General features: G+C 45.5%; 2 protein-coding genes across 4 annotated transcripts; both read left to right on the top strand.

The window, feature by feature from the left end:
* The first annotated feature begins 14,148 nt into the window (after positions 1-14,148).
* LOC139020110 (inositol 1,4,5-trisphosphate receptor-interacting protein-like 1) lies at positions 14,149-18,430 on the top strand. Its single transcript, XM_070429731.1, has 2 exons — positions 14,149-14,354; positions 15,399-18,430. The coding sequence occupies exon 2, from the start codon at positions 15,413-15,415 to the stop codon at positions 17,069-17,071; it is 1,659 nt and encodes a 552-aa protein (XP_070285832.1). The 5' UTR covers positions 14,149-14,354; positions 15,399-15,412; the 3' UTR covers positions 17,072-18,430.
* A 5,127-nt stretch (positions 18,431-23,557) lies between these two features.
* Positions 23,558-68,601, top strand: LOC139019518 (condensin complex subunit 2-like). 3 transcript variants are annotated; one of them, XM_070428526.1, is made up of 18 exons: positions 23,558-23,640; positions 30,826-31,042; positions 31,203-31,293; positions 31,956-32,048; positions 32,377-32,515; positions 34,685-34,809; positions 38,159-38,348; positions 39,319-39,410; positions 40,141-40,346; positions 44,473-44,621; positions 45,218-45,324; positions 45,655-45,777; positions 57,137-57,247; positions 60,912-61,094; positions 62,116-62,226; positions 64,557-64,648; positions 65,027-65,102; positions 68,086-68,601. In XM_070428526.1, the coding sequence occupies exons 1-18, from the start codon at positions 23,622-23,624 to the stop codon at positions 68,143-68,145; spliced, it is 2,184 nt and encodes a 727-aa protein (XP_070284627.1). In that variant the 5' UTR covers positions 23,558-23,621; the 3' UTR covers positions 68,146-68,601. The 3 variants fall into 3 exon arrangements, with proteins under 3 accessions (XP_070284627.1, XP_070284628.1, XP_070284629.1); XM_070428527.1 differs by lacking the exon at positions 23,558-23,640 and adding an exon at positions 23,999-24,124; XM_070428528.1 differs by lacking the exon at positions 23,558-23,640 and adding an exon at positions 24,107-24,330.
* Positions 68,602-71,236: the final 2,635 nt, after the last annotated feature.

The raw sequence follows: 71,236 nt of genomic DNA, 5'->3' as shown, positions 1-71,236 counted from the left end.
GAATCTTGGTGAAGGCAAGTCAGGGAAAGAACTCAATAAGAAAAGGAAGACGAGTGGTGGTTGGAGGTTGGCATGTAAAGAAGAGAGAAAAAAGGTATCCAGGAGGCAAGAGTGCCCAGAAGATGACCATCAGCCAGGACCTAAAGAAGACACAAACAAAAAGTTCCCATCATAGAGACTGGCTGATACACTTTTAGGCAATGATCAAATTGTTTTTTAGTTGCTATCCATATGAACTTTGCAGTATTCTCCATTCATTTACTCGAATCCTGAGTGAGAGTTTGCCACACGTTGTGTTCCTGGTACTCTAGGGAATGAAGGAATGAAGGTGGTGTTTAGGGAAAGTTAAAATGAAGAGAGAAAGTCTAGGTTATAGACGACAAGACCCAGAGCTGAGAATCAATTCAGTGAAAACAAGAATTTGGTACAAGAGGTAATGGAGGGAAAACACAGGGGTGGGCAAAAGTAGGTTAAATTATCAGTCATCATTACCTAAAAGATAAATCACAAGTAAGGACACAAAACAATAACAACAATAAAAAGACAAATAATATAATAATTAATAAATACATAATAATGCAAGAATAAGCTCGGTGTTTCACATACCCACCCCTGTATGTCCCAGAGAATTCCCAGACTTCTGACAGTGGAGAGATGTTGTTGTCCTCATAACATGGAGAATGAAGCTTGAGCCAATTTATTATAAGAGTGAAAGAGATAAACAGGCCTCACCAGTGTGGCTCAGTGGATAGAGAGTTGGCCTGTGAGCAGAAGGGTCCCAGGTTCAATTCTGGTCAAGGGCACATACCTCGGTTGCAGGCTCGATCCCTGGCACGTGCAGGAGGTAACCAAATGATGTGTCTCTCTCACATTGATGTTTCTCTCTCTGTCCCTCTCCCTTCCACTCTCTCTGAAAATCAATGGAAAAATATACTAGGTGAGGATTAACAACAACAAAAGAGATAAGTCAATGGAATAGAATTGAGAGTCCAGAAATAAACCCATACATTTATGAGGAAATGATTTTTAAAATTGACTTTTAGAGAGAAAGTAAGGGAGAGAGAGAAACATCAATGTGAGAGGGAAACATCACTGGTTACCAGGGACTCGAACCCACAACCTACATATGTACCCTGACTGGGAATTGAACCCAAAACCTTTTGGTGTACTGGACAATGCTCCAACCAACTGAACCACCCAGCCAGGGGTGGGCAAATGATTTTTGACAAGGATACCAAGACAATGCAATGGGTAAAGAAGAGGGTTTTGTTTTGTTTTTGTCTTTTTGTTAATTCTTACCTGAGGATATTTTTTCCATTGCTTTTCAGAGAGAGTGCAAAAGAGGGAGAGAGAGAGAAACATTGTTGTGAGAGAGACACATCGATTGGTTGCCTCCCTCATCCATCTTTCAGGGTGGGGAATGAACCCGAAACTCAGGTACATGCCCCGACTGAGAACAGAACCCTCAACCCTTTGGTGCAAGGGCCAGTGCTCTAACCACTGAGAAACACTGGCCAGGGCAAGAAGAGGTTTTTGTTTTGTATTTACCAAAAGGTTTTGGGACAACTGGATATTCACATGCAAAAGGATAAATCTACACCCCTACCACATGCCATTCACAAAAATTAACTCAAAATGGATAATAAGCTTAATGTAAGAGCTAAAATTATAGAATTCTTATGAGAAGATGTAGGGGTTTAATCTTCACGACCTTGGGTTAGGCAATGGTTCCTTAGATATGAAACCAAAAGCACAAATAAAAGAACAAATAGATAAATTAGGCTTCATCAAAATTTAAAATAGTTGTGTTTTAAAAAGCACCATCAGGGAAGTGAAAAGATTGATAAGAGACTAGTACCCAGAATATATAAAGAACTCTTACAGCTTAATAGTAAGACATATAGCCGAAACCGGTTTGGCTCAGTGGATAGAGCGTCGGCCTGCGGACTGAAGGGTCCCAGGTTTGATTCCGGTCAAGGGCATGTGCCTGGGTTGCGGGCACATCTCCAGTGGGAGATGTGCAGGAGGCAGCTGGTCGATGTTTCTCTCTCATCGATATTTCTAACTCTCTATCTCTCTCCCTTCCTCTCTGTAAAAAATCAATAAAATATATTTTTAAAAAAATAGTAAGACATATAACCCAATTCTAAAATGGGCAAAGGATTTTAATAGTCCTCCAAAGAAAATATACAAATGGTCAATAAGCACATGAAAAGATGCTCAACATCATTAGTCATTGGGGAAATGCAAATCAAAACCACAATGGAACTCTACTTAACACCCACTAAGATTGCTACAATAAATGTGGACAATAACAGTGTTGGCAGGGATATGGAAAAACTGGAACTCTTATACATTGCTCATGGGAATATAAATGGTACAGCCACCTTGGAAAATAATTTGGTAGCTCCTTCAAAAAGTTAAATATAGAGTTATTTGACCCAACAATTCCGCTCCTAAGTGTTAGGTCTGATCCAATAATTGAATCAATGCCCCCTCCCCTGGGAATGGACCTTTAGGCCACTTCACACTGGACATTCCACTTGCTAATACCATTATCTCTTCCCTCCAGAGTTTCCCAGAATCCCGACCCGCCCAGAGAATTCTCCGTCCAGAAAAAGCCTGCTTAGAGTCCTTTAAAAACCTCTGACTTCCCGTCTTTGGGGGCTGGTGCCATTTTGAGGCTTAGCCCATCCAGGTTTCCAGATGACCTAGTAAATTCATAATTCTATACCCCCTTTGGCCTCGTGCATTCCTCCTTCGGCAACCCTAACACGAAGTATCTACCCATAGAATTGAATATATGTGTAGCCATAAACTTGCACACTAATGTCCATTGAAGCACTATTCATTTTTTTATTGATTTCAGAGAGGAAGGGAGGGAAAGATAGAAATATCAATAATGAGAGAATCATTGATCGGCTGCCTCCTGCACCCAGCCTACTGGAGATTGAGCCCACAACCCAGGCATGTGCCCTTGACCAGAATCAAACCCAGGACCTTTGAGTCCCCAGTCCTCTAGCCACTGAGCCAAACTGGCTAGGGCACTATTCATTTTTAAAAATATATATGTTTATTAATTTCAGAAAGAAAGGGAGAGGGAGAGAGAGAGAGATAGAAACATCAATGATGACAGAGAATAATAGATCGACTGCCTCCTGCACCCCCCACACTGGGGATCAAGCCCTCAACCCAGGCATATACCCTGACTGGGAATCGAAACATGACCTCCTGATACATAGGTTGATGCTTTATCACTGAGCCACACCTGCCGGACTGAAGCACTATTCATAATAGCCAAAAAGTGGAAACTACCCAAATTTCCACGAACTGATGAATGGATCACAAATTGTGGCACTTTAGATTTATATAATGAAACCAGGGGTCCCAGTGCACAAATTCGTGCACCTTGAAAGGAACTGTGGGCCATGAGGCTGCAGTGGGCATAGGGGTAGGTCTCGGCCCATCCTCCACGCCCCTGCCTGGCCCCTCCTGCTATGGCCCCTGATCCCCTGTCTACCGGGAGCCCTGCTCCCACCGCCACCACTGCTCCCACGTGCTGACGTCTCGGCCCTGCTTGCACCTGCTGACGGCGTAGAGCGATTGGCAGAACAACCCGCCATTCAGTTGTGCCCTGGTCACCCCTCAGGAGCAGGGGGTGGTGGAGAAGCCCTCAGGGGCAATCGGGGCCAGCACCTTCGCAGGCAGTGGTGTGGGTGCAAGTGGCGGCTCCATCGCTAGCAGCAAGTGGGAGAAGGGCCATCACCAGCAGTGGATGGGTGAGGCAGCTGCCGGCCCCGATCGCTCCTCAGGAGCAGGGGGAGGTGAAGAAGCCCTGGGGGGCAATTGGGGCCACTTGCACCGCTGGCAGCGCTGAGCGATCGGAACCAGCGCCAGGCGCTGGCAGTGGGTGCAAGTAGGGCCAGCGCCAGCTGAAGGTGTGAGCACCTGGCGGGGCCGTGGTGCGCAGGAAGAAAGAATTTTCAGTAACCACCAGAGGCTCGCCCCGATGACAGTGACCAGTGCCCCACCTTGGTTGGGCATCCCCACTCACCTGCTCCACCATCCTGCCACAGCTGATGCCCGCCATGTTCCTCGCTCTGCTGCCTGCTGCCGACGCCCGCCATGTTCCCCACACACCCCCTGGTGGTCAGCACATGTCATAGTGACCAGTTGTTCGTTGTTCAGCCGTTCAGTCTATTTGCATATTAGGGTTTTATATACATAGATATTCAGCCTCTAAAACCAGTGAAGTACTGATACATGCTACAACATAGATAAATCTCAAAAATACATTGTGTTAAAAGATAAAATGAGGCATATTGCATTTTTATATAAGTTTATTTGAGTAAAAGCAGATTCAAATTGGGCAGAACCAAACCATAAGTGGTTAGGAGTGCTCCACCTACAGGAGCTAGGAGAAAGACTTTTGTGGAGAAGATGAGGAAGCAAAGCAAGGAAATTATCTGTAACTTACACTTTTATCTTACTTGGAAAAGCTGTTTGATTGGCTCTTTAATTGGTTGTTGTTAGGTTTCGATTTTTTAATGTGCTTGAGGCATTTCAGGATTAGGTTTGGTTTGCTTACATCGGCTGCTGAACCATTAGAACCACCTCAGTTTAGGCCTCCTTGATTGATTAATTTAACAAGTGAAAGAAGGCAGTCACAAAAGACCATATGTTTCATTATTTCATTTATATGAAATGTCAAAAATAGGCAAATCTATAGAGACAGAAAGTAGATTAGCAGTTAAAGGGGTGGTGTGTGGAGAGGAGAGATGGGGAGTGACTACAAATGGGAACAAGCTTTCTTGTTGGGGTGATGAAAATGTTCTAAAATTAGACTCCGGCGATTGGTGCACAATTATGAATGCAGATTAAAAATAATTGAACTGTAGATTTTAAATGGAAGAATCATGATAGCCGAGGCTGTGTGGCTCAGTGGTTGAGTGTTGACTTATGAATCAAGAGGTCACGGTTCGATTCCCGGTCAGGCATATGCCTGGGTTGCCGGCTTGGTCCCCAGTTTGGGGTGTGCAGGAGGCAGCCGATCAATGATCTCTCTCATCATTGATGTTTCTCTCTCCCTCTCCCTTCCTCTTTGAAATCATAAAAATAAAAAAATTTTTAAAGAATCAAATGGGGAGAGAGAGACCAAGATGGTGGCATAGGTAAACACTGGAGATTGCTGCCGCAAACAACCACTTCAAAAATACAACTAAAATATGGAACAGACATCACCCAGAACCACAGGAAGGCTGGCTGAGGAGAGACTCTTCAACTAGAAGGAAAGAGAACAGCATACCGAAGCTCAGAGGAGGCGCAGTGTGGAAAATACAAAGGTACCGAGGTGCGCGCGCAAAGCGGGCTGGTGGCTGAGGGCACGGTTGTCGTTTTCAATCAGGAGGGAGTCTCAGACTCTGAGCTCCAGATCCGGGCGAGTCTCTAGGGACTCAGACTCAAACGGGAGAGGTGGGATTGTCTGCCATCAGTTGGAACGTGAGGGCAGCTTTCTCTCCGAGGTTTGCAGTCGTTGCTGGGGTTCTGAGAAGCAGAGCCTCTGGGAACGGGACTGAGAGCAGCCATAACTGCTCCCTCCACCCGCCCTGTTGATCCCCTGCGACCCGCCCCGCCCAAGCCCTGCAGCAGAGCCATTTACCGGATAGCCTCAGGCAAAGGCTAGATTAGCACCTCCCCAGAGGACAGAAGTTTTCCCACAGCTGATTCTCACAGCCAGTCGGCCTGGTGGTCAAATCCCTCTAGTATTAACTACAACAATCAAGGCTTAACTAGAACAAGACCGCACACAAAGACCACAAGGGGGTGCACCAAGAAAGCATAAAAAATGCGGAGACAAAAAAACATGACAGAAATGGAGGATATAGAGCTAAAAAACACAATTTTGAGGGCTTGCAATAATGTGCTAGAAGCTGCCAATAAACTTGATGAGAGCCTCATGAAATCTAATGAGACCCTCGATGCTGTGATAAAGAACCAACTAGAAATTAAGCACACACTGACTGAAATAAAGAATATTATACAGACACCCAATAGCAGACCAGAGGAGCGCAAGAATCAAGAGGAGCGAAGAAGCAAAAAACACCCAACCGGAAAAGCAAAATGAAAAAAGAATCCAAAAATACGAAGATAGTGTAAGGAGCCTCTGGGACAGCTTCAAGCGCACTAATATCAGAATTATAGGGGTGCCAGAAGATGAGAGACAGCAAGATATTGAAAACCTATTTCAAGAAATAATGGCAGAAAACTTCCCCCACCTGGTGAAAGAAATGGTCTTACAGGTCCAGGATGCACAGAGAACCCCAAACAAAAGGAATCCAAAGAGGACCACACCAAGACACATCATCATTAAAATGCCAAGAGCAAAAGACAAAGAGAGAATCTTAAAAGCAGCAAGAGAAAGAGACTCAATTACCTACAAGGGAATACCCATACGACTGTCAGCTGATTTCTCAACAGAAACTTTGCAGGCCAGAAGGGAATGGCAAGTAATATTCAAAGTGCTGAATACCAAGAACCTACAACCAAGATTACTTTATCCAGCAAAGCTATCATTCAGAATTGAAGGTAGCTTCACAGATAAGGAAAAGCTAAAGGAGTTCATCACCACTAAACCAGTATTATACAAAATGCTGAAAGGTATCCTTTAAGAAGAGGAAGAAGAAAAAGGTAAAGATACAAATTATGAACAACAAACATGCATCTATCAACAAGTGAGTCTAAGAATCAAGTGAATAAATAATCTGATGTACAGAATGAACTGGTGATTATAATGAATCAGGGACATAGAAAGGGAATGGACTGACTATTCTTGGGGGGGAAAGGGGAGTGGGAGATGCGGGAAGAGACTGGACAAAAATCATGCACCTATCGATGAGGACAGTGGATGGGGAGTGAGGGCGGAGGGTGGGGCGGGAACTGGGAGGAGGGGAGTTATGGGGGGGAAAAAAGGAGGAACAAATGTAATGTGAACAATAAAGATTTAATTTAAAAAAAGAATCATATGGTATAAAAATTATATATTAAAAAAATAAACCAACAGGATCATTCCCAAGAAGCTGAAGAACCTGGGAGCACCCCAACAGAGGGAATATTAGTTACCGAGTTGGGCTCAGATTTAGCTGTGTTCCAGTGTGCCCCGTTGCGCTGTCTCTCTGCAAAGATGACCTTCAGAATTCACTACTCCCTAGCCCAGTGATGGCGAACCTATGACACGCGTGTCAGAGGTGACACGCGAACTCATTTTTTTGGTTGATTTTTCTTTGTTAAATGGCATTTAAATATCCTATATAATAAACGGCTAATATGCAAATAGACCGAATGGCGGAACAACCAGAACAACCGAACAACTGAACAACTGGACAACCGGTCACTATTACATGTGCTGACCACCAGGGGGGTGTGCGCGGAACATGGTGGGTGTTGGCTGCAGTGGGATGGTGGAGCAGGTGAGTGGAGACGCCAGACCAAGGCAGGGCACCAGTCACTGTCGTCGGGGCAAGCCTCTGGTGGTTATTGAAAATTCTTTGCTCCCACATGCCACAATTCTTCCTGGCACTCACACCTGCTACTGGTGCCGGCCCCTCTCACACCTGCTGCTGGTGCTGGCCCCGCTCACAGCCTCAGCCAGCACTGGGCACCGGTCGGTGGAGAAGCCCTGAGGGGTGATTGGGGCCAGCAGCTGCCACTTGCACCCACTGATGGCACCAAGCGATCGGGACTGGTGCCGGGTGCCAGCAGAGGGTGTGAGTGGGGCTGTCGCAGTCAGCATGTGGAACTGGCAGCAGTGGGAGCAGGGCTGCTGGCAGAGAGGGGACCGAGAGTCATGGTGGGAGGGGCCGGGCGGAGGTCCGAGGATGGGCCGAGACCCACCCCTGTGCCCACTGCAGCTTCACGGCCCATAGTTCCTTTCCAGCTGCACAAATTCGTGCACTGGGCCCCTAGTATAAAATAAATATCAAAAATATAAGTCTTTGTTTTACTATGGTTGCAGATATCAAAAAATTTCTATATGTGACACAGCACCAGAGTTAAGTTAGGGTTTTTCAAAATGCTAACACACCGAGCTCAAATGGTTTGCCATCACTGCCCTAGCCCCAAACTGACACAGGATTGCCCAGAGTCCGGGCCTTGCATTTCTGTACCTGAAGACTTGTCACTTCATTTAGTTACCTCTCAAATATTTATCTGTGCACTAAACTCCATGAGCACTTTTAGGGACTCGGAGAAACAAGGTGCAATTAGAACCCTTGAGAAGTTTCAGTCTTATAGAAGAAATAAAACATACAAATAACTACAGTTAAAAAGCAGGATGCAGCCAGTGCCACAAGGGGGCATTGTGGGAGATCAGAGAAGTCACTTCGGATTTAGGAACCAGAGCGAAGCTTTGCAGATGTGTTATAAAGGCTGGCTAAGGTTTTAGTAGAGGTGAAGATTTCAGGGGGATACAGAAAAACAAAAGCGTGAAGTTGGGAAGACAGACATATCCCAAGAACTGTTAAGAGCTCAATTCAGCTGACTGTGGGGCAATGAGAAGAAAGGAATCATGGGATATAATTTAGAATCTCTCTCTTTTTTGTTTTTTAAATCCTCACCCTCGGATATTTTTAGAGAGAGGGAAAGACAGAGAAAAACATCGATGTGTGAGCCGAAACCGGTTTGGCTCAGTGGATAGAGCATCGGCCTGCGGACTGAAGGGTCCCAGGTTCGATTCCGGTCAAGGGCATGTACCTGGGTTGCGGGCACATCCCCAGTGGGAGATGTGCAGGAGGCAGCTGATCGATGTTTCTCTCTCATCGATGTTTCTAACTCTCTCTCTCCCTTCCTCTCTGTAAAATATCAATAAAATATATTTAAAAAAAAAAACAAAACATCGATGTGTGAGAAACACATCGATTGGTTGCATCCTGTACCCGTCCTGACCAGGGTCCGGGCAGGGAGGAGCCTGCAACCGCAGTATGTGCCCTTGACTAGAATCGAACCCGGGACCCTTTGGCCTACATGACAACACTCTATCCACTGAGCCAAACCAGCTAGGGTAATTTAGAATCTGTTGAAAAAATGGCCCTAACTGGTTTGGCTCGGTGGATAGAGCTTAGCCTGCAGACTGAAGGGTCCCGGGTTCGATTCCAGTCAAGGGCATGTACCTTGGTTGCTGGTGGCACATCCCCAGTAGGGGGTGTGCTGGAGGCAGCTGATTGATGTTTCTCTCTCATCGATGTTTCTAACTCTCTATCCCTCTCCCTTCATCTCTGTAAAAAAATCAATAAAATATATTTAAAAAATTAAATATGGAACTGCCATTTGACCGAGTATTCCCACTTCTAGGAATATAGCCTAAGAAACCCGAAACACCAATCAGAAAGGATATGTGCACCTCTATGTTCATAGCAGCACAATTTCCCTATGTTCATAACAGCACAATTTACAATAGCTAAGATATGGAAACAGCCCAAGTGTCCATCAGTAGAGAAGTGGATAAACAAGCTGTGGTACATTTATACCATGGAATACTATGCAGCCGTACAAAAGAAGAATCTCTTACCCTTTGAAACAGCATGGAGAGACCTGGAGAGTATTATACTATGTGAAATAAGTCAGTCCGAAAAAGGCAAGTGTTACATGAACTCACTCATATGTGGAATCTAAGTAACAAACTGATGAAAGGAGTAGATCCAGAGACATGGGAGCATGGCACAGAGTGTGGAATCTGGGAGGGAAGGCAGGAGAGGGTGGGTGGGTGGGAGGTAATAAACCAAAGACCTTGTGTGCATATATGCATAACCCATGGACACAGACAGTAGGGTGGTGTGGGTGGGGGTGGCGGGCGGCAGGGGACAGGCTTTAGGGGGTTAATGGGGGGGGGGAATGGGACAATATGTAATACTTTCAACAATAAAGAATTATTAAATAAATAAAAGTTATTAATAAGGCAAAAAAGAATATTTGTTTACAGTTCTGTTTGTCCTCCCCCCTATTTAACATGTTTTTGTTTTATTCATTTTTAAAAAAATTACTGAAGTAGAAATGAACATTGTAGCCAGTGAAGCAAGACAGAACATAAAAAGAAAAAAATAAAGTAAAAACACTTCTTCCTTCTCCCCATCTGGCCTCCATTGCACCCTTTCACACCTTCCACTTTTCCAAGTCAGCTGAGATTGTGTGACCTTGGGCACAACAGTTGTCGCGGCTGGATCAACCATTTGTCCTTTTGAAATAAAATTTACATATAATGAACACACGAACCTTGAGTGTAAAATTCTCAGAGCTTTGATGAACTCATATATCTGTGTAAACTCAACGCCTACTGCCGCAGAACATTATAGTTACCCCAGAAGTTTCCCTCCAGGCCCTTCTTAATCTCTGTACCTAGGGCTAATCACTGTTCTGATGTTTTTCTACCATAGATTAGTTTTTCCTATTACAATATTTCAATTTTTTAGAAAATAAGAGAAAAATGTAATGTGCATATTGCCAGGCATTGTTGTAGGTGCTTTATAAATATTAACCTCCTCACTCTTCATGTCAACCTTTCAGCATGGTAGTATCTTTCCTCCATTTTGCAGATGGAGAAATGAGACAGAAAGTGGCCAAACAGCCTGCCAAGGCCTCACAACTAAAGAGAGTGGGGCTGGGCTGCACAACCCACTGTTACCCACTCTTCGGCATCTTTCTGACCTAAGTAAACTCCAAAATGCTAGCAGCAGTTATCTTTGGGTGGCGGGGCTGTGATGATTTTTGTTTTCTTCCTTTATCTGTATTCATATGATCGGTCACTTCAGCAAAGAGCATGAAAACATCCAGTGTCACATGGGAACCATGTCTGTTAGTTGACAGATCTCAACGTAGGCAGATGAAAGGCAGGAAGTGACTACTTCTCCATGGGTTTCTGAATGTTTACTCCTCTTGAAATCACCATAGACTTTGTCTAAAGTGTAACATGTTTGCTCTGTATTTTGAAACTAATGGAGTACTTTAAGGTGTTAATAAAGATAAAATTCCTTTTTCTTTTTTAAAATTTTATTTTGGCCCTGACCGGTTTGGTTCAGTGGATAGAGCATCAGCCTTTGGACTAAAGAGTCCCGGGTTCCATTCCGGTCAAGGGCATGTACCTTGGTTGCGGGCACATCCCCAATAGGGGGTGTGCAGGAGGCAGCTGATGGATGTTTCTCTCTCATCGATGTTTCTAACTCTCTATCCCTCTCCCTTCTTCTCTGTAAAAAATCAATAAAATATATTTTTAAAAATTATTTGGATGGAAAACTACCATGTCCCATTGCTTGACGAAGGTAAGTTCCACCACAGTGGGGTCTAACCACTGCTACAATTTACTCATACGTCATTTGTGCACAATAACCAATTAACATGACTGACAAGGTGGCCCAATGACTTGATTTCCTATTACTCCCATTGACTAAACCAACAGTCATTTCACATCATGCTGAAGAAGAAAAAGCACAAAAAAATACAGGCTAACAAATGTCCAGTCTTTGTGTTTTTTTTGTGATTGAAATGTTTAATAGTTCTCTAGCTTGTGGTCTCTAATTCTGTTTAACAACTAACTTCATTTCTGTGCAGATCATGAACTAGCAAATGTCTTCTAACCCCAAATACTTTTAAAACAAACCTGTATTTGACCACTTGGCTTTTAAAACCATTGGTTTGCACACTCTGAAATGTATTTTTTTCATTCCGACATTGTCATGTCATAAATGTTAAAATAATGGAGAATTTCATTATCATCACTTGAATGCTTAGTAGCAGCCTGTGGTCTGTTACTTTGCATTGCAAATTTATAAAGAGGGACTTTGGAACCTCAGTCATGGTCAGCCAGAAGGTAGTCTTTCCCTCCCTTGATTAAGCCAATGTTTGTGGAAGTACAGTCAAAGTTGTTTGAGGCCCCTTCTTCACTGCCACTGGGTAAGGAGGCCTGAAACTTGTTCTTTCAGCCAAAGAACTTCAGTTACTATCAAGAGATCACTCCTTCCTTTTCTCCTTGGGTGGTTGCCACAGGACAGAAGGCTGAGGCTCTTCCTGATATCTGAAGATCCTTTTCAGGGAAATCCATTCTGTTGGTGTTTCTTTTTTGTTGTTGTTTCTTTTTTAAAAAAAGAAATTATTGATTTCAGAGAGGAAGGGAAAGGGAGAGAGAGAGAGAAACATCAATGAGAGAGAATCATTGATCGGCTGCCTCCTGCATGTCCCCTCCTGGGACTCAAGCCCACAACCCTGGCATGTGCCCTTGTTCGGGAATCAAACTGTGATCTCCTGGTTCACTGAGCCACGCTGGCGGGGACTATTGGTGTTTCTTTTCTTTTCTTTTTTTTTTTTACTTTTTAAAAAAATTTATTTTACTATTTTTCTGTTTGTTTTTCTTTTTCTTTTAAAAAAATTCTTTATTAGTTAAGGCATTACAAATGTGTCCTCATCCCTCCCCCCCACCCCTCCACTCATGCTCTCATCCCCCTGTTGTCCATGTCCATTGGTTTGGCTTATATGTATGCATACAAGTCCTTTGGTTGATCTCTTCCCTTTGCCCCCTCGCTCCCCTACTTTCCCTCTGGGGATTAATATTCTGATCGCTGTTTCTCTGTCTTTGGATCTGTCCCTGTTCATCAGTCTATGTTGTTCTCTATATTCCACAAATGAGTGAAATCATGAGGTATTTATCTTTCTCTGACTGGCTTATTTCACTTAGCATAATGCTCTCCAGTTCCATCCATGCTGTTGCAGAAGGCAAGAGTTCCTTCTTTTTTACCGCAGCATAGTATTCCATTGTGTAGATGTACCACAGTTTTTTAATCCATTCATCTACTGATTGTCACTTAGGCTGTTTCCAGATCTTAGCTATGGTGAATTGTGCTGCTATGAACATAGGAGTGCATACATCCTTTCTGATTGGTGTTTCTGGCTTCTTGGGATATATTCCTAGAAGTGGGATCACTGGGTCAAATGGCTATTGGTGTTTCTTAATGTTAATCCTAAGGCTTGTCCCACCTCCACACTTCATAAATTTCTCTCTTATACACCCATCTCATAAGCAGAGCTACCATAGGTTTAGAATTCTTTTTTTTTTTAAATATGTTTTTATTGATCTTAGGGAGAGGAGAAGGGAGAGGGATAGAGAGATAAAAACATGGACTGCCTCCTGGAGCCCCCAACCCGGGCATGTGCCTGACCTGGAATCAAATGGGTGACCTCTTGGTTCACATGGGTCCACACTCAACAACTGAACCACCAGGCCAGAGGGGTTAGAATTCTTATTCCCAAAAGGTGGGGGGAGAGGATGGGGGAGAAGGGGTTGGAAGAGGTTTTTTGGGGAAAAATTGGAGGACCTATGTAATACTTTCAACAATAAAGATCGAAAAGAATTATTATTCCCACATGGCTAGTGAGTGGCAAGCAAGGCCTCAAGCCAGGTCTTTGGGTGCTGTGTGGCGGGTCCAACATGAGAGCCAGGAGGAGCCGGGGAGAAGCACCTGAGACTAGGGGTGGGCTGGGAGTGATGCTGACACCACACCTCTTGTACCATTCTGGGCAGGCCCCAAGTGGAAAGGACGTTCTCCGCGTCGATTCCACCATCACCCTTACACCTAAATTCGTATGTTCTCCACGGAACCGATTTGAGTGAAGCAGTGACCCCTGGCGCCAGTTCAGGGGGCTGAGCAGCTGCGGCGTGAGCGCCCCGTTATGGGTCTGGGGCCGCCAGCTCTGCGCTCTGCGAGCAAATACTTGGCAGACGGGGCCCCGACAGAGGGTGCGTGGGCGCGACGAAGGTCACATCTGCCCCAAGGTGGGCTCAGTTGCACGCTCCGCGGCCGGGGTTGGTGGGAGAGGCTGGGCGGGGCGGGGTCTGGAGGAGGCTGGCATGAGCCTAGACGGCGCTGGGCGTGGCCTGGACGGCGAGGCGGGGCGGGGCGGGGCCTGGACGGCGCGGGGCGGGGCCTGGACGGCGCGGGGCGGGGCCTGGACGGCGGGAGTTGCTGGGCGGGACCTGGGCGGGGCGCGGCGGGACCTGGGCGGGGCGGGGCGGGGCCTGGACGGCGAGAGTTGCTGGGCGGGACCTGGGCGGGGCGGGGCGGGGCCTGGACGGCGGGAGTTGCTGGGCGGGGCTGGCGCCCACGGAACCGCGCGCAGCACCTTGGGGTCTCAGCGGCTGGCTGCGCACAGACTCCGGACACTCGAACAGACATGCTGTGCTCCCCGGGAGAAGGACATGGGGCCACTCCCGCGGGCGGACCCGGCGAAGAGCCAGGAGCCTCCACGCTGCCGGGAAGTAGGCGGGAGCGGTCAGGCCGAGCTGTCTCTTTGAGACCGTGTTCCCGCTGACACCGACGGTGAGGAACCCAGCCCCAGGTCCCCGGAAAACCCTAGAGGATGGGCATTTGAGTATTCAGGTCTCTGGGCGTGGGATTTTTGGAGGTTATGAATGGGGGGGGGCACCCTGCTTTGAGTCAAAGCCCCAGGTACCTTGTAAATTTTAACAGGGCTCAGGTGAGCCCGAGCAAGGCCAAGTTCCAAAGGGAAGAGAGGACCCCGTCTGGTCTCAGGGCCCACTCGGGGCTTGTCCTTCACGATCTTGGTAAGCCCAGCCAGCTTGTGAATTAGTGGGTGAATACAGGAAGCTCCAGGCCTCGGTGGTGGGTGGGGAGGCAGAGGAACCAACTACTGTCAGCTGTTCTTCACGGTTTCCTGAGCTGCTGAGAGGTGCAGCTTTGCCTGCCTATGGGCCCCAATGAGGCAGCAGCACCCCCCTTAGGACCTCAGAGCACAGCAGCAGGCTGTGGAGAGGTGGCTGAGCACTGTGCCTCCCTGGTACCCACTGGGAGTTGGGCCACTGGCACCAGGGAGAAGAGGCTGGGTTGTTTGATGACAGTGGGGGCAGAATTGAGGATTGTGAAGTCATAGTGTAATGGGATGCTACAGGTGGGGCCTGGGGCGGACTGCCTGGCGAGAGAAAGGTACTGCCCAGGCAGACCAGTGCTTCTGCTGGTGGAAGGGAGCCTCTGGGATCAGCAGGGCACACCTGGTTCCCATGGTGGACTGATGAATTGGGTAAGGCCACCCTACCACAAAGATCCCTCTCCCCATCCTTACACAGGCAGGAAAGCAGTCCCATGCCAGTCTGGAAGCCTAAATACCACCCACGCCATGGGGAAGGAAAGCAGTAGAGAGACTGAGTGGCATATCCTGCTGCCCCCTTCCTCCCAAACTTCCTCCTGGGCAGACCCCCCAGGCTCTGCCCAACCCCAGCTCTGTGAGTGTTCTGTTTGTCCTGGGTAGTTGGCTTCCAGGATTTAGGGTTCCAGGGCTCTGGGAATATGCACTGGGGAACAGATGAGTCCTGAGGATTACCACTGACCCCACCCCTACTTCTCCAGATGCAGAGGCCTCCATGGCTGTGCTAAGCCTTCTGTTCTTGGCAGTGATGTATGTTGTTCACCACCCGCTGATGGTCAGTGACCGCATGGACCTGGACACACTAGCCAGAAGTCGGCAGCTGGAGAAGCGCATGAGTGAGGAGATGCGCCAGTTAGAGATAGAGTTTGAAGAGAGAAAGCGAGTCGCTGACCAGAAGCAGAAGGCAGAGAACTTCTGGAGAGGAGACACATCCAGTGACGAGTTAGTGCTGGGAAGGAAGGACATGGGGTGGCCGTTCCAAGACGAGGGCCAGGAGGGACCGCTCAGCTGGATGCTGGGAAACCTGTGGAATGCTGGCCTCTTTTGCCTTTTTCTCATCTTCGAGCTTCTGCGACAGAACATGCAGCACGAGCCGGCCTTTGATTCCAGCAGTGATGAGGAAGAGGAGGAAGTCCGGGTGGTGCCTGTCACCTCCTACAACTGGCTCACCGACTTCCCTTCACAGGAGGCCCTGGAATCCTTTTACAAACACTATGTCCAGAATGTCATCCGTGACCTGCCCTGCACCTGCGAGTTTGTGGAGAGCTTTGTGGACGACCTCATTGAAGCCTGTCGGGCACTCAACCGCCAGGTGATCAGCCCCCAGGAGGCTCGCCCACAGCTGGAGGACTGCCTGGGCATCGGGGCTGCCTTTGAGAAATGGGGAACCATCCATGAGACCCAGAAATTTGATATCCTGGTGCCCATTGTTCCGCCCCAGGGCTCCACGTTTGTGCTGGAGATGAGGGATCCATCCTTAGGCCGCCGCTGTGGCAGTGTGCTGGTGGAGTCAGAATGTGTGTGCAAACGTGAGAAGCTTCTGGGTGATGTGCTGTGCCTGGTGCATCACCACAAGGACCACTCGGCCCTCTTGGGCATGTGCAACAGCTCCATCAAAGCAACCCTCTGCACTGGCTCCCACCTGGACGTGTGCAAGACCGTACAGTGGTTCCGGAACATGGTGGGCAACGCCTGGGCTCTCGTGGCCCACAAGTATGACTTTCAGCTCAGCCTCCCACCGTCCACCACATCCTGCAAGCTCAGGCTGGACTATCGCTCAGGCCGCTTTCTCTCAATCCGCTTGGTCCTGGGGGTGCAACGGGAAGACACTTTGGTCTACCTGGTGAGTCGGGCCCCTGACCAGGAACAGCTCACTAGTGTGGACTGGCCCGAGTCCTTTGCAGCCTGTGAGCACTTGTTCCTGAAGCTGGTAGGGCGTTTTGCTCCAGAGAATACCTGCCACCTCAAGTGCCTCCAGATCATTTTAAGTCTCCAGGACCTTCAGAGCTCACCCCAGGGAGCATCCCGTCCCATCCTGACCTCTTACCACTTCAAAACAGCCCTCATGCACCTGTTGCTGTGGCTGCCCCTCACGGACTGGCAGCACAGCATGCTCTCCCAGCGGCTCCAGGACATCCTCTGGTTCTTGGGCCGTGGCCTCCAGCAAAGGTCCCTCCATCATTTCCTCATTGGTAACAACTTCCTGCCCCTGACCATCCCGATCCCTAAGAAATTTCGGAATGCCGAGCCTGTCAATCTCTTCCAACACCTGGTGCTAAACCCCATGGCACACTCACAGGCACTGGAAGAGTTCCACAACCTTCTGACCCGAGTGAAAGCTCTGCCTTGTACCCCGTTGGCCGGGGCACATTAATGTAAAGGCCATTAATAAAGGGGAGAAGGTATTTGTGATTCAGGCTGCAAAAGAGTGTATTTTTCAGATACACCAGTGGCATATATGACTTTATCTTGTGAGTAGGGGTTATGATAGATTACGACATTTTAAGGAGTGTGTGAAGTGGTCACAAAGATGGGGTCCCAGTGGGTCTTCTGAGTTTTTCTTCTCCTGACTTAACTTGCAACATGACCCACAGAGAGATCAGGGAAACGGATGTTGTGGGAGAATCTTGCTGCTAAAGAGTTAGATCCAGAGGTGGCTTGGGAAGTCGTGTTTTGTATCAACACTGGAAGTGAAAGAATACCTCCATTCCAGCTTACTACTCATATTTTAGGAGCTAATTTTTCAGACTTTCACTATTTGAAGATACAACCAAGATGTTTATTTTCTGTTTTCTTAATTTAGCCCAATCTTTATATGCCAGTATAGTTGTTTTTAACGCATCTGAGAAAATTCCAATACTACCCAAATAATTTATTAGCATTGATTCACAAATATTAAGTCAATAGTGACCTGTCCCATAATTGAGGTAATGTGTTTACTTAAAGAGCAACATCTGATGACCTTCTCAATGCCTGGATGCAGCCTTATAAAACCCTTAACAAGGATGATCTTTTGGGGGCTTTGAGATGAATAATTGTTGTTTCTGTAGGGAGCCACTTGTTTGGTGAATGGAAAAAAGTCCTAGCTACCATGTGTAGCTCTGCTTTTTCCCAGTCTGGTAATGCCTTTGTATTCTCTTTTCAAAGATGAGAGGCATTATTTGAACTATATTTGCGGTTTTGCAAAACAAGGTCATAACAACTGACCACTGGCAGGGCTGGACTGGAAGGACTATGAAGCAGTCCAACTCAAATAAAGTCGAGATTCCAGAGATGTGATCAATGTATTTTTCTGTGGGCATCCTGAGGAGGAGTGTTAAGAAATGTGAAAATAGCTGTGGGTGTGGTTGTTTTGGAAATCCAATGCTGTACCTTCCTTGAAAGCCTGGAAGATCTGCTCAGAGGAGGACCTGGCCCCACGTTTAACTTGACCTAGGTGGGGTTAAGATGTTGGCCTTATGGGCTTTGGTTGTAGAATCCACACCCTCCACCAAGCAGAAATAAATTACAGGTGTCCCAGAAACTAATGCCAGTCAATATTTGGGGCTCCCTCTGCTCAGTAGCTACTGTTGTTTGCTGGTATCTGCCAGGTACTGCTTTCAGGTTAAGATGCAGTGATGGTTGGTTCCATGCTGGTGGGATTTTGATGTTTTAAAATATCCATATGCTTTTTGTTTAGAAAATAATTTACTGGTGTTTCCTTCTAAATCAATAAATGAGGCTATTTTCTGAATCTGTTGGAATCTGTACAATAACACATATAGCAGATCAGCATTCTCACAGCCTGTTCCCAAGAAGTTCATGTTACCCTGATGGCTCATCCAGCACACCCTGGTGTTTCTCAGCATACCTGGAACCAGTCTGCCCTGTGGTTTCCCAGTGGCCTGGCCAGCAGCCAGGAAATAATAATTCAGAATGTTAAGGAATACCTAAGTCATTCATTTTCATGGGGCCCAAACCAAAATATCAGCCAAATTGAAAGATCTTAGTGGCTACAAACAACGTAAGTTCTAGAGGGCATAAATCTGTCAGGCAGTGAGAAGTTGGTATGAAGTTCTAGCACTGGGGTTTCCAGTGTAGTAAGAGGCCAGAAAGAAAACAAAGTATGAACAGGCAGAAGACCACAAAGGGAACAGCACAGCTTGGGTGGGGCAGTAGATGTAAGAGAGAGTATAGCAAAAACAAGTAGTGGGAAGAATGGAGCTGTAGTGCTTTGGGAATACTCACAATGAAAGGGGAAACCAGATATTTAAGAAGCTGAGCTTCTAAAACAATACTGGCTGGCACCCAGGATAAAACAGCAGTCACAGTAATGAAAATAGTAGCATTCATTGAGCATTGCCAATGTTCTAAATGCACTGTTCTAAACACTTCACATCTGGTAACTCATTTAATCCTCACACGAACACCCCATGAAGTTGGTGCTTTATCTTCTCCATTTTACCAATGAGATAACAGGCTCAGAAAGAGCACACAATTTTCCCAGGTCACAGCTGGTAAACAGCAGAGCCTGGAGGGAAGTACCTGTCCCAGCAACTTCCCAGCAGGAATCCAACAACACGTAGGGCTTAAAGTTATTTGAAAAGCAAAAGGCACTGTATTAATTTTAAGCCAAAGGGTGGTATGTTGTTTGGAAATTCCAGAAGACAGAAATTATTGGTTCTTAGCCCAGTCTTTAGGAGGTCAGGAATTTTATATCACATACAAAATTAAAGGCATTTGCTCAGAGGCCAAAATGAATGTAAAGCCATTTTAACTATGTGTCCTTTGAGCCCCAGTGACAATATATTTTATATTATAAGCCAGCTGCAAGCTGGAAGGTCAGGGCAAATTTGAAGCCAAAAAATTGCTTGTTCAGGTAACTAGTTGATAACACTATTGTTCCTCACCTAAACTGAGGCTGTTTGCTTTTATTCGGGGGAAGCAGAACCTCGAAATGAGGAAGACCAATGGCCTCAACATTGCTTTTCTGCTGAGAAGGAATGGGGGAGGGGCCCCACTACTTTACTTTTGTACAGACAGGGTAATTGAGTTTTGCACACCATTGACACCACTGATAAATCATTCAGTCTTTTTGCACCCTCTGTACTCCTAATCCCCCAAAACAAAAGATGGGCTGGGAGTGGGCGGTGAATGAGCTGCCTGCACTCATACAGAGCAGGATGTGGAGCTGGCCCCTTCCTCCCAACACATGGCACCCCGAGCAACCAGCTCAGGAGGCTCCATTATAACCACAGAACAGATGCATGCCTCACCTAATGGGTCACCTAGTAGCCTTCCTTTGCCAGGAGTTCCAAGCCAGTTCTTCAGAGGCTCCTGATTCTGTGCCACCTATCACCCGGCAACACCCAATGCTCTTAGTTGGTGCAGACATGGAATCCAGAGGCTCACTCTCCTGGACCCTAGTGCATACTGACCCCATGTGCTCACTCATGGGAGTTTAGTCTGTTACTAATTCCTCATAAACCCCAGTGAAATGGGGTATTCTCATCACTGTTTTATTTTTATTATTTTTAATATCTATTTATATTGATTTCAGAGAGGAAGTGGGAGAGAGAAACATCAAGGATGAGAGAGGATCATTGATCAGCTGCCTCCTGCACGCCCCCTACTGAGGACAGAGCCCAAAACCCAGACATGTGCCCTTGACCAGAATCAAACCCAGAACCCTCCAGTCCTCAGGTGGATGCTCTATCCACTGAGCCAAACTGGCTAGGGCTATTTTTTTTAAAAACATGTTTTTATTGATTTCAGAGAGGAAGGGAGAGGAAGAGAGAGATACAAATATCAATGATGAGATAATCATTGATCAGCTGTTTCCTGCACACCCTCCAACTGGGGATGGTGCTCACAATCCCGGCATGTGCCCTGACCGGGAATTGAACTGTGACCTCCAGGTTCATAGGTCAACGCTCAACCACTGACCCACACCATCCAACCAGCTGGGCTCATCACTGTTTTATAAATGGGGAAGAAAATGGGGCTCAGAGAGGTTAAGATGCCCAATTTAGGATTTAAACTTATCTTCCAATGTCCCTCATTCAATACGTATTTAAGTGCTTGCTGTGCCCAGGGCTAGCACCAGGCCCTGGGAAAACAGGTGAGCAAGGACACCGCTTCCTCTTCATGGAATTGACAGTCTAGGGAGGGGATTGACATGAAATAGTCACCCCAGCAGATGTAAAATTTCACAGGTGACAAGTTCTGCTAAAGCCTCCAGTACAGACACCTGAGTATATCAGGGAAGGTCTCCCTGAAGAAGTGATGTGACCTCATTGGGTGAAGATGGGATGAAGAGGATCCTATGTGGACATGGCATGCGCAGAGGCGCTGTGCTGGAAGTGGGCATGGTGAGGGCCATTCTGAAAGAAGGCCCAAGAGACTGGAGGGCAGGGAGCAAAGGGAGGCAAGATGAGGCTGGAGAGGCTGCAGGGATGGGACCCTGCAAGACCTTGTAGACCACTTTAAAAGTTCCCAGAGCAGTGGAATTTTTTAATGTGCAGGGACTAAAAAAAATTAATACTTTCCCTCCCACCTTCTAAGTCCTTCTAACTAGGCTAGTAATCAAATGAACAGAGACAGATTAACAGAGAAAAATGTTTAATACATGTTCCTGGGAATTCACACAAGCATGAAAAGTTCAAAGACACTGTTGAGGCAACATTCAATATATATGACATTTTTGGACAAAGGAGAAAAGGGGTTGGTGAATGGGTAAAATGGGCGATTTACAGGTGGTTGAGGAAGAGTGGATTATACGAGGCAGGAAAATTCTTGCCAGGCAATTCAGAAACAATGGGACATGGGGTATCTAGCTAACAGGCCTGGAGTCTTCCTGACTAAAGCTAGGGTGAAGATTTTTAAGATGATTAAGCCAAGACTCCCTTCCTAAAGCAGATCTTTCTGTCTGAATTTCTTAGTCAGCAAAAGAGTAAGGGTCAAAGGTTCTGAGTCTTGTTTCTCAATTAACAGCTTAAAATCAATATCCCAAAAAGTCAGCTTAAGGGTGGCAAAAATTTGGTTCCCTTCAAACGGTTTTAGACTTTGGGGGAAAAGTAACAGGTCAGATTTGTACTTAGCAACCACCACCCTGGACCCAAAGGAAGCGGGGTCAGCAGGTGTGGGGTTGCTGCAGACCTGCCAGGTGGGACAAGGAGAGACACACGACTGAAGAGATGTTAAGGGGGAAAAGAGAACTCAATGATTGTCTGTGGAGTGAGAGGGAGGCGCCAGGATGGCTCCTGGGTGGCTGGTTTCATTTGTGGAGACGAAGAAGTGAAGAAGCTTCCCCCATTGCCTTAGGCGAAAGATTTGGTGGGCACTGAGAGAACAAGCTCATGCAAAATAAATAAGTTATATATATATATATATATATATATACACACACACACATATATATGTATATACACACACACATATATATATGTATACACACACACACACACACACACACAGACACATAGGCTTAAAAAGTAGTTTTCAACAAAGGGTAGCACTTTTTTGGTTGCCAAACTGACTGAGGGGCACTGATGGCATGTGGCAGGTGTCAGGGTCACCGAAGGAGGAATGTTTGAGGCCAAAAGGAGTAAAAATTATGAATTTATTAGGTCATCTGGACACCAGGTGGGCTGGCCCCCAACATGGCGCCAGGGACGGGGAGGGAGAGGTTTTAAAGGACTGGAGGCCGGCTTGGACTGGAGGCCGGCTTTTCCTGGCGGGGAATTCTCTGGGCGGGTCTGGACCCTGGGAAGGTCCGGAGGGGAAGGACAATGGCCTTCGCAAGTGGAATGGGACATGGAATGTGGTCTCGGTGAGAGGGAATGACCTTGCGAAGTGGCCTAAAGGTCAGTTCCCAGGGGAGGGGTATCCATTTAGTTACTCGATCACCGTTCCCAGCAGGCAAACGTGTCAGGGTGAGGAAGAGCTGTACACAGAGGGCCGGATCCCACACCAGGAACCGTCCCGTCCTGAGGCCATGCACCGGGCGGAGAAACACTGTGCGAGGCCAGCTGTGTGGTAGGAACGCGGGAGGCCCGGGGGCACTCCGAGGAGCCGCCCGGCCTTTCCTCCGCTGGTCTAGGCCTCGGGTGAGGCAGAGCCAAGGGAGCGGCCGCACAGTGCATCCGCCTCACGTTCCTTTAGTTAATCCTCACCCCAGGATATTTTCCCATTGATTTTTAGAGAAGGTGGGAGGAAGGGAGGGAGGGAGGGAGGGGGAGAGAGAGAGAGAGAGAGAGAGAGACAGACACACACACACACACACACACACACACACACGCATCCATTGGTTGCCTCTCCCACGCGCCTCGACCTGGGCACACCGGCTAGGACCCGCCTCACTTTCGACATTAACTTTTTTTAAAAAGGGGATTGGAGGGAGAGAACCAGGAAGCTTTTCACGAGAATTTGAACAAAAACGATGGCCTTCATTTAGAAAATGTGTGTAAGACATTGTGCATCTGTCCTTCCCGCCTGGAAGGCTCGCTGCGGGCCGGCTCCCTCTCACCTGCGTCCCCCGCCCCGCCCCGGGCCCGCGCTGCCCTCACAGTTCAGGGACAGGCACCTCGCTCCAGGGAATCCGCTCCCCTCTGAATCCCGGGAAAGCAGAGCCTTCGCCCGCCTGCTCCACGCTGGGATCCCCGCGCCCGGTGCTCGAAAAGAGGGAGTTCACACTGTTCCGGGGGAGTCCACGGACCCCTCAGTCAGCCCCCGGGACCGACCCTGGACACCACCTCCCTGGGCTGGTCCCACCAGCGCCTCCCGAATGCGGCTCGCCCCGCCCCCCCCCCCCCCCCTCGGCGGACCGGGTTGTCTGCGCAGGCGCGCCTCCGCCCCGCCCATCGGTGACGTCAGCGCGACCGTTAACGGCCCTCAGTCGTGTCGGCGCGCGATTTAAAAGCAGTTGAGGAGCTGCGACGGGCGGGATGGGACCTCCGTGCCCAGGTGAGGCCGGGCGTGCGGAGGCGCCGCGGGGAGGCCCCGGCGCGAGCGAGGGTCCCGCGGGCAGGGTCGGGGTCTGGCCTGAGCGGGACTGCGGTGCTCTCGGCCCTGTCGGTGCCTCAGCTCTCTTTCGGCCGCGGGGCCAGGCGCGCGGGGCGGGAGGAGGGAGGGCGGGCGAGAGCGCTCCGCCAATCAGGACGCGGCCTCGGGGCGTCCGTTCACTTCGCGGGCGGAAACCCTGCTGCCCCGGGTGCCTCCACGGTGCTGGTGTCTCCGCTTCCCAAAGGCCTTTTTCTTGGAAGGCGCCTTAGAAGCGTCTTGGCTACCGCTGCATGCTTAACACGCTTGTATTCAATTTTACCTTCATTCCTCAAGTATTGAGTGCTCCTTGTGGGCCAGACGCAGAGACACAGTAAAGAACAAAATCAGTAAGATTCCAGGCTACTGTATTCTAGCTGGGGAGACAAACAAACGAACTAATTTACAGGTGAGACCGAAACCGAGTGCTGTGATTGAGGATAGCGGGGGGAGGGGGGCGCTTTAGATTAGGATTGAGCCCTTAGCAAGGGACTGGGAAACGTATTTCAGGCAGAGGAGCAAGTGCAAAAAAAGAAAGGAAAAGGGGCTAGCAGGAACGAGCCTGGCTTGACCGAGGACCGGACATGGTGACGAAACAGTAAGCAGGTCTCTCAGGTGAGCAGGGCCTCTGTCGGTCTTGGTAAGACATTTGGGAATTTAGGGTTATGTTTAGACCTGGTAAATGGCTTACCTCAGAGACAGCCAGGTGGAGGGAAGGGGTCGGTAAACACTTGGATAGGAGGTTGCCATTTAGGGGAAATGATAGGGCCACTCAGGGAAGTGATGGCCTGAGGAATAAGTTCGGGTATCATCATCATAGATCGTAAAACCGTGGGAACAGGTGAAGAGCCTGTAGAGGAAACTACAGGCCGACATTTAGGAGCTGGATAGAAGGAAGAAAGTTACAGAGGCCCAAAGTGTTTCAAGAAACGGGGTTGCCAGCTGCTTCAAATGCTGCTGAATCTCAAGAGTGATGAGGCCTGAAAAGTGCTGGACTTGGTGACCTGACAGTTGTAGGTGATCAGTAATAGTTTTCATAAGGTGGTGGGGGTGGGGGCCAGACTAGAGGGAGCTGAACACGAGTATAGGAGGCGAGGAAGGGGATGCAGAAAGTGTTCTTTGAGCTCAGTAACCCTGATGCATGATGTCAAAAGCGGTGCGAGAATCAGAATGTTCAAGAACTGAAGTGTGCCTCTAATCCCCATCCTGAGTCTCCCTCTTAGACAAATTCCTTCTTCAGTGCTTCCTATTTCTGTTCTCTTCTCCCAAGGTCCAGCTCCTTCCTTACCTTGCAGTGCCCACATCTAAATAGTCACAAGCCCCCTTGATTCAGTCTCTAGAAATGTCTCTTACCTCCTTCCTTCCTGTTTTTACTTTCTTTTTCTTTTGTTTTGATCTCAGCTGAGAGTTATGTTAATCACTCTTCAGCTTGTGGGAAGCTATCAGGGAACGTGAAGTTCTTGTATGTTTCCTTTTTAAATTTCTAATCACTCCATTTTCCTTCCCCTTACATGGGCAAACCATTCAGTGTTTATTATGTATCATTATTTTTAATGTGTTCCTATAAAATATGTGTTATAATGTACATATGGATTTTTTTAATATCATGAATTCTGAACCATCTGAGATACACATTCTTATTCTCATCTAGAGGATGAAGAAGCAAATGCTTAGGGCATGCACTTGTTTAGAATTTTTCCAGCTGGTAAGTGATGGAGCCGGGGGTTTGAAAGCAAGCCTTCTGTTTCTTACATTTGGAAACATTCTTCCAAGATCTCTGTTTCCTCATCTCTCCCTTCCAGTGATCTTGCTTCTCCCAATCATAATAGGTCTCAGCACTCACACCTAGACCTCGTCTTTATCAATAGCTGCACTACTCTACAATCTCAATTTTAAGACCCCATTTCTCAATACCACTCCTATCTTTCCAACTCACTCCCTCTTGTTCCCCGACTCCAACAATCTTCTGATGGCCCAGCAGACCCAATATTCACTTCACTGTCCCTCACTTCCCTCATGACCTTGTTCCCGCCTTACTTAGCTTACATTCCACTGTCAGTCTGTAATCACTCCCTTTCATACACCTGCAACCCCTTGCCCTCTTCTTGCTTTCTTACACTTGCTTGACTAAGTCACAACCCTGGTTAATTCCAACTTTGCTACTCTGCCCAGTGCACCGGATGGCCAAGGGGACCCCAAGGCTATTCAGCAGTCATGCTTTATTTTCTGATTCACCCAATCCTCTCCTAGATCAGTGGTAAGCAAACTCATTAGTCAACAGAGCCAAATATCAACAGTACGACGATTGAAATTTCTTTTGAGAGCCAAATTTTTTGAACTTAAACTATATAGGTAGGTACATTGTTATTAATTTAATTAGGGTACTCCTAAGGCTTAGGAAGAGCCACACTCAGGGGGCCAAAGAGCCGCATGTGGCTCGAAAGCCTCAGTTTGCCAACCACTGTGATTATTTCATTCCTTCCTTTTTCTTGTGAAATCTCTTCCCCAATCCTTATACTTAATTGTGGAGTTTTTGGTTTTAGCTTGCTTCCTATTTTTATAAGAAAAGACAAGCAATCAGAAGAGATGATCCAGCCCAAGACTGTTTTGCTCAGTGGTTAAAGGCTCAGCCTGCGGACCAGAGGGTCTCAGGTTTGATTCCAGTCAGGGGCACATACCTCCGTTGCAGGCTCAATCCCCAGAGGGGTTGGGGCCCCTGTGGGAGGCAACCAATCTATGTGTGTCTCTCACATTGATGTTTCTCTCTCTGCCCCTCCTCCCCCTTCCATTCTCTCTAAAAATCAATAGAAAAATATCCTTGGGTGAGGATTAAAAAAAAGAGAGAGAACATCCAAAGTCCACCATGGAATCTGCTCCCCTGTCCGCAGTTGTGCCTGTGCTCTCCACCCTCCTGTTGCTGTGGATGGGTTCTGTGTGCTCTCAGCAGAGGAACCTCTTTAACTGCTTGGGTACTTTGGTCAGCAACTTTTACTCCTCCTTCTGCATGATCCCTGTGAATAATGCCGTGCCCCCCCCCCCCCCCCCCCCAATCTGGAACCTGTGAATGTGTTACCTTACATGTAAAAGGACTTTGTAGATCCTGAGATGGGAAGATTATCCTGGACTATCTGAATGGGCCCAATGTAATCACAATGATTCTTACTAGTGCAAGAAGGATACTGAAGACAGAAACAAGAGGTTGGAGTGATGGGAGGGAAGGGACCCCCAAGCTAAGGAATGAATGTAGGTGGTCTCCAGAAGCTGAAAAGGCGCAGAAACAGATTCTTCCTAAAGCCTCCAAAATGAATGCAACCCTGCTGACATCTGAATTTTATACTTGAGTCTAGAACTGCAAGAGAATACATTTGTGTCATTTTAAACCACCAAGTCTGTGGTAATTTGTTATAGCAGCAGTAGGAAACTAATACAATCTTTTTGTTTTATTCTTTCTACCAACCTGGAATTTTTCCCCCCATCTTAAATTAAAATTACTTTCTTGACCTCACTTGCCTTTAAACTTCCTCCCTCCCATTTCTCTCCTTCCTTTTACAGCATAAGTCCTTGAAAACCTTGTCCCATTTGCTGTTTCCAGTTTCTTCCATCTACTCTCGAATCTCTGCTCTTTTGACTTTTTCTCTTTCCCCTGCCACTCTAGGAAAACTACTCTTGTCAAGATCATCAATAACTTGTAAGTTGCTAAATGCAGTGATCAGTTTTGAGTCCTTATCTAATTTGACCTGTCAGATGCATTTGACATAGTCATCACTCCTTCTTCCCTCCTGAAATGTTTTTTACCTGACTTGTAAAACACCACATTTCCCTGGTTTTCTCCCTGCCTCATTAGTTGCATATTCCCCATCTGATGAGAGAGAAACATCGATCAGCCGCCTCCTGCACATCCCCCACTGGGGATATGCCCGCAACCCAGGCACATGCCCCCGACCGGAATCGAACCCGGGACCCTTCAGTCCGCAGGCCGACGCTCCATCCACTCAGCTAAACCGGCTTCGGCCTCTTTAAACTTTTGAAATATTCTAGGACTCAGCCTTCTGCTCTTCTCTATTTGTACTCATTTAATTGAAGTCCTCATCTAGTCTTATGGCTTTTAATACCCTATATATGCTTATGATATCCAAATCTATGTATCTAGCTCAGAACGTCTCCCTAAACTCTAGACTTAAATATCTGCTCTCTATCCCAGTGGATGACTAGTACGCATCTAAGATCAGCATGTCCAGAGCCCTGATCTTGTCTCTTTCCCCACAAATATGCTTCTCCTACAACCTTTCTTTTTTTCAGTTGTGGCAACTCTGTTGCATCAGTTGTTCAGGTAACTGTAGAGTTATCCTTGATTATTCTGTTTTCTCTCATGCCCACATTTAATCCATCAGGAGATCATGTTGGCTCTGTCTTGAGACTATATCCAGTGTCTGACTACTTCTTACCACTTCCATGCCACCTCTCTGGTCTGAGCCACCATCATTTCTCTCGTGGGGTGAACAGAGACATGGTGAGAAAGGGAATAAAGAGGTGGTATATAATGACACAAATGTATTCTCTTGCAGTTCTGGACTCAAGTCTAAAATCAAGGTGTCAGCAGGGTTGCATTGATTCTGGAGGCTTTAGGGGAAAATCTGTTTCTGTGCCTTTTCAACTTTTGGAGGCTGCCTACATTCCTTGGCTTGGGGTTCCTCCCTTCCACAGTCTTGCTTCTGTCCTCACAGCTCCTCTGATTCGGGCCCTCCTGTTTCCCTCTATAGGGACAGTTGTGATTACACTGGGAGATGAGGATTGCATCATACCCAGTTATTGGTGGTTGCCCCCTGATCTATATTTCTGCTTGTCAATTCTCCCTTTTCAGTCAGTTTTCATCACAACAGCCATTGTGATCTTCTTAAAGCAGAAGTTAGATCACTTTATTTCTCTTCTCACCATTGTCCAATCACTTCCTTTCTCACTCCACCTGAAAGCCACAATCTTTACAGTGGCCTGTGAATAAGGCTCTACACCCCTGCCAGCTGTCCTTCCCTTATCCTGACTTGGTGTCTCTGCTCTACCAGGCCCTGGAGGGTCTGACCCCATCCTCTCTCTCTCCACTTCAACCACATGGCCCCTCAGACATGCCAGGCATGTTCCAGCCTCTGTGCTTGCAGTTCCCTCTGCCTCGGTGTAGCTTCCCCCAAATATCTCTGTGGTCTTGATTCTGAGGCTTCCTTAGTGAAGCCTCTCCTAACAGGCTTCTACCTCCATTCCGACGTCCTTCTTCCAGGCTTTACTTTTCTCCACACAATTTTCGTCACGCAGCATGCCATCTATTTTCTGACTTCTTGAATGAAAATGTTTAAAACACAGGGACATTGAAAGGCCAAGACAATAAACAGCTTATACTCACTACCTAGATCAGTGATAGCGAACCTATGACACGCGTGTCAGAGGTGACACGCGAACTCATTTTTTTGATTGATTTTTCTTTGTTAAATGGCATTTAAATATACCAAATACATATCAAAAATATAAATCTTTGTTTTACTATGGTTGCAAATATCAAAAAATTTCTATATGTGCCACGGCACCAGAGTTAAGTTAGGGTTTTTTTTCAAAATGCTGACACACTGAACTCAAAAGGTTCGCCATCACTGACCTAGATCCAACAATTGCTAATTGGCCAAACTTATTTTAGCTCCCGCTTACATACACATATTTTTGATTGATTCAGATGAAAGTTCTAGACATCATGTTATATCACCCCTAAATTGTTTCTCATGCATCTCCTAAAAGTAAAGATACTCTTCTACATACCATAATAATCATTATCACAAGTAAGAAAAGAAAAATTAGTTTTAAAAATCAATGTTATCTCATAATTCAGAGTGTATTCCAAATTTCCCTTTTTGTCCCCAAAATGTTTCTAGCTGATTTTGTTGTTTGACCAAGGATTGGCTGAAAGTTAAGACTTTTGTTTGTTTGTATGCCTCTTTGGTTTCTTTTGATTGAGAAGAATCCCCCCCATCTGCATTTTTTTTTTTTGACACTGACTTCTTTTTTTTTTTTTTAATATATTTTATTGATTTTTTACAGAGAGGAAGGGAGAGAGATAGAGAGTTAGAAACATCGATGAGAGAGAAACATCGATCAGCTGCCTCCTGCACATCTCCCACTGGGGATGTGCCCGCAACCCAGGTACATGCCCTTGACCGGAATCAAACCTGGGACCTTTCAGTCCGCAGGCCGATGCTCTATCCACTGAGCCAAACCGGTTTCGGCAACACTGACTTACTTCTTTAAGAGACTAAGTTGGTTGTCTTGTAAACTGTCCCACATTCTGGATTTGTCTGAATGTTTCCTTGTGATATCATTTATTAGTAACTTGCTCCTCTGCTCCTATATTTCTTATAAAATGGAAGTTAAATCTAAAATCTTAGTTAGATTTAGGTTCCCCATCTTTGGCAAAAATATTTTATGGGTTTGTGAGTTTCATATTTTGTTCCATCAGGAGATGAGACAGTCACGCTGTCTCATTTTTAGAGAGGCTACATTGATTGTTTAGTTAATATGGTGACTGCTAGATCTTTTGTTGTTAGAACCATCTTTCCCTTTGCAGTTAGTGAGCAATCTATGGTAATTCTTTGGCATGTTATATTTATTTTACACATTTGTGTTTTTTATTCTCTGTGTCCTATTGGGATTAGAAACTGGCTGATATCTGACTTCATAGCCCATATCTCACCCTTATCTCGGCATCTGTTTCTCTCGCTTAGGAGTATGCTTATATGTGTCTGTTGTTCTGTTAGTTTGTGAGCTTATCAGAGGCAGCAACTTTCTCTTAACCTACCTTTATATCCCTATTAGTGCTGTAGGTTCACATAGTGGATATTTGTCCCATAGGGAAGGAAGCATTAGAAACTCCTCATCCCCCAAGAAATCTAAACTATAGAGGTTCTAGCCATAGACTCTTAGAGTTGGCAGCGATCTTCACGGGCAGTGTGCAGTGAACTTCCACCTTGTGATGGGCCCCAAGCCCCCTTTAGACCTAGGAAACATTCTGTTGAAGGTTCTTGAGCAAGTGTTTTGTTCCATCACTGTGAATCACAATGAATCACTGTTCTTCAGAGACCCGTGGACACTCCCTCAATGCCTCACCGTCAAAACGTGGGTTCTCAATGCCCCCACCTAAGAAGGCCCCCCTCAACACTCCTGGCACTCCAGTTCTTGAAGACTTCCCTCAGAATGACGATGAAAAGGAGCGTCTGCAGCGGAGGCGCTCCCGGGCCTTTGAGCTACAGTTCAGCATAGATTCTCCCCGTCTGCTGGCCTCTCCCTCCAGTCGGTGAGTGTGTTCTGGGCTGCCTCCTGGGGTGGCCCACCACCCTGACATGGGTGCGTGGGCCTGGCATCTCCACACTACCTCCTGCATTCTGGGTCTTGATTTTGAAAAGTTACAGCATCATGATCCTCACCAGAGTTTTTTATTTTTGTTTTTCATTTAGGAATATTGACTTTTCAGCTACAATTCCAAAGTTTACAAACACACAGATTACAGAGCATTATTCCACCTGTATCAAACTATCCACTGAAAACGTGAGTATCTGCTGGGGTTTATCAGCGAAACTTCTGCAGCTTGAGCACCGGGGAAATCTAGCCTTGATTCTATAGAGGATGCATGATCCATAATAACTATTTCTATTCTCCAGCGACTCTTCTTAGTGTTGGTGCTTTCATATCGTTTTACTGTTTCTTATATACCTTTGGTGCACCTTCTGACAGGTTGCCTGTCACCTGTAGTATATCAGCATGGCTTAGGGGATAACAGTGTGAGCTCTGGAGCAGATAGTAGAGTTGTGGAGCTAATTGTGAGTTTTAGAGCTCACTTGAATTGGAATCCTGTCTCTGCCACTTATAAGCTGTGTGGCCTTGGCAAGTCACTCAACCATTTTGCTGCAGGGTTCTCTGTAAAATGAGAATGAGAATAGTGCCTGCTCATGGGGTCCCTTTGTGTGCAGTATTTAGAACAGGTCCTGCACACAATGAGCACTCGGGAGTCATGTGCTGTGACTCTCTAGGACTTGAGAATGAGGAGGGACACATATGTATTAGCTGTGTCCCAAGTGTTTGTGTCAATTGATATCTGTGGTGAGATGTGGGATATCCCTGTTTAAAAACTTAGCCACCTCTTAGGGTAGCATCATTTATGTGAACCTCTGCTATAAATAACAAATTTTTCTGCAATTTTCTCTTTCTAGAAAATCACTACCAAGAATGCTTTTGGCTTGCACTTGATTGATTTTATGTCAGAAATTCTTAAACAGAAAGACACCGAACTGACCAACTTTAAAGTAAGAAAGATATCTACCTTCTCTTGCATCTGAATTAATGATGAGTATTTCTGATACTTAGTATAGTACAATCATTAAATTCTACAAACACATGAGATTTTCCCTTGTTTAAGACATATTATTAACTACTTTACCTTCTTTTCCTAAACTGACGAAATGTAGGAAAGCTATCTTTCTGTTATGTTGTCTAATCCCTGTCAGTCTTAGAAATCTTTGTCACTTTTTTTCATAAGGACAAGTAAATATTTTATGAAGCTTGCTGTGTTTTGCCTGTTCAGCACACCCTTTTTATGTATCCCCACGAGTACAACTCTGCTTGTCTGATTAGGTGGCTGCAGGCACTCTGGATGCCAGCACCAAGATCTATGCTGTGCGTGTGGATGCTGTCCACGCTGACGTGTACAGAGTCCTTGGGGGGCTGGGCAAAGATGCACCATCTCCGGAAGAGGCAGAGAGCCATGATGCAGGTACGTGTGTGGGGGTCTGGATTTAAGGTAAGGGCTTCTTATAGGGTGTGGCAGATTGTTATGTGAGTAATATACTGGAATGAAGTCACAAGAAATCAGTTATCTCATCTTTTTTTTTTAAATTAAATTTTTATTGTTCAGATTACATTTGTTCCTCTCCCCCCCCCCCATAACTCCCCTCCTTCCAGTTCCCGCCCCACCCTCCGCCCTCACTCCCCACCCACTGTCCTCGTCCATAGGTGCACAATTTTTGTCCAGTCTCTTCCCGCATCTCCCATTCCCCTTTCCCCCCAAAGAATAGTCAGTCCATTCCCTTTCTATGTCCCTGATTCATTATAATCACCAGTTCATTCTGTACATCAGATTATTTATTCACTTGATTCTTAGATTCACTTGTTGATAGATGCATGTTTGTTGTTCACAATTTGTATCTTTACCTTTTTCTTCTTCCTCTTCTTAAAGGATACCTTTCAGTATTTCCTGTAATACTGGTTTAGTGGTGATGAACTCCTTTAGCTTTTCCTTGTCTGTGAAGCTCTTTATCTGACCTTCAATTCTGAATGATAGCTTTGCTGGATAAAGTAATCTTGGTTGTAGGTTCTTGGTATTCAGCACTTTGAATATTTCTTGCCATTCCCTTCTGGCCTGCAAAGTTTCTGTTGAGAAATCAGCTGACAGTCGTATGGGTATTCCCTTGTAGGTAATTGAGTCTCTTTCTCTTGCTGCTTTTAAGATTCTCTCTTTGTCTTTTGCTCTTGGCATTTTAATGATGATGTGTCTTGGTGTGGTCCTCTTTGGATTCCTTTTGTTTGGGGTTCTCTGCGCTTCTTGGACCTGTAAGTCCATTTCTTTCACCAGGTGGGGGAAGTTTTCTGCCATTATTTCTTGAAATAGGTTTTCAATATCTTGCTGTCTCTCATCTTCTGGCACCCCTATAATTCTGATATTAGTGCGCTTGAAGCTGTCCCAGAGGCTCCTTACACTATCTTCACACTTTCGGATTCTTTTTTCATTTTGCTTTTCCAGTTGGGTGTTTTTTGTTAAATCTTTGGTTTGATTCTTGTGCTCCTCTGGTCTGCTATTGGGTATAATATTCTTTATTTCAGTCCGTGTATGCTTACTTTCTAATTTCTTTATCATAGCATTGAGGGTCTCATTAGTTTTCGTGAGGCTCTGCTCAAGTTTATAGCAAGCCCTCAAAATTGCGATTTTTAGCTCCATATCCTCCATTTCTGTCATGTTTTTTTGTCTCCGCATCTTTTATGCTTTCTTGGTGCACCCCCTTGTGGTCTTGTGCGCAGTCTTGTTCTAGCCAAGCCTTAATTGTTGTAGTTAACACTAGAGGGATTTGACCACCAGGCCGACTGGCTGTAGGAATCAGCTGTGTGGAAAACTTCAGTCCTCTGGGGAGGCGCTAATCCAGCCTTTGCCTGAGGCGATCCGGCAAATGGCTCTGCGCAGGGCTTGGGCGGGGCGGGATCAACAGGGCGGGGGGAGGGAGCAGCTATGGCTGCTCTCATTCCGTCCCCAGGGGCTCCGCCTCTCTGTCCCCGCACTGCTGCAAACCTCGGAGGGACCGTAGCCAGACAGTCCCGCTTCTCCCGTTTGAGTCTGGGTCCCTAGAGACTCGCCCGGATCTGTAGCCCAGAGTCTGAGACTCACTCCTGATTGAAAACGACAACCGCACCCTCAGCCACCAGCCCGCTTTGCGCGCACACCGCCGCACCACCGTACCTTTAAATTTTCCACACTGCGCCTCCTCTGAGCCTCGTATTGCTGTTGTTTTTCCTTCTAGTTGAAGAGTCTCTCCTCAGCCAGCCTTCCTGTGGTTCTGGTTGATGTCCGTTCGGTCTTTTAGTTGTATTTTTGAAGTGGTCGTTTACGGCGGGCGGCATAGCCGGTGTTTACCTATGCCGCCATCTTCACAGTTATCTCATCTTGTGAAGACACGGACATTTTCCGATATGTCTGTGAGAATTGGAAATTGGCTTGTCTTAGAAACTTAATTGAGTAGTTTGGTTTCTCCTTCAGCTGCAGATCAGATGTACCTGTTGCTGTGAGAGAATGGCATGTGTTTGTCACAGTCACTCTTTAGAGTTTTGAGGAACTTGAAGTTCAGTTGCACCCTCCAAAGCAGTCCTTGCAGTACACGTCTTATTCCTTCTTTAGATGGAAGTGTGACTGAAACAGGAACTACTAAAAAGGCTCCAAAGCCCAAGAAGAAGCACTCGCACAAAACCATCGAGCAGAATATAAACAACCTCAATGTCTCCGAGGCGGATCGGAAGTGTGAGGTGAGGAGCCGTGTGCACGGTGTGGTCTCTGACTCATTTGAGGCGTGGGTGCTGAGCCTGCCTTGCTGGTTTGTGCTTGTTTAGGTCTCAAGGGGGTAAAATATTCAACTGGTCTTTTCAGTGTCCTCCTTTAGCCTTTCAGTAAGACTGATGGGCAAGTCCCTGCTTTCCCTCAGTGTTTCAGAATGACTGAGTAGAAAAAGATGGCAAATTACTGAGAAATCTGATTAAAACATTTCTTTTCTTTCTTAGTACATGCAGCAATGCTGGCATTAGTGAACATTCATTCTGTACTTGCTAGGCACATTGTGCTGCCTTGAGCTTGTGACTAGCATTAACTCATTTAATCCTTCTAACATCCTTGCTACATTTTATGAAGAGGTGATTGAGGTGCAGGGCTGTTAAGTAACTTGCCCAAGATGGCACAGCTAGTCTGTAAGCTTGGATGGGAAGTTAAGTGGTCTTCTCCAGAGTTCTTGCTCTAAGTAGCCAATACAATTTGGCAAACTTAAGGAATCTTCTGCTTACAGGAATGGTGTTGGAGCTTCATTTATAATTATCACAGTTAATTTGAAGCAAACAAGTGTTGCCAGAGTTTTTTTAAAATTTTGCTATTAAAAAACAATACTTCTATGAACATTTTTGTACGTATCATCTTTGCACTCTTCTGGGAGTATATGTATAAGAAAATTCTGAGAGGGAATTTCCACTGCCCTCAAAAAAAGTTTGTACCAACTTACTTTCCCACCAACAGTGGACTAGATTACTTCTTTGTTATCTCCATGACATTCATAAATGGTAATTAAGGTCACGAGTCTGGACTTGATCACCAAGGGGATGTGTGCATGTGAAAGAAGGACTGAGCCCTGGGATGCCCCAATTTTAAGAGTTCAGTAATCTGAAGGGAAAACATCCAGTAGGTAGGAGGAAAGCCAGGAGAGTGTGGTATCCTAATGAGGGAGCATGGGAGTTTCAGGGAGGTGGGAATGATGAGCCACGTTAAATCTGGCAACCTGAAGCTTCTGGTGAGCTTGGAGGGGGCCCTGTGGAACTGAAGCTCAAGCCTCCAAGAAAGGGATGCTTCTTGGCTGTGCTGGTGGCCCTGAATTTGGAAGAAGGGCTCGTGGGCCAAGGATCCAAAGGGCATGCTGGTTGGTGCTGGTATCTCTGAGGCACACAGTGAGGCTGGTTCTGTGGGTGAGAAAAAGTAGATTGAATGCAGCTACTGTTACAGGTAGGACCTCTCACATCTGGAATGAAGAAGCACAGCTGGGTGACAGAAATAGGAGGCCTGCATAATGAAGGAAGTCCCTTCTCCCGGTAGCCCTGCAATCTCTCTCTCTCTCTCTCTCTCTCTCTCTCTCTCTCTCTCTCTCTCTCTAGTGCCCCCTATTGGTGGATCCCAACAGCAAGCTGCTGGCAAAGCCAGAATGTGGCCACAGACCCAGCATCAGAGAGAATAGAAGGTGGTTTTGGAGTTGAGAGGCAGTAGTAGCTTAATAACTGGCAGAGAAGTAGAGTGTCATGATCTCTACTTTCAAAAAAGTTCTGTTGTGGGCGGGGAGGCGGGAAGAGAAAGGCAATATGCAAAATGTTACCCATTGGGGAATCTAGGTAAAAGTTAAGTGGAAGTTCATATTACTTTTTCAGCATTCTTGTAGGCTGAAATTTTTCATAATAAATGGGGGGAAACAAATAGGAAGAAACAGATATAGGCTGTTGTTTTAAAGAGTAATGGATAGGCAAATGGAGGGGAAAGTAAGATCTGGAAGTTTTGTATTTTTTTTTTAATGGGAGAATTAACAGCATGTTTGTTTGTTGATGGCAACAATCTAGTGGAGAAGGAATTACTGACAATGCAGAAAAGAACAGAGAAATGCTAGCAGGGCATCCTTGAATGTGTGAGAAGGGAAGGGGGTGGACAGCATTGATGGGCCTGGGCCGAGGAGCCCCACAGTGATGGGAGATGGGACATTCTCTTCTGGTTGAGTGTCCGTCTCCTCCCCCAACCCCAATTGGAATAGGAAGCCAGATCATCAACTGACAGAGAGTGTGGAGGAAGAAAGTGTTAAGAGATTTGAGGAGAGAAAAAGGTAGGAAGGAAAGAGTCATCTGGGGGTGGTGGTAAGAAAATGGACTAGGGAAATAGAGTTTGCTTGCCAGACAGTACTTGGGGTCCATTTGATGGATTTGAAGTGAGGTCAGTCAGAATGCTTTGTTTCTTCATCATGATTAGCTGTGTGGGTGCAAGCATGAAATAGCAGAAAATTGTACTTAGCAAAGGATTGTGTTTAGCTGAGTGAATGTGACAGAAAGAGGCTGGAGTTAAGAGCATGTGCAGGGGATTGGTCACAGTCATTGCTTATGGAATTTTACCTGGGAAGGTAGGTAGTGAGCATAAAGTAATTTGATCAGTAGTTGTAGGGGGGCCTGGTGGGATCAGACTTGTTGGAGACATCACCTGTAGGCTATACAGGTGGGAGGTGGTTGTCATAGAGAGGCACTTAGAATTAAGGGAATGGAGCCTGGCCATCATTGTAGCTTAGTGGTTGAGCGCTGATCTATGAACGAGGAGGTAACGATTCTTGGTCATGGCACATGCCCAGGTTGCAGGCTCCATCCCCAGTGGGCCGTGCAGGAGACAGCCGATCAATGATTCTCTCTCATTATTGATGTTTCTATCTCTCTCTATCTCTCCGTTCCTCTCTGAAATCAATAAAAATATATTTTAAAAAAGCATTAAAAATGGTGACTTAGGGAAAGAGACCAACAGGTTTCTGTTCAGGTTTTAACAAATGTATTTGTTGACGTGTTAAAGCTTGTGATCATGTGCTTTGTACTTGACTGGCATCTATTTATTTATCTGACTATATACAGCCTTTCTTTTGAACTGGTATCGGTTGGGATGGGCCTTTGCCTGATCAGTTAGAAAGCCCCATCCACTTTTTGTTGTTAAATTATTTTATTATATATCTTTTTTCAACAAATTTTTTTAAAATCCTCACCTGAGGGTATTTTTCCATTGATTTTTAGAGAGAGTGGAAGAGAGAGGGAAAGACGGAGAGAAACATTGATGTGAGAGAAATATCGATTGGTTGCCTCCTGCACATGCCCTGGAGCCTGCACCTGAGGTGTGTGCCCCTGACCAGAATTGAACCCGGGACCCTTCAGTCCTCAGGCCAACACTTCATCCACTGAACCAAACCGTCTAGGGCCCCATCCACTTTTGATTATGTGCAGAGACATGTCAGTCCAGTGTGTGCAGCCGTGATGAGCAGGCCCAGTGAATGGATTTGATATTTTCTTTGGCTCCTTTCCATAACCTTGGCTTCCCTGTGTTTGTGCTCAGATTGATCCCCTGTTTCAGAAGACTGCAGCCTCGTTTGATGAGTGTAGCACAGCAGGGGTGTTCCTCTCCACCCTCCACTGCCACGACTACAGAAGTGAGCTGCTTTTCCCTTCGGATGTCCAGACCCTCTCCAGTGCAGGGCCCCCTGAGATGCCAGATTTAGATTGGGTAGAAATGACAGATTTAAAAGGTAAGTCCACACAATGCCTTTCACCAAGCTGTCAGTCATTAGAGATGATTCTTATAACCCTGGGGGGTAGAAAGCGATGGTGCTCTCCAGAAGATTCTTCTGGGGTGCCAAATTGGGCACCCTGTTGGGTGGAACTGTTCCTACTTTCTGAAGCATGGAGTCTGAAACAGTAGTAGCTAGTGCTCTCCTGTTCTCGGCCTGTGTGTGCCAGTGCCTCAGGTGCCCCATAGCAGTCAGTTCTCAAGTCACATATTGGAGCCAACAGCTAACCTGGAGTGTCAGAGTTTGGGCTTAGGAAACGGGCTTTGAGAGACTTGTCGAGCCAGAGTTCTTATTTGTTACCAATTGGGGGCGGGAGGAACCTGCGAAGAAGGGGGCATTGGGAACTGCTCACAGATGGCTCTGTGGTGGTCGGAGAACAGACCTGCCCTGTTGTCAGCCTCTTATGCTGGCTTGGCAAGGATTTTAACCCCCATCCCGTCCTCTCCCTCCAGGCCCCCACAGTACTTTCTCTTCTTTTAGTCTTCTCTCAGATTTGTTAAGTAGAACAATTTTGTACTAACAGTCTGTTTTCCAAGTTTATGTGCTCAGCCGGTGCTCTAATCCTGGGAGGCAGGTGATCTAGTTTGGGACTGAATTGACATGATCGGGGGTTGTGCACTGTGCACGCTCTAGGAGAGGGGTTTTCATTTCCCAACTATAGTGAAAGGCATGGGATCTGTTTCATAGTCACCTGTATGTGCTTCAGGTTTCTGCTCAAGGGTTTTACTAATCATTGGAATGCTTGTGAGCAGCCTGCATTCAGTGGGGGTGCCTGTGTATCTGCCCCTCCCAGAGAGCAGCCATTCTCTCTGCTCGGGGACCCGAGGTGACTGTGCCTCCCTCGATATCCTGCTGCTCTGATCCTTCAGGGAGTGGGGAGCGGGCTCTGCTCACCTCTAACCTTCTGTGCTCTCCCTGTCCTCGCCAGCACTCCTGGAGCAGTGTACGGAGGACCGCCAGATCTGCCCTTCCCTGGCCGGCTTCCAGTTCACAAAATGGGACAGCGAGACACATAATGAGGTGTGGACCTTTAGACTTTTCAGGGCCTTGGGCATTTCTCCAGCACCTTGTGGTTTCAATGAGACAGTCTGAGATTAGTTCTGCCCAATAGGAAACTGTGGCATCGTTTTTATTTAGCCACAAGTAGAGAAAACATTTCCTTTGGCACTTTCGTAGGGACTAAAACCTGGGAACATCAGGGGGAGCTAGGAGTGGGGTTGTGACATCCAGCCAGACCAGTGGACAGGTGGGTGAATTCTGGGACCAGGTTTGTGCTCCCTTTGCATGAGGCAGCCCTGCCACTCCTGGGTGCACATTTCTATCAGATTTACTCTTGAACATGGTTATGCCGTGGCCATTGGTGTCTTGGGCTGCTGTCAAGCTCGAGGAATTTCCTGCTCTTTGAGATTGAGTCCCTTGGCACAGAGTTTCCTGAGAAATTGTCACGTGTAAAGCTTTCCTCTGTGTATTTTTAGCCTGGCCCCTTTAGCCTACTTACTACAACTTCCAAAACAAATGGTCTCCATGGGCAACTCTTTTCTCTAAACATGTAGCTAATGATGTGGAGTCCTGTTTCACATTTTACCAAAGACAGTACAGCTCCATTCTGTACTGCACAATATAAACTTCCTCCACGCTTTTCTGTTATGAGAACATTGGCTCTGGGGAGGGGGGAGGCATATCCCGCGAGGCCATTCCTCCAGCAGTGACCGTGGTCACCAGAATGAGAACTCTCTCTCTGTTCCTCCAGTCTGTATCAGCCCTGGTAGACAAGTTCAAGAAGAATGATCAGGTATTTGACATCAACGCTGAGATAGAGGACAGTGATGGCGAGGACGTCCCTGATGGGCCTCTGGAGGATGACTTTGATGCCAACGACGAACCGGACCATACCGCCTCTGGGGATCATGCAGAGTTCAGGAGCTGGAGGGACCCCTGCCATAGTCAAAGCTGCCAGTAAGGCTCTCAGGGCCGTGGAGAATGTTCCCATGGGAGTTTCCCCAGATTTCCTGCTGGGGCAGTCTAGTTCCATCTCTGTAGATAGCTGGGCTGCTGGGCCATGTTGTCCACACAGGTGGAGCCAACCAACTCACAATGGAATCATACCTGCCTTTGAATGTCAGCTCAGCTACTTATTGGTTATAAAACTGACATTGCAGTCTTGGCCAGGTGGGTCAGTTGGTTGTGTATTATCCCATACACCAAAAGGTTACAGGTTCCATTCCCAGTCACGGCACATACCTGGGTTGCGGGTTTGATCCCTAGTCAGAGCAGGCAACTGATCGCTGTTTCTCTCTCTGTCCTTTACTCTCTCTAAAATCAGTAAACATATCCTCAGGTGAGGATTTAAAAAAACAACAAACCTGACATCGCAGGAGTTTGTAAGGATAGAACTAAAATAGGTAAAGTGCTAGGGGAAAGTAGCTGGAATATAGTAGCTACTTCAGTGGTGGCTATTGGTAGCACTTGCATTTGGTAGCATGGAGGGTGCCCCCTTTCTGCACACTGCAGCTGGTCCAGCTTTTGGCTAAATTGCTCCCTATTGTTTATAGACGGAAGCAGGCTGATGTGTTGCTTACAGAGAAAATGTGGTCCCTGCCTGAAGGATCAGACAAAGTGGGGCTGGGCAGTGTTGGGTTACCAGGGACAAGCAGAGCAGAGAAAACTCAATAGGCAGATATCATTGAGCATACGGGGCGGGAAAAAGTAGTAAAATTGGTCTGTAGTCATTTATTTAGTAACCATCTAAGAAAATCAGAACTTTCTTGGCCTTTATTATATGTACTTAACAGATTAGTATTATTTAAACTTTGAATATAATTTGGAAGCAGGATTTCATAAAATCCTATAGTGCTGAGGGCACCTAAAGGTCTTGAATGGGTCTATGTGTAGAGCAGGCCCTCTGATATCTCCTGTGCCTCTAAGAGCAGCTTTGCAACCCTGGATTGGGGACAACCGAGGTGGTTGAGTATGTGTAAAGCCTTAGAAGTCATCCAGTATAATTTCCCACGGAGGCAAGAATCCCTTCAAGAGCATTGCTTTAATATTTCCAGGGTAAGAGACTGCTTTCTTGAGCTCATTTTGTCTGCCCATGTGGGAAATGATTCTACTGATTAATGTCTTCAAGTTGGAGTGGACATCAAGGGGCTGAGCATTTGGTACCTTGAGACACAGCATCTGGCCCTTTAACACCCTCCTTGCCTGATTTGTGCTGTTGACCTGTGATTTGATCCCTGCTCCCATCTTGTCTTCTAAGAAGTAAGAAATGGCAGGCAGCTTAGTGGGAGATTTTCAAATGTCGGAGAAGAGCTGTCACTCTTCCTGAACACTGAGGTGGCATCTGAGGAACTGATGATAGCAGAGTCACTTTCATTTGGTTATTTTGTTAGGAGCATAGATACTTGGTTTGAACAAGTATCTCCATTTCTCTCTAGCTCCAGAGAGAGCAAACTCTTAGACTCCATCCTAGTGAATGCAGTAGGGGTGGGGTGGGAGCTTAGGTTCTAGTTAGGGTTTTGTCCATCTTGGAGTCCCATACCCTCACATGGTGCTGGCCTCTTTTGGGAGCTCAGTAAATGAACTGAATTGGACCTGACCCTGCCATGGAAGCTGTGAGGTGTGGGGTAATAGGCATCACCTCTTTATTTTTTTAGGAAGCTATGAATGACAGCCTCCACTCAGAGCACTTAGCTGGAAGTCTGTGAGGCCAGCCATGTGTTGCCATTTTCCCAGACCTCCCTGGGTGACCATCCTGTGCACCAGGTCTAAGAACTCTGCACCATACTGAAAGGTCTTCAGGGTGGGGTAGGGACGATGCTGGATTAAATCCCCATGTGTATAGCCTGCCCACGTTACCTGTACCTAGGTGGCATCGCTGTCAGCTCTGCACAGGGTAGAAGGTGGTGTGTGTATGTTAACAAGGACACGGCTGAGAAAGTGCTTGGTGTTTAGGAGCAGGTCTGTGTGTTCCCTCTTCCTGGTCTCTCTGTGGTGCAGGCATAACTTTGTGAGGTGCTCGCTGTCCGAGGTCCAGGCCCAAACCACAGCCTGCCCAATGCCTGCAAGAGTGAGGTGTGTGCTAAGAGCCAGATGGGAGGAGACCTTTAACCCAAAGATATTAGTGACTTAACTGGTGCTAAGCTGAAGGTTGGGGGGGACGGTATAGAAGAAATAGAATTCCTCTAGGACAGTGGTCGGCAAACTCATTAGTTAACAGAGCCAAATATCAACATTGTAACGATTGAAATTTCAAGAGCCAAATTTTTTGAACTTAAACTATATAGATAGGTACACTGTTATTAACTTAATTAGGGTACCCCTAAGGCTTAGGAAGAGCCACATTCAAGGGGCCAAAGAGCCACATGTGGCTCGCGAGCCGCAGTTTGCCGACCACGGCTCTAGGGGGTTAGAGATGTTCGATGGAGGGGCAAGCTTTGAAAATGACTGTGGTTAGGTTAGCTGTTGAGTGGGGATCAGTTGGCTGCCTCCACACAGCACTGTAAGAATTGTTAAATGACTAGAGTTCAAGCCTCCAGGTCCTCAGTTCAGCCCTGGCCCACAGACTCACTTTTTAAAAAAATATATTTTTATTAACTTCATAGAGGAAGGGAGAGGGGGAAAGATATATATATATATATATATATATATATAGAGAGAGAGAGAGAGAGAGAGAGAGAGAGAGAAACATCAATGATGACAGAATCATTGATCAGCTGCCTTCTGCATGCCCCCACTGGGGATCGAGCCCGTAATCCAGGCATGTGCCCTGACCGGGAATTGAACTGTGACCTCCTGGTTCATAGGTCGATGCTCAATGACAGCCACGCCGGCTGGGCCAGGCTCATACTTTATAGCTTTGCCTTTCAGTTCCTAATGATTCCCAGCATGACTGCCTAAGCTTTATCAGAAGAATAGTCATGAGAATTGCGTGGGGATGCTGCTGGAGCCATCTTTCTCCGTCTGGAGTTCACAGTGCATACAGTTACTTAATAACATAGGCCAGGCATTTCGCAGGCTAGAAGTGTGCATTTTTTAGTACATTTTATTCTTTAAAATTAATATTTAATTACACAATAAATATATAAATACAGCCCTAACCAGTTTGGCTCAGTGGATAGAGCGTCAGCCTGCGGACTGAAGGGTCCCTGGTTCGATTCCAGTCAAGGGCACGTACCTTGGTTGCGGGCACATCCCCGGTGGGGGTGTGTGCAGGAAGCGGCTGATAGGTATTTCTCTCTCATCGATGTTTCTAACTATCTCTCTCCCTCCCTCTGTAAAAAAATCAATAAAATATATTTTTAAAAAATACATATATATATATATATATATATAAATACAGTTTCCTGGGTTTTAAAAAAAGATTCTGTAGATAAAGGCAAAGTCCCCTTTTAAAACATTTTTAGCTTATTTCATAATGCTTGATATAAAGGGTTTATACCTATCGCTCACGACAGGTAAAAAGCCTTCCGAAGTTTCCTTGTTAACCTTCCTTGTAGCGGGCAGTAAAGCACTACTCACACACTTGCTGATGTCAGAGACCCTTCGGAGAAAGCTACCTCACACAGGCTAGTAATTCACAGAAAGGGTGAACAATCAAACCCAAGCTGCCATGCTGGACTGGCCAGTTAGACACTTCACACACAGCAAAGAATGAAGCTAGATGGTCTGAGACTTAGATTATAAAGGGGACCCCCCCAGCATTTGCAGGACATAAATTACAATAACATCTTCACTTTTAGTAGGAACGACAATGGTTATTGGAGCCCTCCTTTATGGAAGGATGATGAGGAGAGGATGAGCGACTACCAGCTTGTGAAGCACTTTGGAATGTCCAAAGTACTTGTGTAGATTTGATCATGTTGTTATAAAATTAAGAGAAGCAAAATACTTTGATGAAGTAAAAACTAAGGGTTGTTGATGTGCAGTAATTATATTGGACTTAGAAATGTTGCTCATTTGTGGGAAAGTGGGTAGGTAGAGCTTTCAACTGCATCACATGCTGCTTTACATGTAAGTACACGGTTGTCTATGTCAACATGGACATGATTGTATATGTAAAAACATTATTTGATGTGTGTTACAGGGAAGAAATGATTCCCCTTGGGGATGGAGACATTAGGACCATGTGCCCCCTTCTATCCATGAGACCGGGAGAATATTCCTATTTCAGTCCCCGCACCATGTCGATGTGGGCTGGACCGGAGCATTGGCGTTTCAAACCCCGACACAAACGTATGTACTTCCAGGTAGTACCTCTTAGGAAAAGAGATAGTGTAGGTGACCAGCAGTGAGCAGGTCAGCCGAGGAAGGGAAATGCCAGTTGCTGTTCTATTGAGCCTTTTAGTCAGCTGCAGACGCACATAGACAAGCCAGTCTCTCACTTGGACAGTCAATTGGCCTGGCCTGGGATGAGGGATCAGTTAAGACTGAGGCCTCAGTGGGAAAAGTCAGGAGAGCTGGGCTCCTGACCTGGTACTGCCCTCTAGTATCCACGTGGCTTCAAACAATGGCTGCAGGTGGGAATGACCAGACCCTGGGGCCCATGTGAGGTACTCACCATGCAGCCCTTGGCAGGATTCTGAAGGGGGTTATGCCAGCATTGTGTGTTTTTCATTCCCTCTTTGAAAAGGAGATATTAATTCGCATACATTTTTGTGTTTGGTAGCAAAACCAAAAATTATAAATTAAGGATGAAAATCAGACATATGATTTGCCATTCCCAGTGCTTTATGGTGCAGTTGGTAAGACTGCCAGTGTGTCCTGTGAGATGTGGACATACTGTAGGCCCCAGAAGTGAGCAGTGTTGCTCTCTGTGTTCATTTCTGCAGAAGATGCTGCCTTGAAATCAGAGAACAGAAAGAAGAGCACAAAGAAAGACTTTGAAATAGACTTTGACGATGACATTGACTTTGATGTGTATTTTGGAAAAGCAAAGGTTTGTGCTGGATTTATTACTATTTGTGCTTTCTTAAATTACTCTTTGCATTCCTCTTTCCCTTTTAGATGTGATTTTTAAAAATTAATTATAAATTTAACTCTTAAACAGATGGCTTCATTGTCCCTCAGTTCTTAGAGGAATTGATAAACAGTCCCAAATTCAGTGGCAGAGAGGATAAAGTTTAGAATATGAATAATGTCTAGCAAAGTTGTTGGGGACTCTTGGCAGACTAGTGCTGCCTATGCCCAAGCTCCTCCTAAAAAAGAATAGGTGTTAACCATTTTTATTAAAGATGCCTAGAAAGCACTTTTTTTCTTTAATTAATAGGCTGCTACTATTCTGACCAAGTCTACTTTGGAGAACCAGAACTGGAGAGCCACCACCCTTCCTACAGACTTCCATTATGAGGCTGATCACCTAGCTCAGCTGCACCTCAAACCGGGCACCAGGGTAAGGCTGGTTCTTGTTTCCTCAAGGCTGCTGTTGAGCCTGTTTATAGCATCAGAGGCGTCCAGTGGCTGGTATTGTTGACTGTTAGGCTGTGCCTTCAAGGAAAAGGCGCGAGAGCATGAGCAGGAATGTGTGTTAGCCAAGAGAAGTTATCTGAAGACCCAGGGTGGGTGAGGCAGAGCTGAAGGGAAAAGCTCATAGGGAGATGATGGACACTAATGTTTAGGAAATGGCTCTCCTGGTTGGAAGACTATACACAGGCCTGCATGTTGAAATGCTAGGGGGGATAAACAAAATCTTTTGTTGAGGTTTGTACACGATGTGAGTTGTTTTTGGATTCTCTCATGTTCTCATTGATGTTGTGGATTCACTAGCTTGATGCTTTCCCCAGCCCATGTGCCTCCCCACAAGCAAGGTGTAGACGGGAGCTGACTGTGACCCATTGGGTAATGGAGGTGCCAAGCATCTGACTGTGCAGTCGTTCAGGAGTTTGCTAGAACTGCACAAGTGTCCTGAGTTCCTTCTGTGACTGTCAGGATGAACATTCGAGACTATCTGGTGCTGTACCCTGGTTACTGTTCACTTCCTTTGCCTGTGGTTCTTCTGGCAATGCTAGGAGCAAGTGCATGTCCCTGTCTCCAGGGTGACCAGATTGGTTCATGCCAAGTTCCATTTGATCAGAGCCCTCTGCTCATTTGCATTCCTGGTTGTTTTGTTTAGTCTTTGGTATCAGATGTGTAGTAGTCAGTTTCTCTTCCTTTTTTGCCTGTTCCTTGACAGGGTCTGTTTTTTCTTTTTTTTTTCCTAAATCTTTATTGTTGAAAATATTACATACATCCCCTTTTTTCCTCCATTGACTCCTTCTAGTCCGCCCCATCTCCCACTCCAGGCCTTCACTAACCTATTGTCTGTATCCATGGGTTATGTATATAAGTTCTTTGGTTGATCTCTTCCCACCCACCCACACACCCCCCAGTCTTCCAATTATGTCTCTGGATCAATTTTGTTCATCAGTTTATTTTGTTCGTTAGATTCCACATATGAATGAGATCATGTGATACTTGTCTTTCTCTGACTGGCTTACTTCGCTTAGCATAATACTTTCCAGGTCTCTCCATGCTGTCTCAAAGGGTAAGAGATTCTTCCTTTTTTTAACTGTTACTTAGTATTCCATGGTATAAATGTACCAAAACTTTTTTATTCTCTCATCTACTGATGGATACTAGGGCTGTTTCCAGATCCTAGCTATTGTAAATTGCACTGCTATTAACATAGGAGTGCATACATTCTTTCTGATTGTTTTTTTGGTTCTCTTAGGACCGTGGTCAGCAAACTGCAGTTCCCGAGCCACATGCGGCTCTTTGGCCCCTCGAGTGTTGCTCTTCCACAAAATACCACGTGCAGGTGCACACGTGCAGTGCGATTGAAACTTCGTGGCCCATGCGCAGAAGTCAGTATTTTGTGGAAGAGCCACACTCAAGGGGCCAAAGAGCCGCATGTGGCTCGTGAGCTGCGGTTTGCCGAGCTGCAGTTTGCCTACCACTGACTTAGGTTATATTGCTAGAAGTGGGATCACTGGGTCAAATGACAGTTCCATATTTAATTTTTTGAGGAAACACCGTACTGTTTTCCATAATAGATGCACCCTACTAGCAGTGTACTAGGGTTCCCTTTTCTCCACATCCTTACCAGCGCTTGTCACTTAATTGATTTGTTGATAGTAGCCATTCTGACAGGTGTGAGGTGATACCTCATTGTCGTTTTAATTTGCATTTCTCTAATGATGAGTGACTGAGCATTTTTTCACGTCTCTTGGCCATCCGTATATCTGCTTTGCAGAAGTGTCTAAGTTCTTTGCCCATTTTTAAATTGGATTGCTTGTTAAGTTGTATGAGTTCCTTATATAGTTTGGAAATTAACCCTTTATTAGGTGTATCTTGTCAAATATGTTCTCCCATACAGTGGGCTCCCTTTTCATTTTGTTGATGGTTTCTTTTGCTGTGCAGAAGCTTTTTATTTTGTTGTAGTCCCATTTGTTTATTTTCCCTTTAGTTTCCTGTGCCCTAGGGGGTAGGTAAACATTGCTACCAGAGATGTCTGAGATTTTGCTGTCTCTGGTTTCTTCTTCTAAGATAGTTATGGTTTCACAACTTACACAAGTCTTTTATCCATTTTGAGTTTATTCTTGTGTATGCTGTAAGTTGGTGGTCTAGTGTCATTTTTTTGCATGTATCTGTTCAATTTTCCCAACACCACTTTTAAAAATATATATATTTTATTGATTTCTTAAAGAGAGGAAAGGAGAGGGATAGAGAGTTAGAAACATCGATGAGCTGCCTCCTGCACACCTCCTATTGGGGATGTGCCCGCAACCAAGGTACATGCCCTTGACCAGAATCGAACCTGGGACCTTTCAGTCTGCAGGCCGATGCTCTATCCACTGAGCCAAACCGGTTAGGGCCCAACACCACTTATTGAAGAGACTGTCTTGACTCCACTGTATGTTCTTGCCTCCTTGTTCAAATATTGATTGAGCATAATGTCTTGGGTCAATTCCTCGGGTCTCTGTTCTATTTCATTGATCTATATGCCTGTTCTTGTACCACTACCAAGCTATTTTGATTACAGTGGCTTTGTAGTATAACTTGATATCTGGCATTCTGATCCCTCCAGCTTTGTTGTTCTTTCTCAAGATTGCTGTGGCTATTCGGGGTCTTTTTTGGTTCCATATACATTTTTGGAGTATTTATTCTAGATCTGTGAAATATGCCGTTTGGTATTTTTTTAAAATAAATCTTTATTGTTCAGATTATTACAGTTATTCCTCTTCCCCCCCCCCCCCCATAACTCCCCTCCACCCAGTTCCCACCCCACCCTCTGCCCTTTCCCGCCTCTACTGTCCTCATCCATAGGTGTATGATCTTTGTCCAGTTTCTTCCGCCACTCCCTACACCCCCCCCCCGCCCCCGAGAATTGTCAGTCCACTTCTTTTTCTATGCCCCTGATTCTGTTATATTCACCAGTTTACTCTGTTCATCAGATTTTTTATTCACTTGATTTTTAGATTCACTTGTTGTTACATATATAATTGTTGTTCATAATTTTTTTTTAAATATATTTTATTGAATTTTTACAGAGAGGAAGGGAGAGAGATAGAGAGTTAGAAACATCAATGAGAGAGAAACATCGATCAGCTGCCTCCTGCACATCTCCCACTGGGAATGTGCCCGAAACCAAGGTACATGCCCTTGACCTGAATCGAACCTGGGACCTTTCAGTCCGCAGGCTGACTCTCTATCCACTGAGCCAAACCGGTTTCAGCCATAATTTTTATCTTTACCTTTTTTCTTCTTCTTCCTCTTTTTTTTTTTTTTTTAATATATTTTATTGATTTTTTACAGACAGGAAGGGAGAGGGATAGAGAGTTAGAAACATTCATCAGCTGCTTCCTGCACACTCCCTACTGGGGATGTGCCCACAACCAAGGTACATGCCCTTGACCGAAATTGAACCTGGGACCTTTGAGTCTGCAGGCTGACGTTCTTCCTCTTCTTAACGAATATCTTTCAGCATTTCAAAAATACTGGTTTGGTGGTGATGAACTCCTTTAGCTTTTTCTTATCAGTGAAGCTTTTTATCTGACCTTCAATTCTGAATGATAGCTTTGCTGGACAAAGTAATCTTGGTTGTAGGTTCTTGCTATTCATCACTTTGAATATTTCTTTTTTTTTTTCTCCTTTTTGTTTTTAATTAAATCGTTATTGTTCAGATTATTACAGTTGTTCCTCTTTTTCCCCCCCATAGCTCTCCTCCACCCAGGTCTCACCCCACCCTCTGCCCTTACCACCCCACTGTCGTCATTCATAGGTGTATGATTTTTGTCCAGTCTCTTCCTGCACCCCCACACCCCTTTCCCCCCAAGAATTATCAGTCCACTCCCTTTCTATGCTCCTGGTTCTATTATATTCACCAGTTTACTCTGTTCATCAGATTTTTTATTCACTTGATTTTTAGATTCACTTGTTGATAGATATGTATTTGCTGTTCATAATTTTTTTTTTTTTTTTTTTTTTTTTTTTATTTTTTTTTTATTTTCCTCTTAAAGTATTACAAAGGGTATTACATAAGTATCCTTTCCCCCCCCCCCCCCGCCCTTGACAAACCACTACCCTCCCTTACCCCCCAGTGTCTTATGTCCATTAGTTATGCTTATATGCATGCATACAAGTCCTTCGGTTGATCTCTTACTCCCCTCCCTCCTGCCCCCCAACTCTCTCTGGCCTTCCCACTGCAGTTTGACAATCAGTTTGAGGCAGCTCTGCCTCTGTATCTATTATTGTTCAAAAGTTTGTAATGGTCTTTATTATCCATGAATGAGTGAGATCATGTGGTATTTTTCCTTCATTGACTGGCTTGTTTCACTTAGCATAATGCTCTCCAGTTCCATCCATGATGTTGCAAATGGTAGGAGTTCCTTCTTTTTAACAGCAGCATAGTATTCCATCGTGTAGATGTACCACAGTTTTCTAATCCATTCATCTACTGATGGGCACTTAGGCTGTTTCCAGATCTTAGCTATGGTGAATTGTGCTGCTATGGCTGTTCATAATTTTTATCTTTACCTTTTTCTTCTTCTTCCGCTTCTTAAAGAATACCTTTCAGCATTTCATATAATACTGGTTTGGTGGTGATGAACTCCTTTAGCTTTTTCTTATCTGTGAAGCTCTTTATCTGACCTTCAATTCTGAATGATAGCTTTGCTGGATAAAGTAATCTAGGTTGTAGGGTCTTGTTATTCATCACTTTGAATATTTCTTGCCACTCTCTTCTGGCCTGCATAGTTTCTGTTGAGAAATCAGCTGGCAGTCGTATGGGTACTCCCTTGTAGGTAACTGACTGTCTTTCTCTTGCTGCTTTTAAGATTCTCTCTTTGTCTTTTGCACTTGGCATTTTAATTATGATGTGTCTTGGTGTGGTCCTCTTTGGATTCCTTTTGTTTGGAGTTCTCTGTGCATCTTGGACTTGTAGGTCTATTTCTTTCACCAGGTAGGGGAAGTTTTCTGTCATTATTTCTTCAAATAGGTTTTCAATATCTTGCCCTCTCTCTTCTTCTGGCACCCCTATAATTTGGATGTTGGTACGCTTGAAGTTGTCCCAGAGGCTCCTTACACTATCTTGATACTTTTGGATTCTTTTTTCTTTTTTCTTTTCTGGTTGGGTATTTTTTGCTTCTTCGTATTTCAGATCATTGACTTGATTCTTGCGATCCTCTAGTCTGCTGTTGGATATCTGTATAATATTCTTTATTTCAGTCAGTGTATGCTTAATTTCTAGTCAGTCTTTTTTCATATCCTCCAGGGTCACACTAAATTTATTGGCGGTTTCTAGAAAATTCTTTAAAAACCTTAAAAGTGTGGTTTTGAACTCTATATCCAGTTGTTTGCTTTCCTTCATTTCTGTCATTTGTGACCTGTTTCTTTGTCTCCACATTTTTTATGCTTCCCTGTGTTGGTAGAGTGGCTTTATGTGCTAGGTGTCCTATAGGGCACAGTGGCTCAGCCTCCCCAATTACCTGAGATGGACACTCTTGGTGCACCCCTTTGTGGGCTGTGTGCACAGTCTTGTTGTAGTTAAGCCTTGATTGTTGTAGGTATCACTGGGAGGAATTGACCTCCAGGCTAATTGTCTGTGAGAATCAGCTGTGTCTACAGTGGGAGAACTTCTGTGCTGGAGACACCCTTCTGGGGCAAGACTTGCTTCAGTGGGGCTTTGGTGCTCACTGAGTCTGCCCCCTGAGTGTGTCCCTTATGGATCTGAAGAGTTGTAATCTGGATGGTCCCACTCTGACCACTGGGTACATGGGCTCTTGGATCTGTAAGGAGGTGCTAATTTAGCCTCTGCCTGAGGCTACCCAGCAGGAGCTATGGAGAGATCTGCAGATTCCTCTTCCTTGTTGGGGGTTTGGAGGTGCTCAGATGAGGCTCAGCTGTGAAGCTATGCAAGCTGCTGTGGGACCTTGAGCCTTCTTTTGGATGTTCTGGTTCTCTCTGACCCAGCTGCAGCTTGTTAGGTAATTTTAGATCTCAAAGGGCCAGCTCATTCATATGCAAAAGCCTCTGCTTACAGCTTGGGTGGAGTTGGGTCTCAGGGAATCAACAAGGCGGAGCAAACAGCTATGGCTGGTCCTGCCCTAAGGTCCTGGGTCTCAGTGTCCCGTGGTAATCGCTGCAAGCACCTCTGAGAAAGCTGCCCTCGAGTTCCGCCCACTGCCAGATAGTCCAGTTTCTCCCCATATGAATCTGGGTCCCCAGAGACTTGCCCGGAACTGGAGTCAGGGCCATCAGGAGCTTGAGACTCCCTCCCGATTGAAAAAGACACTGGCGTCCTCCGTTGCCAGCCCTTTCTGCAGGCGCGCCTCCGTACCTCTGCACTTTACTTCCGCACCTCCTGAGTCTCAGTGTGCTTTTCTCGTTCCTTCTAGTTGTAGAATTTCCACTCAGCCAGCCCTCCTGTGGTTCTGGGTGATGTCTGTTTTGCCTTTAGATGTAGTTTTGAAGTGGTTGTGCGAGGCAGCAATTTCAGGTGTTTACCTATGCTGCCATCTTGGTTTCTCCTCGCCTTTTGGTATTTTAATAGCGATTGCATTGAATCTATAGATTGCCTTGGGTAGCGTGGACATTTTAATGATGTTAATTCTACCAATCCATGAACACGGTATATTCTTTCACTTGTTTATATCTTCCTCTATCTTTTTTTTTCAATGTCCTATAGTTTTCCTAGTACAAGTCTTTTACTTCCTTGGTTAAATTTATTCCTAAGTATCTTAATTTTTTTGTTGCAATGGTAAATGGGATTGTTTGTTTAGTTTCTCTTTCTGAGAATTTATTATTGGTGTTTAAAAATGCCATCGATTTTTGGGTGTTGTTGTATCTTGCTACACTGCCAAATTCATTTATTAAATTTGGTAGTTTTTTGGTGGAGTATTTAGGGTTTTTTATGTATAATATCATGTCATCTACGAATAATGAAGGCTTTTTTTCCAATTTAAATGCCTTTTATTTCTTTTTCTTGTCTGATTACTGTGGCTAGGATTTCCAGTACTATCTATATATATAAAAGGCTAATATGTTAAGTTTCCCACTGGTCGCTAATACACGCACTGACCACCAGGGGACAGATGCTCAATGCAGGAGCTGCTTTGACGCGCACTGGCCATTTACCGTGCACCACGGACCTGGCCCCCACAAACTCAGCTTTCCCAAAGTGGGACACAGGCCCTGCCACTACCCCGGAGCGATAGCCCACCAAATCGCAGCCAATGCTGCTGAGACCCCATGGTGCAAAATGCGGCCCACAGCCCAGCCCAGCCTGGAAACAGTCACTGTGGAAACTGGGTAATGATGTCACGTAGCAATGCCCGGCTTCCTCTCCCTAGCAACGACCAGCCTCCTTGCAATTTCTTCAGCCCAGGTACATGACTTGCTTTATAGCCAGGTGGAAACATTTCACACTGTAACTAAATATCTGTGAAACATTTTCCCATGCCTCATCTATTTGATCCTCACAGAAGTCCTGGAGTAGGTAGATAGGAGACTTGGTAGAATCCTATTTTCTTTTCATTAGCCAGGAAATGGAGATTTAGAAAGCTTAGAAACTTGACTCAACTGAAAAGAAGTAAGAAATGGTGGACCTTGAAAATGACTTCAGGTTTTCTCACTGTGCAGAATATAGTCAAACACTGCTGCAGTTAAATATCTTACCCTTTGTGCTTTCTGCATCATCTCACCTAATAATAGACAAACATGTAAATTAACCATCCCTCCGCTACGCTCACCAGCCAGTCTGGAGAGTATGCAAATTTACCCAACAAAGATGGCAGTTAATTTGCATATGTAGGGCGAAGCGGCAGAGCGAAGACTGAAGGCTCCATCTGGAGCTGCGAAGACTGAAGGTTCCGTCCGGAGCGAAGGCCTGGGTCCCAGGTGCCGGAGGAAGGGAAGGCCTATTGCACGAATCTCTTCGTGCAACAAGTCTCTAGTCTACAATAATAATCTGCTTCATGTTGATATTTACTGCCGTGTTGCTGACAATTACCTGAAAGAGAAGTTGGGGTGCTTCACTGGGCTGGAAAAAGTTTAGCTACATCAGAAAGCAGATCTAATTAAGCAAGTGTATTCTATATATATAAAAGGCTAAGTTGACTCGTGCATGTGTGATACATATAAAGCTCTCACTGGCGCCAATTGCACGTGTGTGTTTCGATCTGTCATTGCCGATTGTGAATTTGGTTGACACTTTATTATAGAGAAAGGGCGAATGGTGATATTAAAATATTTTTTCTAATTAAGTTCCTTTCAATGTGCACGAATTCGTGCACCGGGCCACTAGTTGACATATAATAGTATATTCTCTCCTTCTGCATTTTTAAAAAAAATTTTGTTCTATTGCTTAAAGTATTACAAAGAGTATTACGTATGTCTCCTTTTTTTTCCCCTTGACCTTCCCCTGGCCTCCCCACCCCCCCAGTGTCTTGTGTCCATTGGTTATGCTTATATGCATGCAGAGAAGTCCTTTGGTTGATCTCTTACCCCCCGCACCCCCCACCCACTCCGACCTTCCCGCTGTAGTTTGACAGGCTGTTCGATGCTGCTCTGCCTCTGTATCTATTATTGTTCAGAAGTTTATAATGGTCTTTATTATCCATAAATGAGTGAGATCATGTGCTATTTTTCTTTCATTGACTGGCTTATTTCACTTAGCATAATGCTCTCCAGTTCCATCCATGCCGTTGCAAATGGTAAGAATTCCTTCTTTTTTATAGCAGCATAGTATTCCATTGTGTAGATGTACCACAGTTTTCTAATCCATTCATCTGCTGATGGGCACTTAGGTTGTTTCCAGATCTTCGCTATGGTAAATTGTGCTGCTATGAACATAGGGATGCATATATCCTTTCTGATTGGTGTTTCTGATTTCTTGGGATATATTCCTAGAAGTGGGATCACAGGGTCAAATGGGAGTTCCATTTTTAACTTTTTGAGGAAACTCCATACTGTCTTCCATAGTAGCTGCACCAGTCTGCATTCCCACCAGCAGTGCACGAGTGTTCCTTTTTCTCAGCATCCTCTCCAGCACTTGTTGTTTGTTGATTTGTTGATGATAGCCATTCTGACAGGTGTGAATTGGTACCTCATTTCTTTCTGCATTTTTAAGAATACTGTTGACTCTTGAACATGAGTTTGAACTGCATGGGTTCGCTTATATACAGACTTTTCCAATAAATACATACAGTATTGTAAATGTATTTTTCTTTCTTATGGTTTTCTTAATACTATTTTCTTTTCCCTAGCTTACGTTATTCTATCTCTCCTTCTCCCTTCCTGTCTGAAATCAAATAAAATATATATTTTAAAAAAAGAAAGTCCCAGAGTAAGTAGAAAGAAGGAAATAATAAAGATTAGAGCAGAAATAAATGACATAGAGGCTAAAAAAAATACCAAAAAATATCACTGAAACCATGAGCTGTTTCTTTGAAAAGATAAACAAGATTGATGAACTGTTAGCCAGACTCACCAAGAAACAAAGAGAGAGGACCCACATAATCAGAAAGGAAAGTGGTGAAGTGAGAACTGACACCACAGAAATACAAAGGGTTGTAAGAAAACACTATCAACAACTATATGCCAACAAGCTGGACATCTTGTACGAAATGGGCACATTCCGAAAAAAAAATGCAATCTTCCAAAACTGAATCAGGAAGAATCAGAAAACTTAAAGAGGCCAGTAATAACTGATGAAACAGAAGCAGTAATCAAAAAACTCCCAGCAAACAAAAGCCCAGGTCCAGATGGCTTCACAGGAAAGTTTTACCAAACACTCAAAGAAGAACTAATACCCATCCTTCTCAAACTATTTCAAAAAATCAAGACGAAGGAACACTTCCAAGCATATTAGCCTTTTATATATATATAGAAGATACCTGTTTTTTAAAAAGAAAGAAGTGCAGAAAGATACAAAGTTGCAGCAATGGTAGCAACTATGGCTACTGTGCATATTGGTTAGATGCCAGCACCAAGTTCCCCACTCAGAAAACAGCCCTGAGGTAGAGCCAGGCTGCTGGGAGCTGAAGGAAGATGGTAGGGTTCGTCCACGAGGCCTGGCTCTGCCTTGAATCGCTTGTGATTAACCACAGGAACAAATTTCCCCATGTTTCCAGGGCTGCAGTCACAGGGGCTGTGGATCCCCTCACCCTTCCAGCAGCACTACACTAGGAAAACGACTTTCAACACTGCAAAGTGAATGCTGGACTAGTAAATGCTCTACTTACCTAGAGATTCCACAGATCAACTAGCCATCCAGTTTAATATCTTAATGGGGGATTCTAATAGCAGTCAGCCAATACATGAGGAGTTGTGTACCCTTTTTGTTTAATATTATTTTGGAATTTTTATTACAAGAACATTGAGTTGTGGGCACTGCTTTCGGAGTATTTAATTACATTAAAATACTCATTGTGGTTTTGTAAACTGTACACAGCTTTAGTACCATTTCTTTAGCCCAAAGACACACACCCCAGGTAAAAATCACTGGTTTAAGGGCCTGCAAATATCTAAAGGGCTGTGGTTAGCAGGCACTCCCCAAAGAGGCAGCCCTGACCAGTGTGTTCAGTGGTTAGAGCGTCATCCTGCACACCGAAGGGTCTCTGGTAAAGGGAAGATACCTCAGTTTTAGGTTAGCACCCTGACCCCGTTCAGGGCATGTGCAGGATGCAGCCAGTCATGTGTCTCTCACATCAATATTTCTCTCCCTCCCTTCCTCTCTCCCTTCTATTCTATGAAAAGCAATGAAAAAAATATCCTCAGGTGAGGATTAACAACAAAAAGGGGGGGAGGCAGACCTGACCTGTGAGGCTCTGGAAGGCAGGACAAGGACCCTGGATGTAATGACCAGGAGAAGAACTGACGTTTCTCCCTGTAGCTCTGTGGAGAACAGCCATTGCCTCATTGAAAGAGTGAGTGAGTGAGTTTTCTATCAGAATTGTGCAAGCAGCAAAAAGTTGACTTCTTTTCAGAGAGCTATAGGCAGTCTTGATTTTAGTGAAGAAACCCTTTTTCAAATAAAGTTGTGTACAGATCTCATTGCAAACCAGCTGCTCTGTTTTATTTGGGAGTGATGGAGGCGCTGAGCCCTACTAGGTAGGCTTGCTCTAAATTGGAGTTGTGCAATTGGAAAGTTGGTTGGATTAGATGACTTCTGAGGGCCCTCATGACTAAATTCTAGGAGATTGAACATAAGGATCCAGTTGAGTGGTTGGTTTTCTGGAAATTGCTTTCTGCAGTTTTTCTTTTCTGCATTATAGATACTTACAATCGCCCGAGGCCAGAAGACGGGGACTGAGCATTATGAAGAAATTGGAGACTATGACTATAATAACCCTAATGACACATCCAACTTCTGCCCTGGATTACAGGTAAAGGCAAAGAGCTGTCCTCCCTTCCAAGCACCATAGTATATCTTTCCTGCTCCCATCACCCCTGCCATGTGTCGGAGCTGTAGGGTTTTAATCAGGTGGAAGTTTTCAGATGCCTGCCCTGCCCCAGGCATCAGGGAACTGAGCAGAGCTGAGGACACAGGCAGAACCCAGCCTGCCTTACTGTTAGCCCTATTTGCAGAAAAGTGGACATGCTTCAGTAACCTAGTCAATATGTGCATGGAGTTGTTGGCATGTGCAAAGTACTTGCATTAGCTATTTTGGGATTTTAAAAGAAAACACACTCTGGGAGAAACCAAGATGGCGGCATAGGTAAACACCGGAAATTGCTGCCTCGCACAACAACTTCAAAAATACAACTAAAAGATAAAACAGACATCATCCAAAATCACAGGAAGGCTGGCTAAGTGGAAATTCTACAATTAGAAGGAAAGAGAAAAGCATACCGAGACTCAGAGGAGGTGCGGTATGGAAGTAAAGTGCAGAGGTACGGAGGCGCATGCGGAAAGGGCTGGCGGCTGAGGACACGGTTGCCTTTCAATCGGGAGGGAGTCTCAAGTTCCAGACTGCTCTGAACTCCAGTTCCGGGTGAGTCTCTGGGGACCCAGACTCATACGGGGAGAGGCTAGACCAGGGGTGGGCAAACTTTTTGACTCGAGGGCCACAATGGGTTCTTAAACTGGACTGGAGGGCCGGAACAAAAGCATGGATGGAGTGTTTGTGTGAACTACTATAAATTCAAAGTAAACATCATTACATAAAAGGGTACCGTCTTTGTTTTTTTTTAGTTTTATTCATTTCAAATGGACCGGATCCGGCCCGCAGGCCGTAGTTTGCCCACGGCTGGGCTAGACTGTCTGGCATCAGTCGGATCTCGAGGGCGGCTTTCTCTCAGAGGTGCTTGTAGCAATTACCGGGACACTGAGAAGTGGGTCCTCTTAGGGCAGGACTGAGGAGTAGCCATAGCTGCTTGCTCCGCCCTGTTGATCCCCTGGGACCCCGCCCCACCCAAGCTGTGTGCTGGCTTTTGCATATGAAAGGCCTGGCCCTTTGCAATCTGAAAATTACCTAACCAACTGCAGCTGGCCCAAGGCCCCACAGCAGCTTGCATTCCTTCACAGCTGAGCTCCTGCTGGGTAGCCTCAGGCAGAGGCTAAATTAGCACCTCCTTACTGATCCAAGAGCCAGTGTACCCAGTGGTCAGAGTGGGACCATCCAGATTACAACTCCTCACATCCATAAGGGACACACTCAGGGGGCAGACTCAGTGAGCACCAAAGCCCCACTGAAGCAAGTCTTGCCCCAGAAGGGTGTCTCCAGCACAGAAGTTCTCCCACTGTAGACACAGCTGAGTCTCACAGCCAGTTGGCCTGGAGGTCAGTTCCTCCCTGTGATACCTACAACAATCAAGGCTTAACTACAACAAGATTGTGCACAAAGCCCACAAGGGGGTGCACCAAGAGTGTCTATCTCAGGTAATTGGGGAGGCTGAGCCACTGTGCCCTATAGGACACCTAGCACACAAAGCCACTCTATCAACACAGGGAAGCATAAAAAATGTGGAGACAAACAGGTCACAAATGACAGAAATGGAGGAAAGCAAACTACTGGACATAGAGTTCAAAACCACACTTTTAAGGTTTTTCAAGAATTTTCTAGAAACCGCTGATAAACTTAGACACTCAAGAAATCTAGTGAGACCGCTGATAAATTTAATGAGATCCTCAATAAGTCTAGTGAGACCCTCGAGGTTGTGAAAAAGGACCAACTAGAAATTAAGCATACACTGACTGAAATAAAGAATATTATACAGATTTCCAACAGCTGACCAGAGGATCGCAAGAATCAAGTCAATGATCTGAAATACGAAGAAGCAAATAACACCCAACCAGAAAAGCAAAAAGAAAAAAGAATCCAAAAATATGAAGATAGTGTAAGGAGCCTCTGGGACAACTTCTAGCGTACCCACATCCGAATTATGGGCGTGCCAGAAGAAGAGAGAGAGCAAGATATTGAAAACCTATTTGGAGAAATAATGACAGAAAACTTCCTCTAGCTGGTGAAAGAAATAGACTTCCAAATCCAGGAAGCGCAGAGAACCCCAAACAAAAGGAATCCAAAGAGGACCACACCAAGACACATAATTAAAATGCCAAGAGCAAAAGACAAAGAGAGAATCTTAAAAGCAGCAAGAGAAAGACAGTCAGTAACCTACAAGTGAGTACCCATATGACTGTCAGCTTTCTCAACAGAAACTATGCAGGCCAGAAGGGAGTGGCAAGAAATATTCAAAGTGATGAATGCCAAGAACCTACAACCAAGACTACTTTATCCAGCAAAGCTATCATTCAGAATTGAAGGTCAGATAAAGAGCTTCACAGATAAGAAAAAGCTAAAGGAGTTCATCACCACCAAACCAGTATTATATGAAATGCTGAAAGGTATCCTTTAAGAAGAGGAAGAAGAAGAAAACGGTACAGATACAAATTATGAACAACAAATACACATCTATCAACAAGTGAATCTAAAAATCAAGTGAATAAATAATCTGATGAACAGAATAAACTGGGTATTATAATAGAATCAGGGGCATAGAAAGGGAGTGGACTGACTATTCTCCGGGGGGGGGGGGTAGTGGGGGTGCAGGAAAAGACAAAAATCATACACCTATGGATGAGGACAGTGGGAGGGGTAAGGGCAGAGGGTGGGGTGGGAACCGGGTGGAGGGGAGCTATGGGGAGGAAAAAGAGGAACAACTATAATAATCTGAACAATAAAGATTTAATTAAAAAAAGAAAAGAAAACACACTCTGTTCTTAGGAGCCAATATTTTGGTTAGGGAGACAAAACTTATAGACATGAGAAGATGCCGGGTGCTAACAGGGAAAAAAGTTCATGGGTGGGTCTCAGGAGACCAGGCTGTAGCTCTGATGTTGGTTCTCACTGTTTGTTCTGTATAAGCTGCTCCTGTCTGTAGGTCTGTGGACTAGATAATGTCAGGGTTCTTCCGGTGAGTCTGCTGCTTAGACACAAGTGGAAATGACTGCAAGGGGAGACACCAGGTTGCATGTGGGAGAGGGAAAAGAATTGGAAGGATAGTTTATTCACCTTGTTTTCTTCCTTGGATGAGAGTTGGGTTTTTATATTTTGGTGGAAATTCAGATTGACCTCTTGACCAGTGTTTCTCCAACTTTCATTGTGCTTATGAGTCCCACGGAGAGCTAATTAAACCATTCCTGGGCCCCACCCAGAGAGATGATCTATTGCTGCTGGGCTCCGCCAGCATTGACTTTCTCACTGGCTCCCAGCAGGACCCTTGCTCTGGCTTCCTGACAGTCACCCATTTCAGGAATGCTTTCTGTAAAATGAAACCCTAAATCTGTTAGAAGTAAGGGGACCCTGTAGCTGTTGTGATGACTGTATTCCTTTTAACTCTCATTCCACAGTCGTGTTATTACCATGTCTCCCTAGTAGGGTTTATGTACCATGGGAGGATAACTAGAAGTACCTTGAAGTTCACCTCGGCTGACTTAGCATAATGAACCCTCTGCTCTTGCTGTATAAACAGGGACTCTCTTTCAGGGATATGTCTAAGCCCCTCCCACAGCTTCTGCCAAACTTAAAGAGTTGTTTCCTTGTGCAGGCTGCTGATAGTGATTATGAGGAGTCGGGTGACTTGTTTGTGGGACCAGTTGGGACCTCTGACATCTCAGCGTATCCTTGCCATTCGCCTAAGACAGCACAAGAGGATGATGGCCCACCCGACATCCAAGGATCAGACATCACTCGTTACGGAGAGTCAAACCTGGTAGCTGAGCCTCAGAAGGTAAAGATGAAACATGAATTCTGTTTCCTGGTATTCTCCTGAGATCTGTGTCATTTGCTTCCTGAATGAGAGTCACGTTGGTCTGAGCTTGAGTTTTTTCTTTTTGATTTTAAGCCATTGCTATCCAAGTGGCTGATTCTTAATTAGGACGGTGGGGATGAACTGGCACTCACTGGATTTGCTGAACAAGCCATCTCTCTAAAGTTGTGATAAACCAGTCGCATGAAGTGTGTGAACGAAGGCTGTGGGCAGAGAGAGTGGGTTTCTGTGCCAACTGGCTGAGGCTAGCTGTTCGGCTCTGGAAAATCTTGGCCAGGTTCAGTTCACATTAAAATACCTGCATTAAGCATTTGTCTGTTTCATAGCAGATGATAGGCTCATCTATAGGGTGTCCCCCAAATATGATAACTTAATTTTCACTCCTTTTCAGGTCTAACTAATTTGAAATAATGGGTGAAGCCAGACTAAGCTTTGAACAAAGTGCCACTAGACTTTTTTTTGTATGGGATACATAAAAGATAAAGTTTACAGCACCAAACCGGCAACAGTGGATGATTAAGGGCACACAAATACCAAACGAAATGATTCTTGATGTTTGTGATTCCATTGCTTCACGTTAGCAGCAGTGCCAGGACCAGAATGGTCAGCAGTTTGAAAACAGGCATTGACAAAAACAATTATTCATTTCTGTAGATTCTTTTAAATTTTGAAAATGAAGTGTACATTAGTAAACACTTGATAATCATTAAAAGTGTGTATACATTATTTTGGAACATGTTGTTTATGAGGTTTACCCTCTCTTTTACACTGGAGTTCCAGGTTGGCCAAGGTAATATTTGAGCAAGAATAATTAGGTTGAAGTGAAGGACTCTATTTTAATATGTCCAAAGAAAGCTCTTTAACTCTGTAGTTTAAACGTGATTCTTCTTTACTTGACTCCCTGACTCTCATTTTACAGTATGTTGGTGGTAAATGCCTCTTTCTTCTGCTTAGTTTTACTTTTGTCACATACTTATTTCAGGTAAATAAAATTGAAATTCATTATGCCAAAACTGCCAAAAAGATGGACATGAAGAAGTTGAAGCAGAGCATGTGGAGTTTGCTGACAGACTTCACACAAGTGGACGCGGAGGTTAGCAGGCATGGAGGTGCTGGGGGTGAAGGGCTCCACTACTCCTCTAAGCGGCCGGCGGGGTGGTGGGTGGGTAGCTGCCGGTATCCATGGCTCCAGGATCTAGAGTGCCAACACAGAATGCGTCACCCAAACACACCAGGATGGCATCACACCTGAGAGAAGTGAACCGAGGCTGTGAACAGGTCACACACAAGGTGATAGAGATAGTAACGTGGGACATTTCTCAGCCTTGCCGCTGATCAAAACGCTAAGCAACGAAAGGATGTTTACCTTGCTTTTTTTTTTTTTTTTTTAAAGTGTTCATGAACCACATTACAAATTCTTTTCTTTTTTTTTTTTTTTTTTTTTTTTAATATATTTTATTGATTTTTTACAGAGAGGAAGGGAGAGAGATAGATAGTTAGAAACATCGATGGGAGAGAAACATCGACCAGCTGCCTCCTGCACATCTCCCACGGGGGATGTGCCCGCAACCCAGGCACATGCCCTTGACCGGAATCGAACCCGGGACCCCTCAGTCCGCAGGCCGACGCTCTATCCACTGAGCCAAACCGGTTTTGGCTACCTTGCTTTTAAATAGCAGCTTGGCAGTGAAATGGATTCACTGCTGGTACAATTTAAGTTGATAAATGTCCCTTCTGGAGAGCAAATTCTGTCATCTCAGGTGCCGTAAAGTTTTAAGCCCTTTGATCTAATAATTCTGGTTTGGGAAATGTATTCTAAGTAACAAAGTAAAAAAAAAAAAATTATGCTGTCAAATAGTCTCTTTCTCCTGAGCAAGGTGAAACCTTGATTACCACACTCTAACTGAATGGAACTCTTCACTAACTAGAACCTTCCATCTCCCCTTTCAGACCTCTCTGCTCAGGGGTGTTCTGAGCTTTCCAAAGTCCGCCCATCTCTTGTACTTCTCTGCTGGCTGAGAAGTGAAAATTATGCTTTGATTGAAGACCCTGAGCTGTGTAGTCTTGGATATCAGATAAAGCTTCTGTCGTGTTTATGAAGTTTTATCAACTAAAATGGAATGGGATGTGAACATCAGAGAAATGTGCTTTCTGACAAGTAGGAAGGGGTGGCCCTGGCCAGCGTGGCAAAGTGGTTCGAGCATTGGCCTGTGAACAGAAGGATCATGGGTTCAATTCCAATTAAGGGCACCCACCTGGGTTTCGGCTTGTGTGGGAGGCAACAAATTAATGTGCCTCTCACATCGATGTTTCTCTCTCATCTCTCCTCTTTCCCCATCCCCCTCCCTCTCTGTAAAATCAATGGAAAAATTATCCTCCAGTGAAGATTAACAAACAAAAAAGTAAGAAGGGGGTTCTTCTTTAACCTTTGAGTCTCAATGACTCATACTACCCTGTCCTCCAGGGATTCTGGTTAATTAAAGATTTGTTGTTTTTTTTAAAAAAAACAAACACAACACACTTTTTATTATAGAAATATTCAAACAGATTTAAAAATAGAGTGAAAATAGAAAGTTTAGTGAACGTTCACTTCTAAAAATTATTAATATTCACTTCTGTCCCCCACTCCCCCCCATCATCTCATTGTGTACAGATTCTGAGGGGTTGTTGTTGTTGTTAATCCTCACCTGAGGATATTTTTCCATTGATTTTTATTTTATTTATTTTTTTCCCATTGATTTTTAAAAAGAGTAGAAGGGAGGTAGAAAGACAGAGAGAGAAACATTGATATGAGAGAGAGACATTGATTGGTTGCCTTCCACACATGCCCTGACTGGGGTCAGGGATCAGGCCTGTAACCCAGATACGTAGCCTTGACCAGAATTGAAACCGTAACCCTTCAGTCCATGGGCAATGCTCTAATCACTGAGCAAACCGGCTAGAGCCATATTCTGAGTTTTTTAATGCAAATACCAGCCATAATATCCTTTTATAGCTGCTTGCCTGCTAGTAAGGAGGCAGCCGTGTGTGTGTGTGTGTGTGTGTGTGTGTGTGTGTGTTGTTCTGTGTGTGTTTTAAGTGGAAAGCTTAAGTCTACTTTTCTGTGTTGCCCTTGACTATGTGGTCCAATTGAAGCTATAAATGATCATGGCTTTTTGTTATTTTATTATTTTTTTCTTACTTTCTTTGCAGTTTTTCCTTTCCTGAATTCCACTGGCAATCAACATCACATTTACCAAAAAATGTCTAGGGCTGAGGCACTGGATTCCTTTATGGGTTCTTTCCCTTGAAAATATGACTAAGAAATTGTTTCGGTTTTGTTCAGACTCTCTTTTTGGAGATAGAACTTTGTAAATTTATGTTGCTCCCTCAAAAGTGAACCTGGCCCAGGTGTCTGATCTGTGAATATCCTTCTTCTCTTAGACAAACCACAGTGAGACTGGGAAAGAAGAGGACCCGGTGGAGGTGGCTGACAAGAAGATGCTCAGCAGGCTCACATGGGACTTGCAGAAGAGGTGCGTGCCAGCCCTCGGGGGCTGGCATCTCCTTTGAGCTTTGCCCCTGCCCATACTGTTAAGTGTGACGGACCCTCCACATACGATCTACTGTTCTAACACTCTAGCCGATTTTCTTCTCTGCTTTGATAAGTGAGTTCATATAGACCAACTTTCAAAAGGCATTTTTCTGTACTAGTGATTGGAATGAAACAGGAGATAAATTTTATTTCCAGATTAAAAACAAACAAACTGGAAAAACCTGCTTATAAAATGCATCTGAAATATTTCTTTGTTTCTCGTTAGCTTATTCATTGGACATGTGTATTCATGTAGCTGAAAGAGCCTTTGTTCCTAGAGTTGCAGTGACCCAGATAAATGCTGCCCTTTGTTTTACAGCCTGCCGCCCCTCATGGCTCAGAACCTCTCCATACCCCTGGCCTTTGCCTGTCTCCTGCATTTAGCCAATGAAAAGGTAGGTGGCTCATGGGTGTGTTCTCTATTTGTGTCCACCTGCTTGAACTTTCTATCAGATCTTCTTGGGCCCCCTCATAGGATGGAAGTCTTCCATACAGTGACCTGTGTGGTACCCTCAGCCCAGAGGACTGCCCAGGCACCAAGAAAGAACTTAGAAAAATGCCGTCAGGTGTGATTAGCAATAAAAAGAATGAGGAACACCCAAATGGGAAAATATTAGATGTGTGTGTTTCTAACTTGAAAACATAAAGTACTTTTACATCATTGCATGTCAAAGGCTTCAAAGGCCTAATCCTGTCAGAGCCAAAGTCAAGACACATGGGAAACATGGTGGAGAAGAGGGGAGAGCAGAGCGTAGCAGGAAGTAAGATGCTCAGGGAGAAAGAAAGGGAGGAATGGAGGCAGCGGCCAGCCAGGTGGGGCCACCAAGAGCAGTGAGGAAAGTCTTGGGAATGGAGATATCTGTCATAAGCACGGAGACAGCAGGGATGCCATCTGTGACAGTGTGCCAGGCTCCTCACTGCCACGCTGGCCAGCACAGCTGATGGGATGGTTATGGAAAGAGCAGGCGGTGACCCACCCTCTCAGGAGCCTGTATATGCTGCAGGGGGGCAGGGGCACCCTGTACGTGCGGTGCTGCTGGAGACTTGCCGTCCGTGGGTCTCCCCAGGCTGGTCCCTAATGCAGACTTCCGTACTTGGAGTAGCAAGCCATGGGCTGGGCTCGGGCTGTATCACTGGGGTTAGGGATGCCTAACTGCCATCCCTGGCTGCTCAGTGTTTTCTAGGGCAGGTACCCTGCCCTGGAGGGAGAGGGGAGAGGAGCATGACACCTGAAGTGTGGTTTGAGAAGATTGATAACATTGGATTGGAATGGTAGCAAAAATGGGGTGTTGGGAGCAGTGCCCGAGATTACTATGGGCCAGTGTCTGACCTCTGACCTCTTAATGACATCGGGAGCAGTGATGACTGGCTGTTTCCCAGGCCTGCCTTTGCTTTGTACTGACTGTCAGGCCCCAAGGAGGGAATGTGCCCTATAGGGCATCCTGTGTAGCACAGCCTCCAGTCAATCCCGGTGGACCTACCCCTGGGAATCAGGGACCACTTCTCTTGCCACCTTGTAAGCTCATGACCTCACCGAAGATGACACAGTTCATTTGGCAGAAGCTAGTTCTGATTTTGGGTTGGGAATTGATGTAAAAGAGCCATGGAGACAGAGCCTCGTGCTGCATGTGTCTGTCTATGGGGTGACCACTGGGCCTGTAACCTCCAGGCTGGGCAACACCTGAGCCAGAACAGAATAAGCCCGCCTTACTCCTGAGAGTGAGCAGTTGTGCATCAAAGCCAACTTTAGACAGGCGTTGACCCAGGAGCACAGCTCACAGCTGCTGTAGTGTCCTGCTCAGAGTCAGGAAGGTGTGGGAGCCAGGTTTCCTAGCGAGAAGGTCTCTGTGTGAGTCCTGATACATCCAAGGTGCCTGAACTCAGAAGCCAACTATAAGAGGAAAGAATGACTAAGAAAAAAAATGAATGAAAAGCTCTATCGTTGTCCTGACAAGAAATCCACGAAGGGCTCTGAGGAGAAAGACGCACCAGCCACCCTCGGTCTGACACTCAGAAGGGTTGCTGCTGAGCTCTCCTGGGGAGGCCTGGGATCTCCCATTATCCTCATGGACAGAGGTGCTGGTCCTAGCACACATGGGCACCTGAAAGGTGGGGCACCTCCAAAGCCCCAGTCTGACAAGCAGAGCGCCCCCAGGCTGTGCGCCTCCTCAGAGGTCTGCCTCTTCCCCTGAGAGCAGCTGTGGCCCTCACTTACCTCCCAAGTAGCCTGGGGCCAAGTAGACACTGCTGAGCAGGTCAGTGAGGCCCAGGCTCCAGCACTGTTCTTCCCAATGGCAGTGCTGGCTTTGTTCCTTTGGTTCTGATCAAGTCTCTGTAAGGGGCCCCAGGGCCTCAGCATTTGAAGGATGGGGAGGTAGGCCCATACCATAACCTCTTGGTGAGCACTGAGGCCATAACTGGGGCCTGGCTTTGGGCTATGTGAGATGTGACTGGTAACATTGGCTCTGACAGTAACGGAAAATCTTCAGGGATCTGTGGTGACTCAGCTTGGAGCCACCAAGAGAAATCTCCCCACGTTTTCTGGCCTTCTCCCAGTCTTTCTCTTCGATCTGAACTCTGGTAACGAGCCCCTCATATACAGTGTGATGGGGCTTGGTTTGACCCATGATGGATGCTGGGCCCTCTGCCTTCGTGAATGCCAGCAGTGTGTCACTGATCAGCCACGCCTAAGCTACTTCTGGACCCCAAGCTGCACGACATCATACCAGGGAGGCATGATCTGAACTTTCCATCGTTAGCAGTCTGGGAGTGTACGCTAGTGCTAGAATAGGGTGGATACTCAGCGCAACACACCTTATCTCTCTCCAGTGCCGAGGGAGGGAGGGGTGAGTGAGGTTAGGCAAGAAGGACTTTGACTGCTTTCGTCCTGGGGGAGTGGTTGCCTAGGGTTGGTGGAGACTTCATGGGCTGGGAGAGTGGGTAAGAATTGGGAGGTGGGAAAAGGCCTGCACAGAGATAGGGGAGAGAACAGATGTGTAGCCATCACTAAGGGATGGGGTTTGGGGTGGGGGAGGAGAGCCTGGAGAGGGCACATATGGACAGGTTAGTAAACGCACTGTGACTCCTAGTGGCCTCCCATCTACTTCCCTCCCTCCTTCAGGACAGATAGCCTAGCTCTTGGGCCTGAACACAGAGAGTGTTGTGAGAACCAGACGCGGAGAAGGCTTGCTCTCTGCTTTTTCCCCCTGCGATTGGCAAGAATTTGGAACCAGCTCTCTCATCCAAATTATATTTGCTGTGATAATTTTACTTATAGTCATGGGACAAACCTCATTCTTTGTTATCTCACTTAGGATTTGCTTTGCGATCCTTTAATTCTTGGTGCATCAGAGTCCATGTGTGTTTGTCCTCTTTCAGAATCTAAAGCTGGAAGGAACCGAGGATCTTTCTGACGTTCTTGTGAGGCAAGGGGATTGAGTTCACGGGAGAATTCAACAGGAGGAGGCTCATCACTTCTTCAGTGACCAGGACATCTCCACTGGGTGCCACAATGTGGGGCTCGGGGCAAGGCCAGAGCCAACTTCCAAGGTGCCCATTTGCCTGTCGCTCTTCCCTCCTGTCCCTCTCATTCTGGGAACCAGCACCAGAAGCTCGCCCTTGATTAGAGCTTTCTGCCCTGTGACCTGTAGGCGGGAGGAGAGGGTGAGAGTACGTTTCTGAAACCTACATGCATTCTCTGTATTTGTGTATAGGCTTAGTCTCCTAAATGGATCTGTTGTTCTGCTCACTCTTTTACTCTTGTAGAAAAGAATTTCCCAGTAAGCATCTGTGGTCCTTTACCAGCTACCTAATTCATGTACATAAAATATGTCATGTGCACTTATAAATGTATATATAATGCTTAAAAATAAAATTCTAACAAGCTTGGCAAAATATGTGAGTACCATTAGATAAGTATTGACCTGGTCTTTACACTCAAGGGGGTGCCATCTTGGTAGCTAGACAGGATACCTATGTGTCAGCGTGAGGCAAGAGCCGCTTAAGGAGGTGCTGCAATGGTATGTCTCGTGGGGGGCGGGGGGGTGGGACCTGAGAAATCACTGGCTGCAGACCCAGATTGTGAGATGGGATCCATGCGGCCTATGACTTCTGCTGCAGAGCGATGGCAGTAACAGTGGCTAGCTCCTAAATACTGTCTGTGGCTTGCTGACTTCATTCGCCTTCTCAGCATCACTGTGAGGAGCATGCTGGTATCACTCCATTTGCTAGAGGAGAAGCAGGACACGAAGTTCAAGGAACCTTCATAAGGATGGGCAGCTCACCATCAGGAGCTTGGCTCTGAACCAGGAAATTGCTTCTGGAGTCTTCCTTTGTAGCTACTCTGCTATATGCTGCTCAGATCACAGACTCAATGCTTGTAGGTGTGGATCCAGGTGGCTCTGTCCTTGGCAGTCCTTGTCTCTGCCAGAGCATTCTGTCACCATTCATTGGGCAAATAGAGGTTTTGGATGCTAGGTCAGAAGCCATGAAGTCTAATTGGCAAGTACTCTTGATAATAAATAACTTGCTTCTAAGCCATAGTCCACACACAACAAAGAACAAGTAATCCCTTCCACCCAGGAATGGGCTTTCCAGACTGCATCCTAAACATATGGTGAGCAAAAGTAGGTTTACAGTTGTTCATATGGAAAATAATACAATAATCCTAATACATAAAAACCCAGGGTCCATAATGACCGAAGGCTTGACTGACTGGAAATCAGTTCTGCAGTTAGGGCTGGGTTGCCGTAGTGACCCAGCACTGACTGCCGCTGCTGCAGGCGATCCAGCACTGACTGCCGAGGAGGCTGCGGAACAGGCCCCAAGAGAGGCTGGAAGAGAGAGGCAGGGTATGATGCGCAGTCTCCATGGCAGCTGTTGATCAGCCGTTGCCTCTCTCTTTCTCTCTGGGCTTCGCCAGCAGCTGTACCTCTTCCTTCCTTCCTTCCTTCCTTCCTCCCTCCCTCCCTCCCTCCCTTCCTTCCTTCCTTTCTTGCTTAAAGTATTACAAAGGGTATTACATATGTGTCCTTTTTTTTTTCCCCGCCCTTGACAATCCCCTGGCCTCCCCTACCCCCCAGTGTCTTATGTCCATTGGTTATGCTTATATGCATGCATACAAGTCCTTCGGTTGATTTCTTACCCCCCTTCCCTCCTGCCCCCCAACCCTCCCTGGCCTTCCCGCTGCAGTTTGACAATCTGTTTGAGGCAGCTCTGCCTCTGTATCTATTATTGTTCAGAAGTTTATAATGGTCTCTGTTATCCATGAATGAGTGAGATCATGTGGTATTTTTCCGTCATTGACTGGCTTATTTCACTTAGCATAATGCTCTCCAGTTCCATCCATGCTGTTGCAAATGGTAAGAGTTCCTTCTTTTTTACAGCAGCATAGTATTCCATCGTGTAGATGTACCACAGTTTTCTAATCCATTCATCTCCTGATGGGCACTTAGGCTGTTTCCAGATCTTCGCTATGGTGAATTGTGCTGCTATGAACATAGGGATGCATATATCCTTTCTGATTGGTGTTTCTGGTTTCTTGGGATATATTCCTAGAAGTGGGATCACAGGGTCAAATGGGAGTTCCATTTTTAGTTTTTAGAGGAAACTCCATACTGTCTTCCATAGTGTCTGCACCAGTCTGCATTCCCACCAGCAGCGCACGAGTGTTCCTTTTTCTCCACATCCTCTCCAGCACTTGTCGTTTGTGGATTTGTTGATGATAGCCAGTCTCACAGGTGTGAAATTGTACCTCATTGTTGTTTTGATTTGCATCTCTCGGATGATAGTGACTTTGAGCATGTTTTCATATGTCTCTTGGCTTTCTGAATGTCCTCTTTTGAAAGGTGTCTATTTAGGTCCTTTGTCCATTTTTTGATTGGATTGTTTATCTTCCTTTTGTTAAGTTGTATGAGTTCCCCATAAATTTTGGAGATTAGGCCCTTATCAGATATGGCATTGGCAAATATGTTTTCCCACGCAGTGGGTTTTCTTGTTGTTTTGTTGATGGTTTCTTTTGCTGTGCAGAAGCTTTTTATTTTGATGTAGTCCCATTTGTTCATTTTCTCTTTAGTTTCAAGTGCCCTAGGAGCTGTATCGGTGAAGAAATTGCTTTGGCATATGTCTGAGATTTTGTTGCCTTTGGATTCTTCTAGAATTTTTATGGTTTCCTGTCGTACATTTAAGTCCTTTATCCATTTTGAGTTTATTTTTGTGTATGGTGTAAGTTGGTGGTCTAGTTTCATTTTCTTGCATATATCTGTCCAATTTTCCCAACACCACTTATTGAAGAGACTATCTTGGCTCCATTGAATGTTTTTTCCTCCTTTGTCAAATATTAATTGAGCATATTGGTTCGGGCCGATTTCTGGGCTCTCTATTCTATTCCATTGATCTATATGCCTGTTCTTGGGCCAGTACCAGGCAGTTTTGAGAACATTGGCTTTGTAATACATCTTGATATCTGGTATTGAGATCCCACCTACTTTCTTCTTTCTCAGGATTGCTGCAGCTATTCGGGGTCTTTTTT

This window comes from Myotis yumanensis, unplaced genomic scaffold (assembly GCF_028538775.1).
Source record: "Myotis yumanensis isolate MYYU_CA2020_CCGP unplaced genomic scaffold, mMyoYum1.0.hap1 SCAF_11, whole genome shotgun sequence".
In the NCBI taxonomy this organism is placed as follows: domain Eukaryota; kingdom Metazoa; phylum Chordata; class Mammalia; order Chiroptera; family Vespertilionidae; genus Myotis; species Myotis yumanensis.
The sequence above is the reverse complement of the archived record's forward strand: the minus strand, read 5'-3'. Positions and strand labels throughout refer to the sequence as shown.

Bases quoted from the DNA above. Each gene is read 5' to 3' on its own strand.
- LOC139020110 (XM_070429731.1), top strand. From the start codon at position 15,413: ATGGCTGTGCTAAGCCTTCTGTTCTTGGCAGTGATGTATGTTGTTCAC.
- LOC139019518 (XM_070428526.1), top strand. The intron at 31,043-31,202 runs GTGAGTGTGTTC...TTTTTCATTTAG, and splicing joins CTGGCCTCTCCCTCCAGTCG to GAATATTGACTTTTCAGCTA. The intron at 31,294-31,955 runs GTGAGTATCTGC...TTCTCTTTCTAG, and splicing joins TCAAACTATCCACTGAAAAC to AAAATCACTACCAAGAATGC.